The following is a 72,089-nucleotide window of genomic DNA, read 5'->3' on the forward strand; positions in this document are numbered from 1 at the left end:
ATGCAAATTCGATTTCGTAGTTGCAGCTTGCTACTTACAAAATGCATCTTTTGAAGTGACACAGTTTATTTGAAAAGGTGACAGGATCCTTTAAACCTTATTTAGAATGTATTTTCTGTATGTAGGTGAGTGCACTAGAGTCAGTGGACTGGACTAGGTAAATTAAATTAATTTTATATGAGTGTACTTGGAAGATGTATCATTCATCCTAGATTGGTTTTAGTTGTCATTTTCTTTGTTATGTGTTTTCTATTCTAATATAATACACATACACCATTGTTTTGTTTGTTTGTACCTTAAAGTCTCCAAAACTATTGAACCAATTTGAAAACTTCATTCACTGTTGGAAATTTAGATTTACTGAGTAACATAGGCGGAAGACGCTGGATGCAGGTCGCTTCCAACAGGTATCTGTGGAGATCAAAGGGGGAGGCCTATGTTCAGCAGTGGACGTTCTATGGCTGAGATGATGATGATGATGATGATGATGATAGGCGGTAGGTATTTTAACCCTTCACGGACAGTAGTTGACCACGGGACACGGGTGAAACCACGGAATGGCTAGTTTTTGAATAAATTCGCAATATTCCGTACATACGTACTCTCGAAATTTTTCTGGTTTATAAAAATTGGGCGCTAAGTAGTTTGACTCCTTTCATTGACTTAAAAGACAGAAGCTAAATGCATTAAGCTGAAGAACGAGTGCTATGGCTCTCGTTACGGTAAGCTTTGTCCTACAGTCTACTCACATTCAATAGGCTTATAAAAGACCCACGCGGTTATTGAACCCTATCGTCGTAATTGCAAAATTGGGATGTTGTGAAGTACTTTACTGAATGACAAATTATCTTCGCTGGTAAGATGTATCTATGTCAATAATTTTGTATATGAGAAGTGACGTGAATGTCAAGGGTAAATATTACAAGGTTATCGATTCCTGTTTGGCAATGAAGGTCTGAAGGCCACTTACGTAACAAAATTACAGATTAAAATATTTTTTAATATGTAATTATGTTTGCAATTTTGTTTGTGTGGGTCGTCCCATCGCAATAATAGCTGTCATTAAAAACCTTAATTTTTGATATTTTAATTGACATCTTTTTGCGATGTGTTTTCTTATGAATTTTCAAAGAAATTTTAAAGTCAAACGGCAAAAACCGCTAGTGTTAAATTGCTCTTAGGAAGCAATAAGTAGTCAATTTTTAGACGATAGTCACCTTTTCAGAGACCAGTGTATTGGTAGCTTGTATGAATTGCAGGTAGAGAGCAAGTAACATTGTTGCGGGACTCCTTATGCACCTGTATCAACACAATTTTGTAATAACAAATGATGTGCACTGCATTTTGCATAAACAGAAGTATCAATAACATCAACTACTTGTGACGTCATACTCAAGTTACGTCACCGAAATAGATGAAATACCGTCGACTCTTGTCGTGCTAGTAAAACCACAGTTTAGATATATTCTCCTGTAAACAGTTGTGAAGCTACGTACTAACAAGAATTATTAAGTACACTTTTTGTCCACTGTAGACGACTACTCTGAAGTGGACAAAATGTGTTTTTTTTTGTATTCCCGTAGTTTTATTATATTTTTCATTTTTTGGAAAACTTACAGCTAGAATTGTAAATATTTTAAACCATATTATTATACGTTTTGGGGGTACTGCTTTTTAATTTTGACGTTAATAAGTGCTACTCTAATTAGCCTCCTTTAATAAAGGATGTTCACTTTGTCATTAATGTTCGTAAAAATGTCACACACACACGCATGTGCTCGACGCACGACACTCAGTACTGACAGCACCGATAGGACATAAAAGCTCGTCGATGCACATGCGTGTGTGAGTGTTTTTATTTTTTGTATAGCATCTCGCAGTTCAGCCTAGGAGGCCGTGTACCTACTGCTTAACCGGACTTTTCCCTGTGGATGCTTAGAATTTAAGGCAGCCCGGGATGTGTGTGATTGACATTTTTACGAACTTTAGTAGGAAGCTTCACAACGGGTTTCAAGAGAATATATTTGAAATGTGGTAGGATTGAGTGAATATGACATTTGTGATAGTGTCTGCTCAGGTTATCAGGAGTGAAGTAATAAAATTTTATTTTCTTCGGTGATCGTTTTCAGTACATATGAAAGATTGGGAGGTTTCATGTGATGTAATAAATAAGTTTTAATATAAGATAGTTACCAAAGTATGAGCGATAATAGAGAGTGATACTGTGTCTGCCGTATCTTAGGTAGGATTATCTTTTATAATTTTCAAGTTAGTATAAAAGTAAAGTAAATATGCGAAATTCAAAAAAAAATTAAAAATAATAATCGAAATACAGTCTTTTTTAAGCAGGTAGCTCTGCCGCTTTGAAGTTCGTTAAAGTGAATACCAAAACATGATTTCGTATCCGAGAGGAAGGCAATGAAACGAGCGTTATAGTTTTCCATGTGTGCTCACTTTCAGCGGCTGACAGTCAGTTTGCCACAGCTTTAGAAGTAACAAAATTATTTGACAACTACAAACAAAACTTCCACAGATCTACCAACGTGATTTTAAGACCTTATCTCCAAAGTCTTCTAACAGATTACGGATACAAAAACATTTTGTTTATTCTCCTTTAACCTTGGGACAATATCTCACACGGAATCTAGGGTAAAGAAAAACTTGTTTTGTTAGCACAAAATTTCCACAGATACAAGTTCCGATAGACAGGACAGATAAAGGTAGACAAACAAACGGATTTGTAGATGGAAAGGTCGGAATTTTGGGTCTGATCGTGGAGTCTGATACTTGAAAAGATGTAAGAATTTTGTGTTGAAAATATTTTATACAGTTTCTCTTAAACAAGTCAATGAAATCAGATATAGTTTCCAAGCCCTGGGCATACCTTTAAAGGCACAATAAATATTCGGTAAAATTATTTCAATGCATAGAAAGACATCAAGATCCCATAACAGCTATAATATTACAAAAAGGTCGTCATCATCAATCAGTTTAATATTGACCCAGTGACATACAACTCACCCAAAAGTGAACCGAACCATCTTCCATACATATCTATTTAATTGTATTTCTATGTACGACTATATATTCGATCTTTTACTTAACACAACCAACTTTTATATACATAAAAATACGACCACCCATCCAAAAATTGACTTCAGCTACGTTTGCTTAACCTGACATTTTAGCAACAACAATGTACCCAGATGTTTGTTCATCCAATTACTATGTAATCAGAATCCAATCAGTTCTTTCCTTCCTAAAAATATTTACACAAAAACCTTTGTAGTAAGACTTAGAATGTACAATGTAACATATTGTACAAGACATGGAGAACAAAATGACTAGCGGAGATGTCATAACGCAAAATCGGCTAAGAAAGTAGCGCGCCAAAACGCAAGTGTTCGGGGGACGAGGAACGTTACTAACTCAAAAATTTGGCCGGTTACAAATTTTGAAACGAAATCACCAATGAATAAAGACTAATCTTTGACAGATTGATTTTGATTTGATAAATAACCAGAACGCCTCGTTAGTTCTAGTAACAGATCACTCAAATTCAGAGTCATGTAATTAAATTAAATTATAAACAGGCCTGTGCAGGATCATATGAAACGCGGTTCTAACGGTTACAAAAAGTTGGTCTCATAGAAGAGATAGCAAGAAACTCCATAATACCATAATACACGCATACAGTACGTTACTTGGCCTACAAAAAGACGCCTGACCTACCTTCCTCATAGTATCTCCATTTATTTTCTTCCTCCGTGTAACAGGCTGTCTGGCGCCGACATCTAAGATTTATATCTGTCAGTAGTAATATTGTAAATGTGAAAGTCTAACCTAATCAGGTCTTGCGAACTTTGTATGAAAACCTTGATGTATTGGGTAACATACAGTTTGTGAGATAAATTCTCTGAATAAGTTTACTTTGTTTTAGTTTTTACTTTCGAAAACTTCTTCATCATCTTAACTATCATCATTTAGGTAGACAATGCCATCTTTCCCATCAATGATCTGGTGATTATCGACAACTAGATAGGCTTTAACTGGCATTCAAATTTTTTTTCTTTGTCTGCACATCCCACTTTTGGTCAAAGGCCTCCCCATTTCATCTCCACATCTCTAGATCCTTCGGGCATTTCCACCAATCACGGTTGAAAGCGCCCAGGTGGTCCTATGATCTTTTCCGGAGTATACTCGGTCTGCAGTGGTATCTAACATCTATCTCAGGGTATATTACTTCCAGTTGCTAAAGGTCTCTGCACACAGCGGGCGCGGCGCGGCGGGACAGCTCTGTGTGGCGTCGTCCGTAATATCTAGTACATTACAACTGCTCAGTGTCGCGTCGCCGTCCCGTCCCGCCGCGCCGCGCCCGCTGTGTGCAGAGACCTTAAAGCTCCTTATTATCAAAACTTAAAACTAACACTAACTAACAAAAAATTCTCAGCAGTCATTCTATGACGTAGATTTAAGCACTAAAGGTCAAATGAAAATAGAGTCATTATTAACGAAAGCAGAAATAACTTGTAATCACAATTATATTTTTGATAATTATCAACCTACGCACTGAATAGAACCTATCATTAAACAAAGGCAATATCTAAAGCATTTATCATTAAAATAACCATTACTGATTGACCAAAATTATTACCACTAAACATTTTTAAATCTTCATATAAAAAGTGCCCCAAATTTTGTTCACGTACGTTCACTCTTTAAGCTCAAACACTACGTTGGCTTAACAAATTGAATGGTCAAGCATGAGTGTCCTCGTGGTCAGAATACTCTAGCTAGATTAAGCTATGAACAGATATGAGACTAAGGCGTATGTCACACTAGCACGCGAGTTTACGCGACAAGCTCACTATAGAGTGAGCTATTGATAGCTATTGTACGTATGTGTGCATTTTAATAATGTAACTAGGAAAATTTTACGCTATCGATGATGCGTGTGATAAAATTCCTATAAGTTTAATATTTTCGCGTATACCTACATCTATAATATTGCGTATATACTGGAAGAGTATACGCCTTACAATATGCAAGATTCTAGAACCATCGATATCCGACAGTGCTAAGTATGGAGGAATGTTATAAGAGAAATTGATAGTGACATAACAAAAATGTCAGGCGATATTAACAAGCTAAGGAATTTTACCCAAGATAGCTAGGGAAACTAGTGTTTTTATTTCTTGTTTTAAAAGTAAATAAATTAAAAACTATTGGAATTCGTTTAAGAATAAACGTAATATATACTTGTGTAGAACGATCACCAACCTAATGACTACGCATTATTATAGCGCAAAAAGCTAATTTTATGACTAAATTCCACCAAAAATGTTCGGACGCGAAGACGGAGTGAGTCGACTGTTAACATATGTGTTAGCTGTGTATAATATTCGCACACAATTAGTTACTGTTTGCTTTAGCGAGTAGACCACAAGAATCATTTATGTGCTTCACAGTGTCACAAAGCCAAGAAATATCCCCTTTAGAAAACTATCCTTTTCACCACCCCAGTGAGACGACAGTTCGGTCTAAAATTCATTGATCTAAATTCAATCAATGTTTTCTTGTGCCAACATACCCAGTTTTGGTTGGAACTAAGCGCAAACATGGATCTGTCCTATTTGCTTAGGCTGGGTTCATGTTTGAATTCATAGGAAAACCGATCGTGTGAAATGGCAAACAAATGGTTGAGTAACATCATTAGAAGCTTAGCTTTGTATAAAGTGATTATGATGTGGTTCTATCCAGTTTATTCCGGATATTGGGGTAACTGCTTGTTCTATCCGGTTTAAACTGGATACTGAGATAGATGCTCTGTTTTTAGGGCTCTCAGGTCTTTCAATCTGTCAAGAACTCATTGACGTATAAAGGTGTAATTAACACTAATTAATGGGAGTCTCTGAGATCTGTGAAATAATACCATTTCGAAGTCATCATCAGTCATATAAATTAGACGCTAGTCATGCGTTAACCGTATGAAAACCACATACACGTACGTAAATAGGTATGTTTACCTTATAATCGTTTGTTAGCTTTGAAATGATTACATAATCAATGATGATGATTATTCTTAACCATCGTCTAGTCTTATGTAACAGACCGAACCAGAAACCCCTTAAAATCCAGGGTATCTCCCGAAGAATGGATATGATATAAATAGACAGGGTCATTTACAAACAGAAAGTTGGTTCGGACATAAGTACTGAAATCAACAAAAGTTTGATCAATTTTATGTCCCTGTCTATGCCATTGTTTTATTCGATCCATACTTTAAAAGACACTATATGTAATGACTAGCCGTTTTCCCGTGGGAGCTACTGCCCGCACCAGGATAAAATATAGCCTATGTTACTCGCAGATAATATAGCTTTCTAATGGTGAAAGAATATTTAAAATCGGTCCAGAAGTTTTTGAGTTTATCCATTACAACCAAACAAACAAACAAATAAAGATTTCCTCTTTATAATATTAGTATAGATACTCATAAAACACCATCAAAATGACTTTTAAAATCCCACCAACAATTTTAAGCCATAGCTCTTTTCATAAGACCTAAAATTATTCAGCAAGCGAGCTGTCCGAGGCACGATGCCAGCTTAAGCGGTTAAAACGTAAAGCATACAAGAACATGTTATACTAGATGGATTAATTTGATACTACCACAGATGTAAGTAGCTGTAGAGGACGCTAGAGTACCTACTTAGTATGCTCCAAAATACGAAATAGTTTAAGATGCCGTGCTGTATTGTAAAATCTAATTTTAACAGATTTAGAGTCAATAATGGAAGTGGTAAAGCTACTTTTTTATTTTGATGTTGTTGATGTTCTTTCTAAAAAATATGTTATATAAGTATATAGTGGGAATTCGCTGTATACATATAAAAAAATGGTATGTAATATTGGGAATTAGCTGAGTACCAGTGTCTAACGCAAATCGATGGTCTATTCGACTTCCTTAACCCAGTTGTGAGTCTGGTCAAACCGGTACAACTTGGCAAGACTAGATCAATCAGGCTTCGTGGCTTCTGAGTACCTGTAATGATAGCTAAAAATATTCAAAACAACACTTAGGAAATTTCTACCCATCTGGAGTCCATTGAGTAAATACTCAGACGAAGTTGAAGGCTAGTATCCTACATCCTACATCCTACATCCTACATCCTACATCCTACATCCTACATATCCTACATCCTACATCCTACATCCTACATATCCTACTCCTACATATATTATAAACGTGAATGTTTGTGAGAATGTATGGATGTATGTTTGTTATTCTTTCACGCAAAAACGGCTGGACCGATTGGGTTGAAATTTGGTATGTAGATAGGTTATACCCTGGATTAACACATAGGCTACTTTTTATCCCGGTCAACAGGGATAAACCGTATTTTTATTAATATTTTGTTAAATTAGTATAGACGGCCTCTTTTGAGTTTTGCTGTTTCTTTTTCTGAATCCTGTATTTTTTTTGTTTTTAGGGTTGCGTACCCAAAGGATAAAACGGGACTCTATTGTTTTCGCTCCTCTGTCTGTCCGTCCGTCCGTCCGTCCGTCTGCCCGTCCGTCTGTCACCAGGCTGCATCTAAGGAACCGTGATAGTTAGAGAGCTAAAATTTTCACAGATGATGTATTTTTATTGCCGCTATAACAACAAATACTGAAATACTGAAAACTAGAATGTAATAAATATTTTGGGGGGCTCCGATACAACAAACATGATTTTTTTGTACGATTTATAAATAATGGTACGGAACCCTTCGTGCGCGAGTCTGACTCGCACTTGGCCGGTTTTTTTTATTAGTACGCAGATGTCAATCTTTTTGTCATGGATGCTGTCATAGATTTAGAAACCCACTACCGTTTGATAGATAGGCAATAGGTGACACATAATTTTATGCGATAAGAGTCCAAAAACTGACCACTGTAGAGGCATGTAGCTGGCCCTACTGGCTGGAACTAGAATGTGTTAAAGACAAATTTTAGTAACAAAACAAGCGATACTTTAAAAAATGTTTAACATTTTTTATGAATTGATTCCAAAAATTAAGAAACGCTATAAATACTAATACGTAACTCTAAATACTATAACCTCTACATAAAAAAGTGTGTTTCGTTTTTGGCTTCACCAGAAATCACATAATGGTCGATCTATCTACTGTTATCTATATCTATTGACAAATATGGCTATCATACTGCGCTTTGTCTGTCAGGACCATTGGAATTCAACGAAATTCTCCATAATCCGAATTTTGCGGATATATGTTGTCGATTCAAAATCAATATTTCTTTATGTTTTGTTATTCATACCTATCAGGTTTCGATCGAGTCTACCGTACTCCTTGATAAAATCATTAATATAGATTTGACAATTGAATAGCACCATAAATGAAAATGTATTGTTGTAATTTTTATTAATTTAATTAAAAGTGCAATATAATAAGAAGTATGCCGATAAAGCGTAAGTCAAATCTTTCCCAAAGCACCAATCAAGCTAGACTTATGAAAATAGCTAGAGCTAACGAGACGTTACAAGCAGAACTGCGAAGGCTTGAACAGGCGGTACGTGAGGCAGTTCACAGAGCTGCTGAGACATCGGGGCAGTCTCAAGCTCGGCGACAACAAAACGCTGAGTATGTGGCAACTCAACGGGCAGCTGAAACACCAGAACAGTCTCAAGATAGGCGTCGACAACATGCGGAGTATCTGGCATCTCAACGTGCTTCTGAGACGCCAGATCAGTCGCGAGATCGGTGTCGACAGAATGCTGAGTATCTGGCGTCTCAACGAGTTAATAAGACACCAGTTCAGTCACAAGTCCGCCGACAACAGAACGCTGACTATCTGGCATCCCAGCGCAGTTTATGAAACACCCGAACAGACCCTAGCTCGGCGCCAACAGCAGGCTACTCGCATGGCATCCCAAAGAGCAGCAGAAACTATTGAAGCAACTGAATCTCGCAGACGCGCTGTTTCTGAAAGGGCACAACAGCGACGTCTCATATTCTCGAGAAATACGTGGGGGGTATTCGACAAAGCTGCATTTGATTACGACGAGTCTCTTTATTATGAAACCCACAACCTTATTACAATAGAAATGATGAATAAGGTAGATTTTGCGATGCTCTCAAATGGAAAGAGGAAGCTGCAGGCATGTGTTGCTCGGGTAGTTGTAGAGTTGGTTAAAGAACTGTTCTCCAATGATACGGACGAGTCTACGAGAAGCTAAGGGACACAATGTACTTATACCACGTATCCCTATCATACCCAAAAACTTGCCATTTAATTTTAAACGGCTGCAGTTTCCGTTAAAAGTTGCATTTTCCACAACAACACTTTTTTTTTGACAACCCTTAAAGGTAGCAGGGTTACATTTGGGCTCGCCATGTTTTTCCCATGATCAGCTCTATGTGGCTTGCTCACGTGTTTCTAAATCGCAAACTCTACATGTTTATGCTGACCGAAATAAATCGTTTAATATAGTTTACAGGAGTATATTGCAGTAGCTACCTATAACTTTTAACTAAATTCAAAATCCTTATTTGTGAACGTATCATAATCACCATCTCACGAGCTTTTTCCCAACTATGTTGGGGTCGGCTTCCAGTCTAACCGGATTCACCTGAGTACCAGCACTTTACAAGAAGCGACTGCCTATCTGACCTCCTCAACCCAGCTACCCGGGCAGGCCAATACCCCTTGGTTAGACTGGTGTTCAACTTACTGGCTTCTGACTACCCGTAACGACTGCTAAGGATGTTCAATGACAGCCGGGACCTACAGTTTAACGTGCCATCCGAAACACAGTCATTGGTTCCAACTTAATTCCAACTTATGCGTTGGGAAAGTGCTGTTTTGCAGCCAAGTTTGAATAAATGAGTTTTGATTTTGATTTTTGGTGTCTAAGATGTACTCAGAAAGTACATACAAACTTTGAAAAGTTGCGTTGGTACTTGCCTGACCTGGAATCGAACACACGCTCTCATACTTGAGAGGTTGGTTCTTTGCCCACTAAGCCATCACGACTTGAATGTATTATAATAAGATCTACTTATGTAATTACATAAAATAAACAAAACATACGTTTTATGAAGTTTTTATAATCTTACCTATTAGTTAGATCCTGATCACTACGTATGGACGGACGGACAGTGGAGACTTAGTAATAGGGTTTTTACCCATTGGGGACTTAACCTTAAAAATAAAACGTACCTTTTATGCATATCGAAGTATGAATGAAGTTTTGTTATTTTCGCTACAGGCTGTTTTTATTAATACAAAACGCGGGCGAAGCCGCGGGCGGAAGCTAGTTTAATAATAAAATAGCTTAGATTTGTACAAACCGTTTGGTTCAAAATACTGTAATAATAAATAATTAACATTGTTACCTGTCGGAACGAAGATTAATAAGGTATCTATCGTCTAAAATTGTAACTTAAATAACTAAAACAACAACAATTCTTGTTGAAAGTTTACTCCTTTAAATAAGTACCTAAGATCAACAATATGAATTGTTGACTTACATTATTTATTTAACTAGCTATTTCCTATTGTTTATAAGGAATTTCTCTCTATAATTACCGCGAGTAGGTAGTGTTATAAAATTATTTTAAATTTCACGTCAGATGTCAGGCGGATTTGAGAAACCTCTGACACCAGGGCTTGTTCTTCCTCCTGCCCTGTTCCCAAATTTATTTGGGGTCGGCTCAATATTATGTCATCCTCTTCCATTTTCCCCTGTTACTCGTCATACTGACACTCACTCCCATCAGGGCTTGTTAGCTGATTAAAGCTGCAGTTCTTTCGATACGAAGAAGTAGTATTATAAAGCTTAAATGTTTGTTTGCGTGAGCGCGTCTATCCTAGGAGCCCACAGGACGCGGATGAAACCACTGACGGAATTTATTAACTCTATAATAAATAACTCATTAAAATAAAATATGAATATCCAATATTTTATAACAAACAAACAATACAAAATTTAATGAACTGGCATTCATATCATTTAAGATTAAAATGAAATTAACATTACAATAAGCACTACATTGCGTCCTCGTTACATAAAATAGTGCACAATATGATGTAAAAAGAGATTATTAAATAATTTTTAATTATTTTTTTGCAATCATGGTAAGTAATTGATGAATGGATTGGGATCGCTCAAACTATGTAGCAACTGGTTTCCATCTAGCCTTTTCAAAACTATCTTAGGGTCTGCTTGCAATCTCTGTTACAGCCTTTTTATAGTCCCACTGCTGGGCACAGGCCTCCTCTCACACGGAGAAGGATTGAGCTTTAATCACCACGCTTGCTCAATGCGGGTTGGTGATTTCAGACTTTAGTCCAGGTTTCCTCGAGATGTTTTCCTTCACCTTTTTATCCGCCATTGGTGTCCAAGATATATAGTAATTTTTTGGGATCCCAGTCCAACGTGTGGATAATAATTGGTTTATATAATCACTTTCGTTGTTGACAACTGCAAATTGTAAAATGATGACTATTCAATGGTTATTCACGTCAAATGCATAAGCGTAAAACAATTAAATCTAAGCGCAGCACTCAATAACGAGAACCAATTAATATTATAATTATTCAATTCCAATGAATGTTTAATTTGATTAATTAAATCTATTTTATGACACTTATGCAAAGTGAATTTATTAATATCGTGTTGTGTGTATTTGTTTTAATTTTGATATTTGTCGCTTTTGGTGATATTTTTAGTACATATTATTTCATTGTGTACAAATGTTATATTGCATATAATTACATTGATTGCATATAAAAAACTTTTTTGTAAAGGTTAATGATTAATTAATCTATTATTAACTTTTATAACTAGCTACTTTCCGCAGTTGAATAAAAAGTGGCTTATGCATGACCTTCCTTAGGCTGTAAGCTGTGTATCCTGCCGGGGCTGCGGAATTGTTCGAAAGAGTTACCGCGGCCCTGGTACATAAAAGGCCTACGACGGAACACGACGGTTTTTAGTCAGTAAGAGTCTGACACTGCCTCACCGCTGCTAACCCACAGCGGGAGGGGTCATTTGATGATTTTCTACGTCGTTATAAAAAAAAATCGTTATAGAAAAATTTAAATCGGTTCTACAGTTTAGACGTAAAAGCTAGACAAACAGACAGACCTACGCTGATTAATAATTTTCTTAACAGTAAGTAATTCGTAAGTTTTTCAAAAATAATTTTCACTATAGGTAAAGTACCACGAGTAAATCTAGTCCTTATTGAAAATCAGCCTTGAAGCTCAAACAGATCGCTCTAATCTATACTAAGTGAATTAGAATACAGCAGAAAGCTCTTTGCTAAACCGAAACTTCAAATTCCTTCACGAATCAAACGTTCTCAAGTGATACACGAACTGAATTTAAGCTATTTTGCTTCTGAAACCAGGTATCTACGAAACAATTGGCATTGTTTTGTTGGAATTGACATTTTAAAGGTAGTTTTATGCAGTTTAGTTGTGGTAAAAATTATCTTTTGTATTGCTCTATTTAATAACTGTAATTCAGTAATTTCACATTAATTTCTTATTTCAGTGGTTTTGTAAAAAAAATAACAATGATGCATTCAAACATTATCATTTTGGCTATTATGTATTGTATAATAAATTATGAGTTATATTACTATACCCTTTTTTCCTCTCCAAGCCCTTCCTGTTATTATATCTATGTATGTATAGGCTTTATTTTGGAAGCTTATTGAAGGACCGTGTAAAACTCAGGTTACCACGGAAACAAAAACTTGTGCAAACTTTTGTGTCTACAAAACCACAGGGTGTTGGAAACATTTTTCCATGAATTTTACACGAAACTAATATTTTCCAAACCAAAACCATTTTGTAACAACGAAGACCTATAAAAAAACTGAATATAATGCTCTTACTACATAGCATAGCATACCTACCGATAGTTGCACATTGCACAAAGTACCTACTTACAGACATAATCGCATTTCGCCGAGTCGCGAGTTGTGCTACTTCACAGATTAAAACTTTACAGCACAAATGGGCTCGTTTACAGTCAGATTACAGCTTCAATCCAGGCTTTGTATCGTGCTCAAAGATATTTTTAACCGACTTCCCGAAAAAGGAGGAGGTTCTTGATTTGAATGCTTGTACTTTTTTAAGTTTCGTCGTTATAAAATAGTAACTTGACAATACTTGTATGGGGCTGATGTCAAAATTATATTTCAAGTAAGGAAATCAACGGATAAATGCAATACTGGGAACGACCGTTTACTTCTAGGTAGTAATTTGTCACATCTGCTTGTATATGATTTGTGCATGAATATAGGTATATTATTATGATTTAGATGATTACTTAGGTATGTACGCACTCATAATAAAACAAAATATTACCTCTTACCGACCAAAACTTACCAATTTTTAGGTCAAAATCTATGTTGCTGCAAACTGGATATCGCGTACGTTAGTAGTTCCTCCCTTCATGGCTGACTTCAGACAGGCAAGGTTACTTGACGAGACGATTAGTTGGGTATGTATAAGAAAAAACAAAACAGTAATTATAAATTAATTTTATTAACACCATTATTCAATACATTGATTGTTAATATTACGTTATAGTTTGGGAGATAGCGATGTTCAGTTGTTTCTGAAATTCTATGAAGTTTTGACAACACAAAATAAGTTTTTACAGAGTTTCAATTGTGAAAAAATTAATACATAATTGTCGTCTGCGAACCAAAATTAAGTATTCATTTTATACTCATAGTTAAATATATTTTATACCTACCACCTTTTCTTCCGTGAGGGAATTTCTGGTTAGTGTTAGACCCCAGTCTATGTGCGTGGCTTTCACCTTAATTTTTTTGCAGCAAAAAAGCAGACCATAAAATATAATTTTCGTTCACTCAAACCCACAAACTCCCACATTAATAATATTAATAACATCTACCGATGAAACTTCAAACTTTACGCTTTGATAGAGCAGGAATATTTTTATTTTAGTTAGCAAAAAGTCCCAAAGTTTATTTCTATCATCGCAAACAGAATTCAAGGAAGTATCTTTTACTTGCGAATAAATTTGTACTCACTCAAAATATAGTTGGAAACTCAATCAATTAGCAATCGGAAATTGAAATGAAACGTTCCATTGAAGAAATATTGATTCGAGTAATTATGCAAATGGAAAGTTCTGGAAACTAATTAGACGTCAGCCAACGTCACTCACGTGTTCTTTACATGTATGAAACTAGCTTTTACCTATGGGTTTGCTTGTTTCCTGTTGGAATTATTAAGCACACAAGTATGTATTAAAAGTAACTTATAGCCTACCTTGATAAATAGGCTATCAGATGACAGAAATACATAGGTACCCTTAAATCGGAGCAGTTAGTTCCTAAGATAAGATTTTAATCTAACAAACAAACTTTTAGCTTAATTTTCGATAACATACATAGATGATATTCGTACTGGAAAAAAATATAAAATTAATTCAGGAGTTTACTTTATACATACAGAAATGTTTTTGTCCTATACATAAAATTTCCCAAACATCGCTATCTCGAAACAAGTTTGAATGATAACTACCTACAATTCCTTTATCTATTTACAATGTAAATAATCCCTATTTACATACAAATGTTATAGTAACATACAGTATGGCTGAAAACTGAGAGTAATAAAAACTTCAGTTGAATGGTTAAAACTTTACGATAAGCTTTATGTATTAGGGTAAAACCCTGATAAATTAAATGCTGGGAATACCCACATACTACAGACCAAACAGTCGGCCGACATTTGACCCGATAGTTGTCAATTTTATTTAAAGAAAATCTTGCTTATAGTCAAAGTTTTCAGTCGGTCTGATACCGGCTAAATACCTGATCTTTGTAATGTGCGTACTACCATTCATCTTCATACTGATTTATGAGCCCAAACAATTATCGGCCGACTAAAAGTTTGCAGTGTACGGATGCAAAGGTACATGGTATGGAATGTGTTTTAATTTTGCAGCCCTTAATTAAGGTGGTTTTCACCGTAAAATTCAACGTACCATTGATAATATAATTTCTGTGTTTGATCTACGCTGCCTCGTTTCGGAGAAGTGCAAAATGTTTTGAAAACGTGCCGCTTTCAAGGAGGTAAATCGGCAAATAAACACTGAGACAACATAATTTTAATTTAAAAATTCAAGCCGCTGTCGTAATGGTCTAAGTTTATCACTCACCTCATACCTATTGGTGATTGCTCAGAATTTTTAAAATTAAAGCATGATGTAATAAATAATAGACCGTATTGTCTAGGCTGTCCACATTGGTCTTCAGGCAATAGCTCACTAAAACAATTCTGGTTTCATTAGGCAAAAATAAAATTATTCAAATTATAGTATAGGTACTAATCACCTAAAACAGGTAATATTTGAAATTACCTTTTCGTGTGGGAGCAAGCCGTATATGTGTATTTATGACCTTTTATCCAAAAACTCAATTTAACAAAGAATAATTTTAACAGCATTATCGCTACTCGAAGTAACTTAACCTTTTTGGAACATTATTTAATTTTTCGATCAAAATAAAGATCATGTTTTTCCGTTTTTGCAAATTATTACACTTAATATGTAATATCTTTGATATACAATGAATTAATTATCATGATAATTATCTGTCCCATTATATAATCACATGAACTTAAAACTAACTTAAACAAATAAAAACAATTGAACAAATTCACACATTATAGGTAATACAATTAAAAGTAGTTTGAAATAAAGAAACTTGCCTGAATAAAAACAGCTGTTATGAAATACATTACCAATATTTTTTTTAGTACGACAATGCAATTTGATCTACAAAAATATATGTATTTTAACTAACATTACAAAATGCTTCATTTCAGAGTTTGTAAATTCAATTAATAAAAAATCATTTTCAATTAGATACCAAAATCGGACTCCAACTGTAAAACTTATCGATTAGAGTTTCGAATGATCGGAATAAATATTATGCATACCTTTTCGAAGTTTACAAAACTAATACAAAATATCGCGATATCGATACTGATATTTAATACCTTTATAAAATATCAGCGACCCGATGTCCAATAAATTTACGAAACCGTGGAACAATCTTAAAATTCGCCAATTTATCTGCCGCCGACTCGATTAAAATTCTATTCGATTCCCGGCACGTAATTATCGATATTGATAAAATTTGCTCAACGAAATATGAACAATGTTTTTGGTTAAACTTGGCGACAATTTTTCGTGTAGTATCGTAGAAGTAAAGACGGAACGTAATTTAATATTATTGAAGGAATATATTGTTTGCCGATTAGATAATATATTTTATTATTTCTAGAGTTGCTTGATACCAGCTTCTGGAGAGGGTGTTCATCTTATTTTTGTTTTACGTCTAACTAACATAATTCTGTGTCTGTCTAATAGGTACATTTCCAAAAATGCTATCGTAATACGGCCCTGCCCTTAATTAGTTTCGTTAATTATCTGAATGCCAAAGATGCAACTTAAAGATGTTATGGGTGATTTCATTGAGTAAGGACTGAAAATTTTGAAATTAACGCTCATTTCTTCTTTCTAAGAGAAGAGCGCAGCCCTGAAGTGGATCAATATGAAAGACTAATGATGATTAGAGATGTTAAAACTCGTATTCTTTTTCCAGGAAATAATTATTTTTCAAAAAAAATCTGTAGCTACTGCTTAATAAAAAACACTAGTAGCTACAATTCTTTTGTTTAGTTACTGAACTTCCCTTTTTTTCTTACATACATACGAGTATATCATGTTTTTCACTCACGATCAGAGACAATATTTTTATGTCAGCGCGTCAAACAGACTCCTTTTATCTTTTTGTCCAAACATATCTATTGTCTATTAACTATCGAGGATATCGTCTGTTTTTGACATCTTTATATATGACCTACTTTATGTCTTTTCTAAGTTTTATTTTTATTATAACATTTACTATTTTATTTGGGGTGTAATTGATTTTTCTTGCTATATGTTTTATTTCAATGTGTTTTTCTAAAAGTTGTGATTGCACGTATTAATTTATGATTTTTCCGATTCCAAAGCATACAAAGTGTCTCTTATCACGTGCAACATATGTATATTATACATATAACAAAAGTGTTCACACATTAGATTGTAGTTAAACTTGATAAACAAAACAAATAAATAGGTTATAATTAATTCCCCACACAAACATGATTATAGCCTATTTTAAAATAACGTTGATAAAAACCATTAAAATTCATAGTAAATTTTAATTATGCGATTTATAACCAAAACATGGCTCGCGGGCAATTTTTGAATATAATGCCAATTATGCAAATTCAATCTAAAATGTTTTTGGCAAAAAGCACCTGAAATATTTTGAATATGAACAATAACTATGCGGTGTAATATCTGTTGGTTATATTTATTTTGGTAGTGTAATTAAAATTTCAAGCAATACGAGCTTCCGCGGAAGGTTTCACTCGCGTAACGGGGTCAACTTACCATACCATAAAACCACCAGGATAAAAGTATCCTATGTGTTAAGATGCGTGTGCGCCAAATTGCAGCTTATTATGTTCAGCTGTAAAGCGTGATAGAGGAACAAACATCCAAATATCCAAACCCACAAACTGACTGATATTATAAAGGTGAAAGTTTCTGTGTACCTATGTTACGCGGATGTTTGTAACTTCTTAAACTACAAACATCTGAACGGATTTTGATGAAACTTGACAGTAATTTAGCTTCCTACATCAATATAGCGCTCAACAACTTTTTAACCCAGTGCTGCAAATAGTTCCATTAGAAAGCAAACAAATAATGCAAGGAATGCTTAATACATATTTAGTACACATCACGTTACGTGGTCATGTCAATAATTTCGCGGTAGATAAATGCGGAATACTGATGCCCCTGTCAACTACTTTCAATGAACATATTAAATAATTCCAGTTGTTTTTGTAACCAAATTAAAGCCAATTTGAATAAAATTACGTTGGACATCAATTTATGTATTTGCGTCACATTGTGTATCGTTCAATGGGTGAAAATTCAAAAGCGATTCGCTTACAGATTAACAACTCATATTGTTGAAATATAATGCGATAATTATGTAAATTAACACTTCAAAGGGTATGTGTTTTACAGGACATTGCGATTGTTTTACATGAAAGGTAGATAGAGTTGTAGCTGCATTTAGTAATGAGCATTTTTTACCAATTACGGTTACAGCCTATTTCAAACAAGTCTTAAACCGATGTCATCCTCTGGAGATAAAACAAAACTGTCATAGAACAATACAAAAAAATGGCCAACTTGGGAATTGAATCCTAGACGCAGTAAGGAATTTTTCATCACTCATTTTCCTCAAAAAATATTGTTATAAACACACCGTGTAGCAGATAGAACCAACTCTTGATCACAGTTTTTTTCAGAACAGTGCAAAGCCCAAAAAATTAAAATTTCAAGTGAATTAGTAATTATTTCAACCATTTCTTCACAATACTTTAACCACTTACTGTGTTTATCAGTTATCAGTGAATACGTACATCTGTACCTACTTCTCATATATAAACAAGGTAACACGGCTTGGTAACAAAAATACAATAAAAAACTAATGTAGGTACCTATAACATTGCGTAGATGATTAGACTAATGAGCCGCATCGTGAGGGGCACTGAAATTACACTGTCTCTTAGAGTATTGAACCAACTGGAGACGCCATTTGGTGTCTTTTGGAACGAAGTTCCTTATCGCGCGTTGTGAAAGGGGGCTAGACGGAAAAAAATCTTACGAAAATGTTGCCACGACACTTTTTGCTATAGTAAGCTATTGTAAGCTGTGCGGCGTCGCATGTTTCTCTGTGTGTCTGTCTATCTCTCTCTCACTAATTAATCGAAAGGAACTTCGTTCCATCCGGGTGTCCCTTGACACCTCTCAAGTTTTATACTGACTTTTGCTACTCATCTTCAGGGAAACCATTGATCATTGCGATGCCGATCACTGGAGCCTTATTTTATTAAAAATCCTGAGTTCTTTGTACACCTATTGCTACAATCTGACCCCCTCCTCTCTGCTAAAGGCAATATAGTGCCAATCATACTCGTATGGACTTATGCATCACGTTTATGCTTGTTTTTGTCAATTTCATAGTATGCTTGCCTAACGATGTGATCCAAAATATACAGGAGTATTTTTTTGTTGGCTGATTTTTCACACAGAGCTTTGTTCTCATTTCGCCTCCAGTTGGTTGAATGCTCTAAGAATTGTCTTTACACAATTAAGACCCACACAAATGATACACTTGTTTTGATAGAGAGGTATACAATCAATCTCTTTTGTCGATACTGGTATTTTTGTTTACATGATCATTACTATTACCTAGTAGTCCAAAGGTAACTTTATTATAAGTAAGTACCGTATTATAAGTAAGTACCGTAACACAATATTTTCATACAGATTTTTATTTCTTATTTCTGGATATATTTTGAGGAGACAGTATCAGAATAACTGAGGAGAAAAGAGGGTTGAGAAAGTCAGATAGGCAGTCGTTCCTTGTAAAACACTGGTACTCAGCTGCACCAAGTTGGATTGGAAACCGACCCCAACATAGTAAGCAACATAGGAGATGATGGAGTATCAGAATGGTAGGTTGGCTACTTATACATATGCGGGAAGGAGATTCCTTGACTCGAAGACAAACTAGTGAAAAATAAGTGCCAGGATAAAGACAATATATTCAAATAGACTTTTTCATTAATAAAAAATTACTGTGAACATTACAAATGAACTCGAAACTTCGCCAGAACATCGATCAAGCGCGCCTAGGCTCAATTTATCAAAATATTATCAGCGAGATAAATTACTCAGAGCTCACGATAAAAAATATTCAAATAATTTTATAAGGAAACTCGCAAAGAGGACTGCCATTAATAATTTCAATATTCTCAATATTAATTTGCAATCAAGTTAATATAGACTCTGTAGTTACGTAAGCAAGGTTCAATTTCGGATAGCTGGAATTATTAATATGCAATATCATGACATTATGAGAACTACTGATTTCACATACTTAACAAAGTTAACTGAAAATTGGAATTCAAACCGTTGATATTCCATTTCAATCATTTCACGTTTCAAAGTTATCATTAAATAAGTAATAGGGTTGTAATAAGTACGGATATGTGTTTCCTTTTAACTTTAAAGAGGAGATTCTTAGTTTTCCTGCAAGTATGTATGTTTGTGCATGTTTATCTCACGTTTGGCAGAACCGATTTTCAGCATAATATTGGGCAGACTCAGAAGAAGGTTTTAGGTATAATATTGAAGACGTTTTTTTATGTGTTTCCGAAATTATTCCCTTTTTACGAATTGTTATGTAATTTGCGGTTTAAACCATTTAAAATTGAACACAGCCCATTCCTGTGTGGTCAGCCGTTTCATAACGAAACATAAATATATTTTCGCCTTTAACATACACATTGTGGACATATTAACATGTTTAATTATACAACCCACTACGGTACACAACAAACAATATTATATCTTGTTGTATGAGCAAATAACTTTATATTTTTAATTTTAATATCCTGTCCTCAGACAATCGATCTCAGTGGCGTGCACTTGGAGAGGCCTATCTCTAGCAGTCATAAAGTAAATAACCACTAGAGAGCGCACTCGCCAATTTCTTCTAAGAACACGACTCACCACTGCGGGCGGGGGGACGCCGCATAATCCGCGGCTACTATTGGTCAGTTCAAGGTCGCTACTAAAGGATCGTACTGATCGTAGCCTTATAGTACGCGCAAAATCACTAACTTTTGGCGAGCGTCGGGGCACTGTATGCGCAGTCAAGTGGTTTTATAGTCTTTGCTAGCAGTGGACTGCGATAGGCTGATGACGATGATGATGATCCTGTCTAGTCGTGGTGGCCTACTGGGTAAAGCACCAACCTCTCATGTATGAGTTTGCGTTCGATACCAGGTCATCCAAGTAGCAATGTAACTTGTCTAAGTTTGTATGTACTTTCTAAGTATATCTTAGACACTAATTGCTGATTAAAAGATGAAGAAAAACATCCCGAGGAAACGTGGACTATAGAGTCTGAAGTCACCAATCCGCATTGAGCAAGCGTGGTGATTAACGCTCAATCCTTCTCCGTGTGAGAGGAGGCCTGTGCCCAGCAGTGGGACGATAAAAAGGTTGTCGCGAAATATATCTGGTCCGTGGTAGCGTGATACGTTAAAAATTAATGTTGTTAACTATATTAAGATTTTCCAAGCCAAAATCCGAGACTTCTCGAAGCACTCAAAGACTGTTGATGACCTATTAAATCTTAATCAGGGTTCAAGTAGGCTAAAGCTATTTTTATTCGGCAAGTTTCGTATTTCGTATAAATTAGATTTTGTTCAATGTAATTCGAGTAGCTAGTACACTTCTGAAGGACACTTAAATAAAAATAGTAATAAAAATATAGGGCTTACAAAATTTAGACTATAACAAAATGTGACAATATGATTTAGAGTTTTCACACACTGCAAATTTTTTGTCGGCCGATAGTTTGTTTGGGCTCATAAATCAGTATGAAGATGAATGGTACCTAGGTAGTACGCACATTACAAAGATCAGGTATTTAGCCGGTACGAGACTGAAAACTAGAAATATTGGTTGCCAAGCAACGGGTCAACTGTCGACCGACTGTTTAGTCTACAGTATACGGGTACTCTTATAAACAAACTTCAACACGATTTTTTATAGTTTTCTTTGAAAACTTAAACTGTTAGCCGAAAGGAAACCCACACAACCGACAGTGAACTTAACTTACTACGAAATAGAGTTTAAAATAACATTTTTTTATCATTTAGAATTTTAATACTTTAAGAGAACGAAGTCGGCATTGCTCGCGGATGTACTTTTAATGACTTACCCGATTTTGTATATAAAAAAAAAAACAGTTGTTTGAACTTTGGCTTGAATGAGAATTAATGGTTACAAATTGCAATACTTTTAAAATTATTTCAGAGGAAACGGCTGCTTTGAGGAAAATATTTTTAAGGGTGCTGAAATATTCGGTAGATTTTATGTTTCGTAATAACTAAATTGAAGTCAAATATAACCAATTTGTTTTTCAGTGTTTTAGACGCAAAACATTTACCAGTAAAAAATATAAAACTTGGCTATATCACAAATATTCACAATCAGATACAGTAACTTATTGTAATGACAGCTAAAAAAAGATATGATAAATTTTTCCATTGTTGAGTAAGCCTAAACAATATATTTTGGTAACTCAATGTAGAATAAAACCTTGTTCTATTTTACAATAAAAAAAGTTTTGCTATAAATGATCGTCCATTTCATATTTCGAATAGAATACCAAAACTATTTCCAAACTAGGATTCCTTGAAACGAAACTTGGAAAACTTCAAAAATTCTAAACCAACTTCCATTTATCTTTCAAATACTTTACAACAATATTTTTTTGAATTTATTCAATGGAACGGTAAAAAGTTCACCGTGCGTCAATTTGTACCCATTTTTACATTGCCAACAGTAATGAGACTTAGTCATCCGCAGCGGGATCTACCAGGGCCAAGGCCTGCCGGGTCTGCAGGATTGTTCGAAGGAGTGCCCCAGCCCTGGTACATAAATGGGTTGGGTTTTAGTCTTTAGTCAGTAAGAGTCTGACACTCCCTCACGCTGCTAACCCACAGCGGGAGAGATCATTTGATGATTTCCATAAAAAGCGACCTATGTCTTTTGAAAGCTCCTGGCGAGCACTTATTTCATTTAATGGCCGTCATGTTCGAATTGCGCGCGAACATGGTGTTTTCCACCTTCACATGTTGGACGTTGTACATTTACTAACATAACATAAGTTTTAAATGGTCGAAGACACTATTTTATTTATATGCGCTAAATTCGCTCGCGGGATTTGAACATGTAGAGTACTCGCCAAGAGCATCATAGGACAAAGGTCTTATCACTTTTGAGCAATTTTGAAAAGTGGATTTTATCACTGTTGAGCAATTTTGAAATTTCGAGGTAGTTGTTCATACAAAAGTACCGTTTCTCCTTTAATATTTTAACTCAGAACACACATTAAACCTCCGATCAACAAATCGAGTTTAGATAACCTCCATTTTATGGGCAATAAATAAAATTTGACATGTCATTACTTTGATGAAACTTGCGGGTGGAAAGCGGGTGGAAAGCGTGTGGAAATCTTTAATATGCCATGCATGGGTGCGTGCGTGTGACCGATAGCCCATAAAAGGGCTATAAAGATTCCTCAGTTACCGTTTCCAGTCATAAAATGTATGGATCTCGAAACTGTGACGGCAACTCGAGTACTTTTTTACGAGTCTCGAGTTGTGAGTTGTCAACGGTAAAGCTTTGATTTTTGCGTTCAAGTGATTCTTATATCCATGACCTTGTTGTAGGTTAGAGTTGGTTACATCCTGTAAATAATAGCGTTTGATATTAAAACTCAGTAAATATGTGTGTTTCTTTCTTCAGTTAAAAACTAAAGTAGGTTTTGTTAATGTTTGATTTTCGATTCTCATTTCTGAAATTGCCTCGGTGGAAAATAACGTTATTCTAACAATTCATTGTAACCTAGTTATGAACGTTACAATCAAACCAAACTAATAGACGAAATAAATTCCCAGATTCATCTGAAATTAAATCCAAATTAACCTGTCGTATAATCCTTCCTTGGAAATGGAAAAATCTAGAAGAATGTGCAGAAATGGTATTCGTTTGACCTCAATTCTGTCCGCTCGTTAAGTCCCTTCGAGAGACCGACACGAAAACAAGTAGATTGTTAAATATCGTCTTAATTTACGACAACAAGATAAGAATAAATCAAGCACCCGACAAATAATTTTCTGTAGATAAAATTAGGGTTCAAAATGGTTGACGACCTCGCTGATGCAATGGTCACCATGCCGGATCTGCCAAACTGATGGACCCAGGTTCAATTCTCGGTACAGTCAACATTTGTGTGATAAGCAATGCTTATTGGCTGTGGTCTGGGTGTCGTTATATGAAGTTTATCAGATGTGTCAGCACCCTTAACACAAGCTAATAAATAGCTTACCGACTATATTTTTGTAAATAAAAATAAAATGCATCCGCGAGAAACATCGACATGGAAAGATTAGTCTAGCGTTTACGAACATAGTAATTGTGACTATAGGTAGGTTACGCAATGGAGCGCGTACATGACGCGCTGGCTATATGTCAGCTGATGAAGGCCGCAAGGAGAGCCAGCAATGATTCGGAACAGCCCGCTGCGCCGCCCCTTTGCATCGCTAGCGGGTTTTCGCCTGCGAAAGAAATTGTTTTAGTATTTGGAAAGCACAGGTGGTTTTACACATTAATATTTTAAACTAAGGAGTTCGGTCGTGAAAATATTATATAGGTGTGTTAGTGGTCATGGAAAATCATTTGGTGCCTCTCGTTCCGTTCGTCCGTCAATCCGCGATAAAGCTGTGTCTCATGAACCGTGATAGTTAGACAGCTGACAGTTTCACAGATGATGTATTATTATTGCCGTTTTAATAAGAAAAACTGAAAATATATTTAATACATATTTAATTACTAATATTTTAAGGTAGTTGCCACAGGTGATATGGAACCCTTCATGCGCGAATCCAACTCGAACTATACCTACTTATTTTTTAAATGCTCGTACCGAAATTGTTTTTTTTACAAATACCAACATGATTTCTAGGAAATTAAACAAAACAAAATCAAAAATAATGTTCTATTTTTAAAATATCCTTTGATCATGGACTGTTGCTTTTAAACTGGACATTTCCACTTGATCTGTTAAAGCGATACGTATTTCTGAACGAGTAGATAATTCTAAACTCAAATGCTATAGGAAGCTCTAATCCTTTGAAATGAAATATTTATGAAAGCGAGGAACGTAGAAAATGAACTATCGAAAGTACTCATCTATAAATAAATAAAATTGAAGTATCCATTTGTAATATAGAATAGTTCAAAATAAAAACCAGTTTTCAAAAAATGCATAATAAATAATTAGGTTTTGAAAAATCCAGTTACTTGAGCAACGCGATACCTCTTGATAAGACTAATTGTCAGACTTTCTGGCTTCTTATTGGCAAAGATGATCAATTGACAGCCACATCGTGTCTTCTGACACACGAAGGAACTCGTCATGACAAGATGATCACCCATCCACTGACAGACCGCGCCAAGCGTTGCTTAACCTTATGATTGATCGACCCTTGCGGTTTTTTACTTAACCACGAGCTAAGTAAATCGCAATGAGAATCTAGTTTGCAACAAGAAATATACTCCCTGGTATTGCAGCGAGTATTTTTGCTGCACATTTACTAGAATTCAGTGTCTTGGAAACTGAAAATTGTGAGCTCGCGTGATGAGATACGATATTATATTTGCTGTTATTGCGGGCGCTTTTATTAGTTTATATTGTATGACATTAACCTGCAAGTTTTCGTTCTGACTGTTGTTAAATTGCAGTGGTTATTTGTGGTTGTTGCTTTATTAAAAGGCAGAATATAGTTCGGATTTGGAATGGTTGACCAAAGAAACGTATGGATGGATATTAAGTAGATACATTCCTTCTAGCGTGAAAACTGCTAGCATGCAAAGTCCACCATGAAAAAAAACTGTTTTGATGTTAAATGACTGTTATGATCAACTATTATTGATGTTAAAGTTAACTTTGATTTGTGAAAGATACCAAGAAGATCTCAGATGATGTCAGACAGAAAAGATAGAAAGAAGATGAACATCAGATAAGAAATACCGGGCTCATTTCGTTTAAAATATTGAAGTGTGAAAGTCCTCCTAACAGGAATAGATATGGTTTATGATTAAAAATATTTTTATATTAATTCAGGAGCATTTCTATGACATCCTTCTATATGAAGTAAAATAGAGAGCTCGTTAAACCAAAACGCTATTCCAACTAAGTTTTGAAATAACTAGTTGGGTGATGTTGCATGTCTATTAGCAGCTATATTTTGAAGTGAATGTAACAAAATAATGAACCACTTGTCGCTTTAGCATTTAAAAGCAAAGAAGCAACTGGTTTGATAGTGAATTTCATTTCATAATTGGTGTTGTAAATAATCGCCGCTAAGTACCTAACAGCCGTTGGGTTAATTTATCATGAGGTTAAGCAACGTTTGGTACGGTCAGTCCGTGGATGGGTGACCGTCTTGTTCCTTCGCGTGTTGGAAGGCATCTTAAATTGCCCTGACTGTCATTTGAGCATCTTTAGCAGTCGTTTCAGGGACTTAGAAGCCAAAAAGCATAACAACCAGTAATACATATAAATCCTTTACCAATTTCTCCAGTCATATTTACTTAACGTGTGAGCACTATAAATCCTTTATTGCGTCCGTGGAACTTTCCAGACTGCGAGAGTCTAGTCAAAATATTGACACAATCAACATGTTTACCAACATCTATATTATTAATACCTGCTTTAAGCTATCCATACAATATCGAGTTCAAATCGAATATAATTTCGTCAATTTCTTCGAAAGACTACGAATAGAAAAGCGTCGATTCATCTTCGAAGATTTTTCCCCAACACAGACAACTCGATTAAAATCGATTCAGTAATTCGATTGATTAGATCAGACATCCACTCGGTTCATTTAGTCGTTCGGTTCGCGAATTTCAAAATAAATAAATTGGCTCGATTTAATTTTGATCGGGATTGTACAATATTTTTTCCAGTGGGATAGAAATGTAAAAGAGTAATTTTGAGTACCTATGTAAATAGGTCGTTTCAATCTGTGGGCGTTATTACCCGAAATTGCCCGAAGGAATTGGATTTGTTTGAATTAGCTATCCATCGAACTTCCCAATATTCCGGTGTTTTTTGTGTACACCCTTTTTTTGCTGGCGTTACGGGTACTCAGAATTTGGAAAGTGTAATCAGTCTTACGGTCATGAGGTTGCCTGGGTACGTGGATTGAGGAGATCAGTATTGGGATTCTATAAAACTCGATCAACAACTCGCATTTCACTTCGATTCGTAATGTCATTTCATACTTTAGGGGAGGTAGGGGAGGGATGGGCACTTTTTCACATTTATTGCATAAAAAATCAGATTTTACAGATAATCAACTTTTATTGCCATTTCTTATGTTTGGCTAGATAAAATCAAAGAGCTATCCTAAAAATTACAATCAGTTTCAACATTACGAGATATTTAAACGGTTTAAATAAAACCGTCGACACGTCAAAATTTTGTTTAGTCTGACATGCTTTAGTTGGTACTTACGTAGTGTTTAAAGTTACTTTTTGCTTTTTATAGGGTTTATCGTTTATAACATTTTGTCATAATAATTGCGTACTTTTTTGGGTCGGGGGTTTTTTAAATTTATAATTTTATTTTATTTCATGGTTTTTTAAAGGAGCTCCTTAATGTTTCCTTCTTTTTATGATGGGTTCGCTAATGCGATCTCAGCCAAAGGAAGCTGTTTAACAATCCTCATGACAAACTGGCTCTGGGAGAATTGCACAGATTGAGAAACAATAAAGATGGACCTTTGTTGATCCAGGGTTATATATCATTCTAGGGTTTCATCCGCCACATCCCATTTCCAGAATTAGGTTCTCGTCAATTAGAAACATGAAGAAAACTAGTCAAGACAAATTAAACGAGCCCAAACTCGATGGGTTTACTAAAAGGCAGTTCAGGATTACGTCTCCTATCTTCGTGTCCTAACAGCAGACCAGCTCAGTGGTTCCAGAAGACATTAGTATTTCAAATTTTAGATCCCACATATGCTTGCAAGTAAACTGAGCGTGTAACATTCCTATCACACCTAACAAACGAGCTGATGACCTTGAAGACCTGAACCGATTTCCACCAAACATAGCTAAGAACACTCCCGAATGACATTCCTTTTAAACAAAAAAAACCGCATTACAATCGGATCATCCGTTTGGGAGCTACGATGCCACATACACACACACACACACAGACACGTCAAACTTATAACACCCCGTCGTTTTTGCGTCGGGGGTTAAAAAGAATGGTTTGCGACGGGAAATTCCTAAAGATTTAATATAACGAGCAATACAAGAGGTATCAAAAGGTTAAAAATAAAATTAACAGCTGATAAATATGGAGTCCCTAGATCAAGTTGACAACGGTACCTGAAACAAGATTCTATAAAGGATTTTTAGCGCAGATTTATAACCTCACAAATTTTCACTGAAGAAGAAGAACAAAAATTTACAAATTATACATTACATGGTATGTCCAAGCCTCCCTACCATAGGGAGCATTGGACACTTTGACTTAGTTTATAAAAAAAATCGGTAAAAAAACTTAAGTAAAACGGTTTTATCTTATGTGCACTGAAAACTAGAAAATAAAAAATAGTTACTTACCTGTCAACCTACGTAGGTGGTCCCGGTCATATTAGACTAAAATAAAAACGTGGGGCCCATAAACTATTGCTGTAGTACCTCTTCTAGAGGTATAATAGGTGTGGATTGCATCGACTTACTATAATCGTAACTGGAGATTTTGACAATCAATCATTAATAATAGAAAATACACATACCTTTCATTAGTTTTCTCTTTATAACGATCCGAAACCGCAACAAAATATTTAAGTACTTTTACGAGTGTTTGTTCTTGACAACTCACAGAAATGATAGATAGTCTATGGATGAACACCGTTACCAGTCGGTAACGTAAACTACCCAATAAAACTATGATCAAATCAGAATAAAAGGACCCCCTTTAATCTGATTTGATCATGTCTCCAACTGCCCATCTCTCCCTACCTCCCTATAGATAGACAGATTTTGGCAGATCTGTCAAAATCTCGACTTTAATTTAGTTCAACTTGTCAACACGCTCGATAGTGTAGCGCTAGTGTAGTTTGACAATGTCAATCACGAAACTTTAAGGTAGAATTCCGTGGGTCGCGATTGTCGCAGCCGCGCGCGACAAAAGTCAACCTATGAAAATGTATGGCACCGCTGCCGAGGGCCGCGACAGTCGCGCGCGGACGACGAATTTCGTGAGCCGCTGGCGGCCGTACGCTTCTCAACATGGTCTAGCGCTTAATAACATCTATAGAATTTTAGTAAAACCAGAATTAAATTGTTGACAATGCCGCGAGCAGCTTACGAAATTCGTCGGCCGCGCGCGACTGTCACGGGCCTCGGCAACGGTGCCATACATTTTCATAGGTTGACTATTGTCGCGTCCACGGAATTCTACCTTTAGATCGAAGTCGAAGTGAGAGTGATGTCGAAGTGAGTTGTGATATTTTATAGAATCGACATGCAGATAAGCATTCGCTTAGTGTAAAATACTGGTACTTAAAGATGCAAGTTGGAAGCAGTTGTAACTGCTTAGACCAAGTGCAACGACTGAATGAAATCGGTCGATAGCTAAAGGCGACTGCACGACTGAAAAGCTATCATATAAATTAGCCAGTACATAATACAGCTGCGGCTGATTTCTTGCAGTAGACAGCATGCTTCCAACTTGCATCTTTAAGCCTTAAAGAGAAAAACAAAAGAGGAAATAGTTCCATACCTCTTAACACGTGCACGGATACAGCAGAGGCCGCGACGTCTGCCAACGAACACGTGTAGTTCCCCGAGTCGTTTCTATTGGCGTTCGCTATGTACAACCGAGAGAGAGCACCGTTGGATGTCGCCTCTGTCTTCACGCTGTGGACAATGGTGTATAATTAGTTTCATTTATTGCAGCAGTTTACTTCTATCACAGTAAATGGCAGTATCATCTGCCCAAAACATAGATAAAAGCTGGTTCTATATAGGCCAAAATGAGGACCTCTTAACACTTCTATTTTGAATTTGGATAAAACCTACTGCCAATGATTGCATACAGAACAAATTTCCAATGAGATCCTAAGTTCCTAATGAGAAGGTTTAAAACCATAGCTTCTAAAAACAAGAAAAATTAGAAAAAATCCAGCTCAGCAGTTTTTTGCTTTTACCATTGGATTATTTATATATTTGTAGATCAATAAATATCACACAGTATATTATAATGCAGCAACCGTGCCTATTGGTGTCAGAAAAGACAGCTCCAAGTGACTTGCGAAAACATTTTCGATATCTCCCAAAATAGCTCTGCCGTCTCAAAAAGCCAGTACTCCAACAATTAAACTTGACATCTCCATTCTAGGAGGAACGTTAGAAACAATTACATCCAGACACAATCGATATTTGATTAAACGAGAACTTGGTCCAGTTCAGTCAGATGTTGCGTCAATCTACCTGATTGGAAAGACTCCTGACCTACTTTGGAATAGGGTCCAGTTTTCGATTCGTTTTACGGACTCGTCTTTTTTTAAATCCTAACTTTTGCAATCGTTAAACATTTTTGGAAACGTTACAACTTGCTGTTGGTCTGAAATGTACGTATTCGGTGTTCTGCCAGTTTGTTCTAGGCGTCACGTCGCAACTTTGAAGCTAAAAAGCATCCAGTTTTTTTTGTCATAGTCTGATGTCAAAAACATAAAAGTCTCATTGATTTTGAGGTATGTTAAGGCTGATACCTTTTCCATTCATACCATTCTTCTACGTGAATCGCGGTTTTATTACCCACTTTTTCCACTTCAATATAAACCATCGTTCATTCAAACTATACCAATCCATTCATTCCGGGACGCTGGTAGTTTTTTTCGAGTATTTAAATTAACCTCCTGGAGCTCTGTACACAGACGCGCGCTTTTTGACAGAGAGCTCCTGGAGTCCGTTCAACAGTCGAGGGGATAAAAAAATATTTTTAGGGCTATGTTTGTAAAACTAATTTGAATAGAACCACGATAGAATATTCATAGCCTCATCGAAATAGAATTTGATTGAAAACAGAAATAGATTCGATGGAATTGACATAAATAGGAACAATTCTGCTTGGCTTCTACCGGCTTTGTTTCAGCCCTGCGATGGACAGCCCATTAGTAAAAGCCGCCTAATTCTACAGAAGACTGATTTTGCAAAACAACAGCTGTGAATGCTATTGTTACGAAAAGGACCCATTTTTGGCAAAAGTGAGGTGCTTAACACCCACTGGGCCCACTTTTTCCAAACTGGTTCCCGTAGTCAGCCTTTTTATACGCCCACCGCTGGGCACAGGACTTCTCTCACACGGAGAAGGGCTGAGCGTTAATCACCACGCTCGATCAATGCGTGTTAGTGGTTTCACAGTCCAGGTTTCCCGGTCGGTTCCTGGTCCGGGTCATTGGTGTCTAAAATATACTTAGAAAGTACATAGTAACTTATAAAAGTTGTATTGGTACTGGCCTGACCTGGAATCGACACCAAACACTCATACTTGAGAGATTGATGCTTTACCCACTAGGCTATCACGACTTTTTCTTTCCGAGACCTGACCTCAAACAGGTTTTCACATCCCCACATATTCCAAAAAGATATGCACCTCCAAAACTACACATTTCTTCCTGAACGGGTTCCTGCACAAAACAGATACTACAGTTAAAGCATTCCACTTAAACTTCGCTTTTGTTATAGAACTAAGCTAATCCCCTTGCTTGACTTAACATTTTAATTAAGCCCGATAAGGGACGAGCAGAAAGGGTGCTTTCTGAAGATAAATCTTTTGTTTTCATTATTTTATATGTTGTTTTGGGATGTAAGGGTGTGGTCGGATTAAGCCCTAGTTCCCGGTGAAAAGGGACATTAAGATGATTTGGGCGTTAAATTATTTATTAATGTAGGGTCATTTGGTGTTACCGTTTTCTGCATCGTTAGTTTAGTAGCGAAGATGAGGCTTATTCCCAAACAGAGAATGGAATGATTGAATGAAAATATTTCGAAGGGTTTACTGTGTGTTTATTGCCCAAATAACATTAACATTATATTGTTGTTTTCTTCCTAAAAACAACACCAGAATAACTTCGTAACTACTATAAATATCTCATTATGAAGAGGACAACACAGCGTGAACAATGAAAATAGTTAGAAAACTATTGTTCCCATACGTTAGAAGTTCCTTCCGGTCCCACAAAACATATTTAAGTCGTTAACAACCCCTTAAGGTTTTACACATAATCCCTTCTTATAATGTGTTTGGAAACGCTAAATTAATTATGTATGTAAACCTTTCCGCTTATTATATTGTTTAAGTTTTGGATACAAATAATTTGTGGTATATTTTAGGCTTCTGACGTCATAAGTAAACGCAACTTTGAATTCAATTGTTTGTCATTCATTAACGTACAAATATTACTTTCCAAAGACAGCTATTTATATAACAGTTAAAATTGTGCTAACTGACCCATATTGATCTTACAGAAACAAACTTATTTTTCCTTCTTTTTCTCTTTCTTTCTTACACTTAAGGAATATCAGTGTTTTTGGTAAAACCTAACCTATTTGGGGAATACAGAAGAATGATGTGATCTAGGTACCTACTTTTTTATAAAACCGATGTACGGTGTACCAATACGAAATGAATTAGGTGGCCCAAACACTAACAAACTTGCACAAACATATTACTGTTTTCTCTGTTGCAAATACCAATGCAACTTTTTTGAAAATGTTTTTCCTTGCTCTACTTTGGAAGCGATACATTAACTATTAAGAGTTCATTAAATAAATGCTTTCTGAGAATATCTGGGAATAAGAAAAGGAACTCTTTCAACAATCGGCAAACAAGATAATCTTTACAGACTCCTCTATTTTAACTCTAATTTACAAAAAGTAATGGACTTTAATTAGCACACCACATCACCAATAATCGAACTAAGTCAATGACATCGATATTAATGAAATATTAATCACCGGCTTAATTAATGTACTAAATTGCAGATTCATTGAATTATTGAAATGCTGCCACAGTTTAAAGGTTATTAGTGTAATTCCTTTACATATGAGTATTACTAGCTTTTGAGAGCAGTTTCACCTGTGAACCGGGGGAATTATTTCCCGCACCTGGATAAAAAGTAGATCATAATATGTTTTTCTGATATAAAAGACATATTTCTACCAAGTTACATTAGCAGTTTTTATATTAAAGATATTGTACATTCATCCTTAAAAGAATTACTAATTACTGTCATTTTTTTCCCGTACTTTTATCATGTTTATTACTCCTTCTCATTATCCTTTCCCTTGTCATTATGATCGTGTCAAAGTCAAAGTTTTTTTTTTTTCAAATGCGCCTTGAACCCGCATTGAGCAAGCGTGGTGATTAATGCTCAACCCTTTTCCGTGTGAGAGGAGGCCTGAGCCCAGCAGTGGGACGATAAAAAGGCTGTAACAGTAGCAGTATACGCCTTGAAAGCTCTTTCAAAACGTCAATCTAGTTGCACAAAGGTTGCAGTTTCGTGGACATATACAAAAGACTACTCACTATATTGTCACTTATTGACAAAGCGACTAGACCAGAAGAAATATTTGTATTTCGAACAACGGTAGACCCTTGTCTTTACAAAAACAAAACGCAACACATAGAAACATACGATTGAAACAAAGAGTTATCCCTTTTTGCAGCCAAACAAAAGAACATCAAAACTCTTATTCATGTTAAAAGTTTAAAGCGATCTCAGAACTCAATCTTTCTAATTCAATACAATAAGATTACGAACTGTTCACAAACATTTTACAATCACTTTTGAGGACACCGATATCAGCAACTCGGAAACTTTCTTAATAAGCGAAATCAAATTCACTTCCCAGAAAATCTTTGTAAAGTCACCTTCAGACGAAATCTGTGTCGCGCGAATGTGAACCAGCGACTGTCTTTTGGCTACCACATTCCTTAAAATTATATTTATTACAGTCCTAGTCAAAGATTTAGTCGTCACAAAACATTGCATAAACCATATTTAGCTACATATGCGTGCTAATACTCGAAAGTAGTGGACCCCTATTTTGTTTCGCGAGAAAATTTATTTGGCTACGCGACACACTGGCTTCTAAAAGCAATCTTAAAGCATTGTAATTCAAGCAATTTCAAAGTTGGTCAAGGCGGATTTTCTATTACAGACTGTTTAAGACCAGATTCCCTTACAATATTTTCTCCATTGATATTAAAATACACTTAAAAAATTACATAATTATGTTAAAAATTCACATACATACATACATGGTACATTCGTATTTGAGATACAAACTAAGTACTTAAAATACCAATCCCACTTCAATTTAAAAGCCTTTAAAAATGCTTGCTAGGTAAGTCGACGCATCTCTAAAGTCAGGTGTGAAGAACACTTTACAATGAAAGTATCTTGTTAATTATATCCAAAAAGATTTATCGATACAGCCATGCTTATCCAATTAATAACAAAACAAGCAGTTTCATTCCAACTAAATCAATGTGCTTTATAATTACAAACTCCAAGTCTGCTTTATAAATTCATGATATTCCACTTTCTTTAGCCGTACCTACCTAATTAAATATTACCCTACTAAATCACGGAGTGTTTCGTTTAAGAACAAATATACCAATTTTACACTCCATTAATTTTGGGAGGCTGTTCCAATGTTATCGATCTGACTGGATCGTTTGTTTTGCTGGGTATTTTAGTTCTAGGTACATGAACGTTGTCTAAGACAATGTTCTGGTAAATTGTACCTAACAGAAAAATGTGTTATTCGACTATACAAGAAGAGGTTTAATTACGCCATAAGACTGACAAATTGAATTACAATAGATACTCTTTAGTATGACAATTGCTAACCTTAAACATTGGTGGATAAAACATTAAGGTAAACCACAAAATGTACATGTACTCTAAAAGAGCGACTAGAGGGCAATATACTATAATTACTTACCCTGTGAATATAATACGCTTAGTACCTACAAACCTAACTTAATATTCAAAATATTTTTTCATATCTATGTCAAATAATTTTCTTTACTAGGTACTATTTCTATACCAATTTCAACCTAGATTATCTTAGATGATAGCTACCTGTTCTATTTCAGAGCTATTGTAAGAGAAACTACTTATTAGGATAAATACCTTTACAAGAAGCTTAACTATCTCTAAATATACCCAGTTAATACCTACCAAAGTACTTCTATAAATAAACCATGATTGTATAAGAAAGATTTTCTCTAAGCCCAAGAATATCAGTCCAACAAAATATTCCTTAGCAAAACCGCTCAAAATTCAACTAAGAGTACCGACATACTGCAAACTTTTAGTCGGCCGATAATTTGTTTGGGCTCATACATCAATATGACGTTTTAGCCATGCTAATATCAGAATAACTGCCACCTTTAGATACTGAATATCTTCAAAAACATGTGCGTAGCAATTGGTGGCAACTAATGGTAGCTGGTAGCAATTAGGTAGCAACTCTCTTTTTGTATTTCGACGGTGGACAGAGGAAGTGACAGCGATTTTGACGGTAACAATATGACGATGAGAGGTAGTATGCATATAACAATCTGCCGGTATCACTCCGACAAAAAACATTGAATGTCGACTGTCGGCCGACTGTTTAGTCTACAGTTTGCCAGTACTCGAAGTATTTGAAAACCATAGGCGTTTCAAATATTCATCTTCCTTCATTTAGAATCAACCTTTTGAGTAACACTGAACATTCCGTAATGTGAAATTAATTCCACTGGAATTTCTCGTAACATTCCTTTGGGAGATTATTGTATTTCATCAAGTTTCGCGGATACTGTGAATATTAGATAGATAGTTATATGATTTGAACTAATGGTCTGGACTAGGCGTTTGGAGATCTTGTAAAATTTTAGAATAGGCTGTGTCCTACTTTTCTATTTTAAGGTTTTATTGAAATAGGTATCTTTGAAAGAAATAAACCGATTCTACCTAGATAAAAATCTTTCTTAGTACCTACCTATAAGAAATATTTCGAATCGGTTTTCAATACGTGACTGAAGACTGTGCGATCCACAATGGAAATATTTCTTGAGCAGAAATTACCAAAAGTATTGCGCAATGAGCCCCGTTTTAATAAACCTTACGTGACCAATGGCAATACTTTTAAACACAGGTGTTGCAATATCTTTTCGAATGATATTTTTCATGTCTTAGGGCTTATGGATCACTCATCGACACAATCAAAATTGAACCTTAAAACCACCAGCATAGGACTCACCTCACGCCTCCTCTCTTAGTGTCATAGTTGAGCAATCTCGTTCCATGCTTCCAGTTGACCTGTCTGGTTGGCTGTGGTACTTCGCTGACCACACAACGGAGTTCTATGATGGACCCTTCCTTGTAGAACTTGTCCTGTAGTGGCCGGCCTCTTTCATCTACGATCTCCACTTTTGGCACTGGGAAAAAAAATTCGTTTGTTAAGAAAATAGACAAGTACGGAAGAATAGAGAGGTAGCCAGATGGATGGTGGTCTGCAATCTGCAAGGTCTTTAAATAATATCCTTAAGCCACAACTATCGACTTGAGTTAAACCTTTATGTGCAAAAACGTAGGTTTTTGATTTAGTCTAGGGGTTTCTATGGATATTATGTATGTATTTATCTACAGAAGAAAAAAGTACAAGTACTTTTATCATTGTTTTGTAGGTACTCCTCGTACAAACTCTGCTTAGTTAGGGACTTAATGATGTTATGTGATTGTGTTAGGAATATTTGATGAGGATTATTATATCATATCCAACCAACCAAAAAACAAACTTATGTACTCGCAGACTAAATCAAACACCCATGTCCGTGCACACAAATATTTGATGTAAGCTGGAATCAAACTCGTTACCTCTAGCATGGCAGCCAGCTGTACTAACAACAACCCATTTTGTCTATAATGATTTATATATTGCCTTTTATACAAAAGCTACTCAATGGATTTGGATAAAACACACATAAATATTCTGTTATCTGAATCAATGTTTAATTATGTAATAATTATGGCTGCACTAATAAATAGGGAAATTCCTTAAATCATAGTGATGATGTGTTAATAAATAAATATTTTATGATAAGCCCATTGTAATGTAATTGAAAGTTTATTGATCCACAGTTATATTAACGGAATATCGTCTTAAGGTTAAATTAATACGGGCTGTGAGATTGTTCGAAAGAGTTACCGCGGGCCTGGTACACAAAAGGCCTACGACAGAACGCGACGGTTGTTAGTCAGTAAGAGTCTGACACTCGCCGCTGCTAACTCACAGCGGGAGTGGTTATTTGATGATTTCCCTTAGAAAAAAGTTTAAGGAAATACAAAAAATCTGTAACTGCTCTACGGGAGAAATTTTTATCAATTCTGTGTTCGGCAAACTAGGCGCTCCCTTTATTTTGGGGACCTTACTCTAATTACTACGGTCTCTGATCCCACTCGAAGACAAACAAAATCGTGGGTGAAAGTTAGTAGTATGTACATTACGGCAGTATATTTTCAGTAATGGCTTACGTTTTAGGTCTATTGCTAAAATATTCACCATAAAATTCATATTAGGTACCATGTAAAGTAATAAAAACCATGTGCGAACTATTATGTTCGTATTTAGTCGTAATTTACTTGGTTACATAGGTTGGGGCCTAAGTTTTATGCTCAGTTCCTAGAAAGTTGCCTAAATATTAGTTGATTTATTTTTGGTATTTTACGTACCAGTTATGTATGTGAAGTAAGGAAAAAAAATATTAGGTTACATTTCATGTAATTCGATGAATTTACTTTAGCGAGGGGTAGACAATTTTTTTCAAACAGAAACCAAAAAATATTGAGCCTTCAAAATAAAATTTTTGGATCCCTTGACAATTTTTAGTAAATATGTAATTCTTTTAGCAGAAAGAAAAAAACATCATCAGAGAATTTAATTATAGAACGTACCTATAAATATGTTTTATTATATTTTTCCAGTATAATAAAATGAGAGGTCAGAAACCTTTTAATGAATAACACCTACCTTTACTTAAAAAGTACGTGGGCTATTAGCTACGGGGCAAATCCCTAATAAATACAAGTTCAATAAATACATCATAATTTTATAAAAGACCATGTTTCTATAACGAGCTATTTAACAAAATTTTCCTTCTTCATTAAAGCCTTATAATATCAATATTTTACACGTGTTTCTTCCAAAAATATACTGTATATATAGTTGAGTATCGTAAATGTATACTCAGAACATTTACGAACCCTTTATTCACATACAAATCGCTTCATTTGTTAACAAACCTAACCCACATTAGTATTCGTACAGGGGCCGAAACAAATAAATAAATAAAAAGTAAGCACGAGTTGAACTCATTTATGTAGAGTTCCGTACTACTGTTAAGTATTTAGCAAGTAGGTATTATGTTTAATTGTCATCTGCCTGGCCTCTTCTCAACTATGTTGGGACCGTCTTTCAATCTTACACTTGATAGGATGGTCCTCAAACTTATTGGTTTTTGACTACTGCAAAGACTTCCAAATATGTACGAGCAAATGACTACTAGGACTATTAATTTTGTTATAGAATCAACTATTGATGGGCCTGCTGGTATAGTCAAAAGAACAGTCAAAAATGGCAAATTATATTACGCTCATTTACGCCTCCGTGAAGTATCTTCATGTTACATAAATTTACAAAAAAACTGTGATCTTTAGTAAAACAAACCCTTCTACTGCGGTACCCTAAAAACTCGTAAAACACACAGCCAAAATTGGCGGCAAAGTAGCTGTGACGTATATTTAGCAAAACAAACATGGCCGCTGTTGCGAATAGCAAATAGGATAGTCAGTAGAAGTAGTACATGGAAAACAAAATGACTAGCGGAGATGTCATAACGCAAAATCTCCTTAGAAGTAGCGCGCCAAAATACGGGTGTTCCCTTACACGCCTTCTATGAAACCCGCCCATTATTTTCGAAATAAAATCACCGTCAATCAAGACCAATCTTTGACAGATTGGTTTTGATTTGACAAGGAGCGAATGTCTCGTCAGTTTTAGTAACCGATCACGCCTACCATACGTTGCTTGACCTACAAGAAGGCGCCTGACCTACCTTCCTTATAGCATCTCCGCTATTTTTCCTTCTTTCGTAGTCTAGTACACTGATATTAATATTTAGTGGCTACTTCATACAGTCCGGTGGAGGGTCAATGTTTTTATTAGCACTTTAGGGTTATAACAGTTTTGTCATTCTTTTATGAGAGTGGGATGACAATTTTAGTTAGGTTGACAGTTTTGCATTAAAAAGTTGACTAAGTGCATGTTAGCCTCGAGTTATGTAGTTTGTTGTGATAGATATTTTAGGTAGAGGACTATACCTAACTGTCTATAATTATAACCATTATAACCTATGTTACACTTTTCATCGGCCCACCGCTGGGCACATGCTTTTCTCACACTAAGAAAGATTGAGCGTTAATCAGTAAAATGATTCGTTTATATTTTTATATAGCTGCGTTTTTTCCCCTTTTCCTGCAAGAAAAATATCAGTTGTCTATATCAATATCAGTTTACAAATATCAGTAGTTTCGGGGATGTATGGAGAGAATTTAACACTAACAATAAAACACATTCGTATTTATAATATGAGTGCCTAATCTAGGTGCTGCTTCTATAAACAATATACCAACTGTATCTAAAGTAATAGTTTAAGGAATAGTTGAACAAACCCGTCTAGACAGTTTTGCGTCTAATATTAAGATACCTACATTAAACGCCTGTCCATTGTACATGCACCTTCTACCTATGAGCACATGCGTCTTAATTACAGTAGACTGCGTTCATCCTAAGACAACAGTTCTGAAATCTTACAGCCTTACTAAACGTGAATTAAATATAAGTAATACTTAAGGGCTGTTTAAGAAAATTCTTACTTATAAACGTTGCTTAAGCATGTCTTAACTAACATATAATCACTACTTAAGATTTTAAGTAGTGATTAGTTAAAATGTTGCTTAGAAGGTGATTAGAGATTTTATAAGTAAGGGGGTTAATATTCACAGTTTTGCTAAATACCAACCAAAACACAGACGGGCAAATGAACTATGCTTGTAATTCTATACCTACCTACCTTTTGTGTTCGAAACGTGGTTCGAAAATGGTAGTTGTTTCAAAGGTCATTATCTAAACTAAGTATAATATTATTATGAGAGGCTTTGTTTATTTTCCTTTTAGCAAAAGGCTTATTTTTCCAAGAAATTATTTTTTCGTAGTGTCTTCAAAAAGAAGAAACTTTATCTTGTCCAAAATATTATTTAGTACTTTTATATCGCCATCAATGATGTCCAAGATTAGAACGGGAGCTCACATGAAACTTTGAGAAAGTCACATTGGGTTAAGAACCAAATAACTACTTTCGATTGCAAGGAGTGACATAAAATCTAGGCTAAATGAGATGCAGTCATACTTTCACACTAGCGGATTTTCCAACAGGTTTTTCAAGGTTGGTACAACTACTGGCAGTTCAAACGATGACAGGTGAAAGGGTGCGACGGATTTCCGCGCGTAAAAAAAAACTGAGCGGAAATCGTAGGGTGTAAAAGCATGATTAAAGTCAGAATATCTTTATCTTAAAAGGATCTATACACTGTCACAAGAAATAATATTCATTTTATACCTTCATACCCATGATTAGAAATGCACCTTCGCGCCATCATTTATGCCTAAGTTTCGCAAAGTTCAGCCCCTACCGATCCATTAAATATGTGATCCACGTTTGTGGCTACATGTAGGCGTATGAATGGTAATCAGCTTTTATAGATACACCACGCCAAGAATATAAAATAACCTGATACATTTTGCTTAAACTTTTATAAAACAGATTTATTTTTGGATTTTTGGAGGCGAAAAGAAAACGTAGAAATTTTCGCCCGCCTTTTTTGTTGCTGGATATAAATTCTTTTCACTGGTGAGGTTCCTTGGATTTATCGAAGCGTTTTTGTGGATTTTACAAGACCTAAATATGTCACAGTTTGAAAAACACCCACTAGAAAAATAAACTCATTATAAATCCTTTCTTTGCTAAGAAGTTTAAAGAAATTGGATTGAAAACGGAATGAGATGTGAAAAGAAATTCGCTTGTTTTGAAATTTAAACTCAGTTTACAAGTTTTTGCTGCATAATATTGATGAAATTGGTTTGCAGAGGTTTGCTGTTTACTGAAACTGTAGCTGGCAAGAATATACGAAAATAAAAACAAAATTCACAAATATTGCCAAAAAATAAAAACTGAGAAGGGCTTCATATTTTTAAGACTGTTCTTTTCGTTTGAGATCACTCAACCTTATTCTAACGCTTAATCTTTTTAAACCACATATTGTTTTTTCAAATGTCAAGTTTTCTTTAAAACAAAAGAAGTCAATTTACTTCGAAAGAAGGTACTTTCATACACTCCTTGTGTACCAAATACTGTTCACTTAAGTTCTAAACTGGGAAGTCGAAATGAAAAATATTTTCGCCGACAATCCAATTTTCGTTGTGTTCAGAAATTTCATAATTTTCCGCGAAGCAAAACGAAGATTCCTTATTTGTATATTGCATTAATAAACTGAACATTTGGCAACTGGTACCGAGTTGTTACAGAAAACAGTAGTTATAGTGACCCGATTCCGTTCTTTTTTTTTTCTATATTTCTTTATTTTAGTAGAACAAAATCGTAAATTACGTTGAAACTCAATTTATCGTTTGCTTTTTATTCCATAGAAAGGTTTTAAAAATGAATAGGTTTCTGTTGAAAAGTTTAATAACAGATTTTACCTTTCTTGTAATTGCTTGTTGAAAAATATGCTGTACAGAAAATATTAAATTAACAGGTGTTTCATTCTCAGATAGGGCACAGTAACAGTGGATATTTTAATACACTATTACCACAGATTACTATGATATGTAGTTACCTATTACAGACATATTACAATCAAACAGATGGTAGTCACTCGCAACTAAAAAAATACTAGCTTGCGTCAGCCGTTAAGGAAGGAACTATACTTCTCGCACCTAGACAAAAAGAATGCCTTGATGTTATTCTGATGTACATAAGCTATATTATTGCCAAGATTTATCAAAATCTATTCTGTATTTTTTGCATGAAAGAAGAACAAACATCCATCCATACATATAAACTTTGAGTTTATAATATTGCATATTGGTACGTAGAGAGATGCTGCCTAATCCTATACTCAATTATAGACATGATCGAATTGTATATAACTATAATCAATTTAGCTATGTATTACATAGTATTGTGTTTCAACGTTACAGGTTTAACCGCAGTGCTTCGGTTAGTCGCTACGATTGGCTTCTAGAATACAAAGCCAAATACTAGGATAACCAGATTCAAAGAATACTAGCTTCCGTCCGCGGCTTCGTGCGGTTATATCGCGTTTCCAAGAGAATTCTTCAAAAGTCCGGGATAAAAACTATCCTATGTTCTTTCTCAAGGTCAACTCTATATCTGTACCAAATTTTATTAAAATCCGTTCAGTGGTTTAGACGTGAAAACAGACAGACAGACAGAGTTACTTTCGCATTTATAATATTAGTAGGGATTAGCTTTTTAGAGAATTTACATTCTAATAAAAAATATTCTTTCCACTCCTGTGCTGCTAGACTAAATTCATTTTCAATTTCATCTGAATTGGATAATTGTTTTCACAGTAAAGTCCTACGGTAAAAAAAATCCGACTATTAAAATCATAAAGCGAGAAAAAACCATATTTCTAGAAATCGGTGTTATCTATTTTTTTTGTCACCATTTTCCAGAGACTTTAGCCGTCGTACCACAAAAACTTTTAAACCTCTGTTGAACACCTGTCTAAAAAAACTTATTATGACGTTGAAATAAGGTCCGTTTGGCAGCCACATTTTTAAAAAAGTGTTTTACAGATGTTTAATTTTTGTAGTAAGGCCGTGAATATTTAGCTTTATCCAGAGGTTTTGCAGGAATCTCACGGTATTGTTAAAGTAGTTCCTGAAATTAGCGTGTTCAAGCAAATAGACTTATATGGATAAATTAAAGATTTATAAATCGTTGTTGAATTTGACACATAAATCTTTATTAATCTCCTAAATTAATTAATATACACCTAACTTCGTCTAGACTTTCTAGTATTAGAGGAATAATGAGTGGATTTATTTACAGATTTTAATCAATTTTGGTGAGCCTCATCGTAATTAAAAGTTAACATAATTAAATAAACTCACATATGTACAGTCAACTTCAGGTCAGTGGTAACAGTTTTATAGGAAAATCGTACTTATGACTATTGAGTTAAGGTGCATGACAGTTACCACTGATGTGCGGTCTACTGTACCTACGTGTGAAAAATACTGCTGAAATCTGAAAGCAGACATGTGTAAATACTACGAGCGTTGATTACGTTTACTCAAAATATAAAGGTCTATGTCGACCTATCTTTGTAAGACCTGGTTTTTAGGGTTCCGTAGCCAAAATGGCAAAAACGGAACCCTTATAGTTTCGTCATGTCCGTCTGTCCGTCTGTCCGTCTGTCCGTCTGTCACAGCCGATTTACTCGGAAACTATAAGTACTACAGTGATGAAATTTGATGGGAATATGTGTTGTATGAACCGCTACAAAAATATGACACTAAATAGTAAAAAAAAGAATTGGGGGTGGGGCCCCCCATACATGTAACTGAGGGATGAAATTTTTTTTTTCGATGTACATACCCGTGTGGGGTATCAATGGAAAGGTCTTTTAAAATGATATAAAGTTTTCTAAAAAACATTTTTCTTAAAGTGAACGGTTTTTGAGATATCAGCTCTCAAAGTCGTAAAAAGTATGTCCCCCCCCTCTATTTTTATAACTACGGGGTATAAAATTCTAAAAAAAATAGAGGTGATGCATGCTAATTAACTCTTTCAACGATTTTTGGTTTGATCAAAGTATCTCTTATAGTTTTTGAGATAGGTTGATTTAACTGTAATTTACGGAACCCTTCGTGCACGAGTCCGACTCGCACTTGGCCGGTTTTTTTAGGGTCTTTTTAAGGTCAGTAAAGCTGAATAAACTTTAAGCCCTAGTAAGAGCTTGGGAGTTTACTCCACCATTTCTTCTTCCCAGCTAAAACAGTGGTCAGGGAGGGCACTTGTGAGATGATGGCAGATAGAAAAGTATGGAAGGAGAAAACATGTCATGCTGCGCCGACCCCAAATAGGATTGGGATAAGGGTGAAGTGGTGAGGAGCGAGCGTTTTAGGGGCTGTTTTCTGCAAACTTGACCTTCAAACAGTGGTGGTTTTCAGATGGCTTAATCTTTTAGCCGACTGAACATTTCTTGGCCGATAATTTGACTGACAGTTTAGTTTGAAGGTAATTATAATAATCTCATCAAACTTAAAGTTCGTGAAGTACTTTTAACTCAAAAACTACTTAACTGAAGCTTCAAGCAATATTAGAGTTCACAACGATTTTCACACCACAGACACTTAATTGGTATCAAAATCTTCATAAGGCCTGAGGCTACAAAAATAATAAGCAATAGTACAGATATTTAATCACACAAAAGCAAACTAGTTTGTGTAAATGTACCTACATACACATTACCTTTGTATGTGTAAGCTCGGACCATTCTGTAGTAACAGAATCGCCGAGTTATATAAAGACAATGTGGACGAACATTTGTCTATCTTACACACAGACTCACCCGCTTTCCTAAGATACAACATCATTCCAAAGACTAAATTCCAAAACCCAGTGTTTAAAACAAGCACAAGAACACAGCAATTATATCGAACCTTTCTTTTAAACTTTAAAAGACACTGTTAAAGTATCCTCACTAATCTTAGCACAGTATTTTCCACTTTCTTTCTCAAACGACAATTGCTAACGAGTTGCCGGGGTCGGTCGTTCGGACCAGCCAACGAGATCTCGAGGCGAGCGTTACTTGCAGAGAATCTGTGGATGTAGGTAACATAGGTTTGTAGGAAGAAAATGTAAGAAAGTAGAAGATTTTGTTTTAAAATGTAACGGTTTTTGGTCTAGTTACGAGTGTTATGGTTACCACAAAATAAATAAATAAATATTATAAAGTTTATTAGTTTTAAGTTGTATATATATGTATATAAGTTTATTTTATTTCTTTTTTCAATTAATGTAAATATTTTATGACAGATGATTCAAATTATAAAGTTGAAGAGTTGCTAATCTCAGGATTTCGGTAATTTAAAAATCGTTTCAGTGTTGGCTAGCCTATGTATCGAGGAAAGCTAAAAGCTACTGTTTATCTGCATACGTCAAGAAGCCTTTACAGGATGCAGTTGAAACTGCTAGTGGAATATTCTTTGAAGAAAACTCCTATATCGATCATTAGAGTTGCTCATAGCAGAATAGTAATAATAGGATGTTAAGCAAACCTAACCACATCTGCATTATGAAATCTTTCCTTATTTTAAAGTCGGTAAAAAGTGTACATAGGTATTCATTTCAAAGCCTAATAATACCCTTCTGTAGTCAGGTAAATTCATATCGAAATAACCAAAGCAAAAACGTATTTATTTTAGCAAACAAACCGAATCAGAACAAATCTATTTAAACCAGTTCTATTTATTTAGACACGCTTTAAAAACTCCGTTATACGCAGTCTATAAAAAGGGACTGATACTAAAAAAGGAACCGTGGGATTACCTGTGTTATGCCCTAAAAAAATATCAGTAATATCTTTTTCTATTATTTTTAGTTTACAAAGGTATTTGGCTTATCATCCACTCAATTTATTTCATAGCTTAGGTAAGTAGAATAATTGTTTAGGAAAATATTGAAAATAAAAATAGTTGATATTGTGAGCATTGGATTTTATTTTTACTATTCCTACTAATATTTTAAATGAAAAACTGAGTTTGTTTGTTATATACTACGCAAGAACGACTGAACTGATTTGATTGAATTTTCACACAAACTTAGATGGTATCATGGAAACGGGGATAAGGTACTTTTGTCTGGGTATAAGAAGTAGATCGGTTCTATGTTTTCGGAAGTACAAACAAAAAAAATCATTCCTCTTTATTATATTAGTATCGATAGTATAGATTCTATACGGCCTAGTAGTATTCGTAAGCGAAATCTTAGAGTTATAAATCTACCAAAAGTTCCCTCATAAATTAATTTGCTTACAGGTAAATATGACTCAAAATAGAATGTAAAACATTTTGCATTACCTATAAAAAACAACATTGTTTCATGTTTCTTGCTACTAAATAATGAATGTTGGCAAGTTTTCAAACGCGAGCCGCGGTGCCAATCGTCGACTTTTTCCGTTTTTCAGTAGTTCTAGATCTTTATAAGTGATTGCGTGATAAAATACACGGAACGAAATTATTGTAGGCATACTGTGTGACTAATATAAAACGCGTAATATTGAAGAATGTTTAGTATGACACAGTTTCTTAAAGTATTGTTGCCTGCGGCATCGCTCATGTCTTGTAAGTATTTGAATAAAACGCTAAGTTGGAAAAAACTTTCACGGTCACGTATAACCTCAAAAATAAGCATAAAAACAAGAAGATTTACAACATTGCAAGAAACAATTCCAAAACTTTTTTTTTACCTTTTTAACCTGACTATAAACAAGAAAACGTTATACTTAACATTTTTGAAAAATTGTATGCTCACATACGCTATGTCTTGTCATCGCACCTATTTAAGTACTACGAGTTTCTACTAGCACTACTTACAACTGCGTCACCCATATCCACACCCAATGCTCCAAATACGGAACTGCAAAAACACACCAACTATACCAATGCTTATCTCATTAAAACTTTCAACAAACCTGCTGCAGACGCACTCTAGTTTGGTAACAGTACTACGACCATTGAGAACAAAATCACAAGCAGAGGTGCCGTAACGGAGTTACCGCGACCCTGGTACATAAAAGGCCTAAAGGAACACGATGGGTTTTAGTCAGTAAGAGTCTGATAATCCCTCACCGCTGCTAACCCACAGCGGGAGGGGTCATTTGATGATTTTTGACGTCGTTAAAAAAAAAGGTTCCATAACGAAAATTCTCCTGAGAAATCTCCTAAGCGCCAAAATGTAGGTGTGCGGGGGATGAGAAATATTACTGTCTCCGTTGTTATGCGCCTTCTTTGGAACTTTTGTAATACCAAAAATCATTGACAGATGTCTCAAAGAACCCAAACACCTCGTTAGTTCACTCGTCACACTGATCATTTTGGCTATGGGATTTGACCATGAAGAAGGCGCCTGACCTATCTGCATTATAGCATCTCCGCTCACCTTTCCTTACTCTGTGTCCACGACGAAATTCCACCAAGTTTCTATTAGACGTTTTAAGTAATTCCGAGGAATTTGAGTGCTCTTTACAAGAAAATTGGTATAGTTCGGAAATGGTGAAATGGAAAGGAATATTTAAGACTTTTTGTTTCATAGTGCATGGTTTCAAAGTTTAGAGGTCTTGCTTTTAAACATAGGGTCTCGTGTTTCGAATATTATTTTAATTGTGAAATGAGTGGTAAGTGAGTGACAAAGACTTTTGACAAAAGTATCAATATGTAAAGATGCTATTCTTTATTAAGATAAAAGACATTTTAACACGCTTATATTAGCTTAGATTGTGACTACATATATGTATAAAAAAATCTTGGAATCTTAATTTGACCCACTTCCCGGCCTTCGATTAGGATGAAATTTTGCACACGCTCTGAGTTCTGATGACAATACATGACTAGCTAAGAACCTTTCGAAAAGCGTGATTTTTAAACTATTTATATTTTTTATAGTAGTTTATGTGAGCACAATTAAAAATCTCATCATCTATGTATGCATAAAATATCTTTGCCCAATAATAAGACACTACGACGTGCGTACTATTAAAACGCATTTATGACAAAAAATATTGTTCTAAGCCACAGCAAAGAAACATTATATCATAGTACTCACATCACTAACCTTAATACCCATATTTTCTCAGATAAGCAAACCCCAACATTGCAAAGATGTTTTAAAGCTCAGGTATAAAATTGTCGTAAAAATCTTGGTGAATTTAGGTCACAAAGTTAAGTGAAATGCTTAAAATCTTCCCGTCGAGAGACGTCTGAACGTTTTAAATACCACAAAGTAGTAGCAAATGGAATGCTTGGAAGATATTTTTAATATGACGCTAAAAAAAATGTTCAAAGATCAGATGATACGAAATATGTACCTACAAGTATTCGTTGCAATTTCTAAGTTAATTTTGAAAACCATTAATTATCAATTTTATTTTTACATAATTTTTTTATGAATAGCTTTAAGCCAATATTTTACTTGAAAGTCAAACTTTACAGTGGTTATAATTCAGAGATAGAAACTCCCAATATTAGTAGGTACTTATAGAAAACACACTTTTTACCCAGTGATATTACCACTGCGTAAACACACTATTCACTAAACTATATTGCGTAAAATTTTACCCTAAAGTAACCTAACCTAACAATATATGTAATGACCTGTTTTTGTGTACTTTGGCACTTAAAAAAACTCTTCCATTTTCCATACATACATACTCCTTCTTTAAAATTTCAAGACCAGTACAAAACCTCCGTTCACTCCACAATCCGTGTCGCCCTCACGCTACGTGTAATTGGACGGGAAGAAGGGATTATCTCAAGCACGGCCGTATCAATTTCAGTGTACTTTCTGAAATTGTCTTCGCAAATGTCAGGTTGCGTATTTCCATGTTTGAATACTTCAAATATATGTCGGAATGAAATACCTATATGATATGGTTTTGAAATATAAACTCTTTTGTAAAAAAAGCACAGGTAAGGTACATTCATCATCCTCCGAGCCTTTTTCCCAAACTACGTTGAGGTTCATCAATTAAAACTGCATTAACAGTTTTCTGAAAATCACTTCAAAAACTTTTCAAAACGCCGACGAACTTTCTACCAGGAATTAGTTCAAAACAAGGATTAACCAATTTCTTAGCAATTTCACAAAAAAATCTCATTTAGAATACGCTCTCACGCATACTTGGCTAACCCTATAGATGCCAGTAACATACTACAGTCATTAAAACCCTTTAAAAAACACGTTAAGTCGTTAAAACGAAGATTTCGCATAGGTGCCCGCTTTTTTTGCAAAAGAGAGTAAGTAGGAATGAAAAATTGAAGTACCTATGTATTGTTTTTGATCGAGTATGTTTTGTTTTTAAAGATTGGTTGAATTTTAAATATGGATTTTGAATTTTAACGAGTTGAAGCGACGGCAATTGTTTTTTGTTATTAGAATCATGCGTCACCCTTTCGGATGGTAATTTTATCTGGGTTCGAAATTGTGGTAATTGATTTTGATTGATGATTTTTGTGGTATGAGGAGCTAAATATTTATATTTGGTAACGAAAAGCTACTTCCATATTCCCATTAAATTCCCCAAAAAAAACCTTTGATTTTTGCCGTCCAAGGTGAACTTCATAAGGAAAAAAATACAACCCGAAAATAACCCACCTTTGAATATACGGCACAGATAAATAATTGAAACCGGGGCCAACGTTCATAAAATCCTTCTAAAACAAAACACAAGCGTTAGAGCCATTTATTTTTATGGCAACACAGCTCCGACGCAGACACATTTCACGTAAAGATCATATTTCATATCTCAGGATATTTGCTAACACGACGACCACAGAGTAAATATATCAGTAGGAACGTGCCTCTTACATGTGGCAACATTCTTATGCATAGAAAATATGAAAAACAATGAATAGTTAATATATGCAGCTGTTGTAAGTGAACGTGCTGGCAACATTGATATAATGTAAAGAGGTTTTTTTATAAAGAAATGCGATGCGATATTTTGCGAGGATATTGCGGAGCGCGGTCAGAATCAAATGATATTGTCTATGGTAACTTTGTATGCAGATATTGTGTTGTATAAGAAACCAATTTGTTGTAGAGCTTGTCTGGACTGCAATGTTCAGTTTGAAGCAATATGATTTGCTAGGGCAATGCCACTGCTTATCATATTGAGAACCTGGTCAGAAAAATTGGATTGACAGCAATTTAAACATTATTATTTGTTAAAGTTACAAAAGATATCAAATACATTAGCATCTTGATAAAAATCTTACGAAATAGTCTATCATCATTGTAAAGTTTTAGTATACAAGATAGAAACGTTTTAAAGATAGTCTGATATGACCATGAAAAATTTTAATCCGAAAAAAAAACTACTTTAATAACAAATCTAAAACCCTCTCATAAGTCTGACAAATTCTATGCTGAAACCCGCATCATAATCGGTTCAGCCAAACGAGAGATAATCACGCACAACACACACTACATACATAGAGGTCAAACTGAGAACCTCCTTTTAAAAAAGCTACACTACTTTTAACGTGGTTCTTCCACGTTATAAAATCAATTAAAGTTTATCCAACACAGAATAAGGAGGTACCAGCCGTGCCGGTGAAGTGAATAAGGCGATTTACCTTCATAAGATGCGACAACAAGAATATTGGATACCTTTTCATCCGGCTCACATGGGTATTAACTTCATGTATAGAATCTAGGGTAAAAATACATTTTTAGGGGTAAAAAATCTAGTCTTAGATTTTTAAAGTGAATTTTATAACTAAACTATCGAGACTATTTAAAAAAAGGCACTACACTCGCTGAGAAACAAAACTCTATATAGAAATGACATTTCAAATGACGTGATCTTTTAATCACGATTATCGACTAGCCGTTTTCCTACAGTTTCACTCGCGTCTCATGGGAACTGCTGTCCCTAACGGGATAAAATATAACCTAGTTTAGTGAAGTTTTCTAACAATGAAAGAATGTTTCAAATCGGTTTAGTACTTTGGAGCCTTCGGGGTACAAAACAAACAAAAAAAAAAGATTCCTCTTCATTTAATTATCATAGATATCTAAATAATGCATTAGCATTAAAACATGAATATGGAAATGAAATTTAAATCACGATTTTTATCAATCTGATCAATTTCGATACAGATATAACTTTGGTTCTGTTACAGCCTTTTTATCGTCCCACTGCTGGGCACAGGCCTCCTCTCACATGGAGAAGGATATAACCTTAAGATATAACCTTGGTTAAACCCGATATAATAATTTCCAAGGTTGCATTTCCATAAGCAATTCTATCAAAATCGGTTGGTTCTATTTTTCTAAAGTTTCATTAGCATACTGAAGAATCCACTCCAATCTGGTCTATGGGTTTCATGAGTCAATTTGTATTCCAAATTCCATCTTATTTGTTTACCATTTTATCATAGAATTTTTAGAAACAGACAAAATTGCGCATTTTATAATATATCGTTCTTAAGTCCGAGGTTTTCATTTTCGTCCACTTTTCTTCCACAATTTTTATCACTTTTATTAACATCTTAACTGTTTATGAAGGTGTTCATTTTTCTCAATTCTCCATTAGAGTACAGAGTAAACAGTCGCCCGACAGTTGGCCCAATGTTTAAAAAAAATATATATTTTCTATCGTGAATTCAATCAACGTTTTCAATCTGGCTGATACCGGCTAAATAACTGATCTTTGCAATGCAATGTGCGTATTACCATTCATCTTCATACTGACTTATGAGCCCAAACAAACTATCGGCCGACTAAAAGTTTGCAGTATGGTACTCTTAAATAAATAAGTACCTCAAGAAAATTTGACGCTAAAAGCTTCGTACATAAATACATCTAAAGTGCCGAAGACAAATATTTTTGTCACCTGTGACCTGAAAAAACATTTTGAACAAATTGCCTATCAAATTTTAGTACCTATCAACAATCTTAGAGAAGATTTATTACTTTGAATATACAGCTCAAGATATTATATACTTTAAGTATGAGAAGTTTATGTCTGTAGCCTGAAGGCATCAAAAGTTATTGCTTAGTCAAAATTATTGTTTCAGATTTAATTATTTATCGGTAATAGAGAAGTTATCAAATGTTGATGTTAATCCTTTAAATTTAAAAGCTACTCTACATGTTCGAGCATAGCTTAGCCTATACGATAGTTAATTCAATATAGTACCTACCGATGAATATCGATATCAAAGATTGATCACAAATCCTTGACCAGTAAAAGACACTTGCATTTTAACTTACGAGATTGCATAGTAGCAAATTGGTTTACTCTGTAATTAGTCAAATTGGACCAACCCCAAATGAAATTGGAAGCAATATGAAAGGGCTGGATGATGATGATGATGTTGTGATCAATTTAATTCTAAAGAAAACTGTGTATATATTTAAACTATATATACACAGTTTTCTTTAGAATTAAATTAATGTAATACCAAAATCCACTTACCAACAACACTAAGATGGACTCTTCTAACTAAAGGAGGGTGCGTAGAAATCTGACACTCGTAGAACCCCTCATCTCTTTCACTGACGTACTGGATGAGGAGTCTCCAATCGTTGGGATGTTCGAAGGCTAAGGAATAGCGGGAGTCAGCTGAATAAGTGTGACGGCCGAAGGATAGGAGGTGAAGTTCTTCGCCGCGGCGACGTACCCAGGATATCTGGAACAGAAGAATCGGTTTAATGAAACGAAGACAAGATTTATTCTACGAAGATTTTTTTATGTGATTGGGGAACGAGTAGACCAGAGGAGTTGCTAGTACGTTGTCAGTCTTTTAAATAAGAGTGTACTCTTTTGAAGGTTTGATGGTCTTCGAAGGTGAACAAATTTTGTTATTCAAAGATCATGTCTTCGCCACTTACTAGCTTGTCAGTCCTTCCATCCATTTCAAGGCTGAAAAATGTGAAATTCTTGTAATAAAGCCTCAATTATTATCCTCTAAGACCATGACCTAAATCTCTACATACAATCTCCTGCGTCAAATATCGTCACCCCAAGCCACTCATACTATGATGAACATACATAATATACTGAGTCATAAGGACAGATAGAGGACAGTCTCATTACATAAAAGAAAATTACTAAGTCCTGAGCTAGAATTTAAAGTAAGATAAGAGCTCCACACACTAGAAGGTATGCATTAGAAGGAAACAAGAAAATCTTCTACATGTACATATTGTCACAGCAAAAACCACTCTAGAAAACATTTATAAGTAGAGTAGTTCCTAGTTTTATAACCTCCATAACATCATAATTCTAATGCATAAAGTAGAAGCATTAATAAACCTCCTCATTGTTTGCATTATAAAATGAGAGAGATGTTTAACTTTGAGTCTCACATACCGTAATGGGTGTCTGCGGTTCTTTGCAGCGTATAATCCAGTTGGTATAAAAGGATTTAATATTGTATGAAGTTGTGCGCTAGTGTCACTTACAGCTAAGCTGTGTTTTGGTGCAATCTTGAGACTGTACCACATATGTAGTTTTGGTCTATTTAAGCTGACGCTTTTAAACTGTATAGTTTTTATAGTGCTCTCTACAGGGCTTGCCTTTTCAAATATTTTATTTCGCAAGCAGATTTTTGACTCTTAAAATGTACTTAAGTATATAAAAATTACTTATATTAAAAATGTTTCAGAAACTATCAATAATTATAATTCATCTATCACGTTTATTAAAATTTCCTAATCACTGGTCTCGAAATAATCAAACGTTTATTTCACTTAAAAGTATTTATTTAAGAGCAGTCCCTAAAATTGAGTGACATGTACAATATTCAATCGTTCAAATTCATCATCCTCCGAGCCTTTTCCCCAATCATGTTGGGGTCGGCTTCCAGTCTAACCGGATTCAGCTGAGTACTAGTGCTTTAAAAGAAGCGACTGCCTATCTGACCTCCTCAACCCAGTTACCCGGGCAACCCGATACCCCTTGGTACTACGACTTACTGGCTTCTGACAATCGTTCAAATTGTACCACTACACTCACCGTCTTCTCCCCCAAATCATGCACTCGACAGTGTAGGTGCACTCTCGACCCAAGCTGAGCCGTCACATTATTAGTAGAAGCATCATCTTCGAAGAAAGGCAGCGGTTCCGAAGTAGTAGTAGACGGGTCATCATCGTGGTCTTCGTAAGTCTCCGTGAAGACTTCGTGCCAAAAGGGACCGTTGATGATCATCTTGTCACCGGTTTTGAAATCTGTTGGCAAAAAAAAATGATTACCTTAACTGCTATATGACAGTTATACTTCATCATGTCAGCATAAATTAATGGGAACAATCCGTTGAATCCATTAAAAACTGAGGTGAACTCCTAAGTATAAAACGACTCAAAGGAGTCAAACTAGTCATATTGCATATTCTGAATCTACCAGGACCATTGCCTGAGATGAAGAACACAAAAATATTTATTTATGCTCTATCATTGATTGCTTGAAATTCCGTCCCCAAAAATATTGAAACAATCAAAGTCTTACATATTTACCCGATTGCACACCGCAAACAAGGGTAACGTACATATCTGCCAATCTACAAGAGCCCTATACAAATTCTGTTTTTTCAAACCTCATTATCTTGCACATGTCACTGCCAGTCTCCTTTAAAGGTACCCATAAACAACCCATAAGCCTTTTCCATGACTGCTAAATGTCCATAAAGCATACATTTGTCATGGTACAAAAATATTTACTCCTCTTTATCACGATACTTTCTACTTCGATTTGAATTGTAATGGTGGTTTTCTTTTTGGCTGACATGATTTTTGGCCGTTACAGAAAACTTCCGTGTTTGTATTACTGTGGGTTATATTGTTATCTTGACGAAAAAAAATGGCATTTGATGAGATCATAAGTTGTCTAAAATTCAAGTGGAAGGTTTCAAATCGAAAAATACTGTTACTAGAAGATACATACTACAGAAGTTTTGTTTTACGAAAGCGGGTGAACCATACTTGTGTGTGTAAAATTAACATGCACATTGTCTTTGTATGACCCAGCGAATTGAACACTACTAAGCGCTAACCAACTTACGTACGGCAATGTGCATGTACATAACTCACTCACACACAAGTATGTCAAATAAAACATCTGTAAACAATACAGCAGAAATGAAATAAAACACTTAACACAAAACTGGGTAATAATTAATGGAATCTGTGACCAAACAATAATAATTCCGTGGACAAAGAAGGTCGCATTGCCACAGGAAAATGCTACCGAAAATAATCTCCTCGTAGAATCCTTATCTAAAATTATTACATTCGTACCAAGAATATCGGGAATATCTCCGCCATTGTTCTTTAATTACTCTTTTCTAGTTTTATTCGAGCGCTGAAATTATTACCTATCTCATAAATTCTTTGGTCTACAAACGAGATTTATTACGCACCTTATTTTATTATTTATTGCTTACCAACTAAGGTTTTCTTGGAATTTCTGTTCAGAGCTACGAAGCGTTTGTAAAGTATGGAGATCTCATCTATATTTTGTTTTATCTATTGGTAGATCTGTGACTTATTCTAAAAATAGGGAGATGATTTGCATGTCAAAGTCAAAAAAACTTTGATGAATTTTATTCAGAACCGAGAATTAATTCAGAAAGGAACAAAAGCAGCAAAAATTAAAAAAACTCTCAATGATAGCAGACGAAAAAAACACTAAGTCGTAAGTCATGGAAGACCCTTAATTTCTGTCCCAAACAAGTTAAATAAATCTTAATTTTGCTCAAAACCACTTGCCTTTAAATAAGTGGCTTTCCTCCAAAGATTACATACTTTTTTCACAAAACCTTCATCATTAAGTACAAAAAAGCTTGGCAGAAGTCGGTCCTCTGCTTCAGGACTCGCAAAACTGTTATAAGGTACCTCTTAATTCTTCCCGCAATGGGCCCCAGACTTTCTTTGGGGTAAAAAGTCACTCTAATTAGTAATTAGCCGGATTTTCTTTTAAATTCAACGTTTGCTTCTTAATTTGTGATTTTTTCTTTCTTCGGAGAAAATTTTCGCGTTTCTTTTGTTTGTAAATATTGCTCAATTTGGGAGGTAATTTGACCTGTCTTAGATTGGACTGAAATTGGTGGAAAGTGTTTTTTGAATTTGGAATACTGCTGCCGGCAACAGTCTTGTTTCTGAGTTCTACAATAGTACCTCCTTTGAGATCTTTGGTAACTAGAATTACATCAAATTGTCTATCAAGGTAAGGAATTCCTTGAACATTTTATTTTTCATGAAGTTATATAATTCGACATAATTGTTGCTAGGTTGGACCTAAATTGAATAATATCGACGACCACTATTATTTTCAACAGTACAACAGTAGAAAATACGGCTAGTACCGGGATAAAATGTAGGCTATGTTTCTCTAGAAGAGTGTACTTTCCAACAGTGAAGGTATGTTTCAAATTGATTCAGTAGTTTCGGACCCTTCAGGGTACAAACAAACAAACACACAACAAAATGTTTCCTTTTCATTATTACTAGTAAATATAGTAGAGTCAATAACCTAAAAGATAACATATTATTTACAAAAAGAATCAGACGTTCTTTGCCCAACAAGTTTAGCAATCAATACTCGTGCCTCAACTGAATATGAAAGACCTATTTGTCTATGAAAGCCTTTTATGAAAATTCTTGGCGAAACTAAATAAACACACTATATTTATCAAGTTAGATTAAATTCAAGTCTATTAAAATATAATATGAATGATATTATAGAGGATGATATCATAGAATGTTAAAACAAAAGAGCTCTAGAAAATATGCTTTGACTAAAGACGTTCCATATTTATACATATAGTCATTTGTTTACTTAATTATATAGTGACTTACTTAAAAGTATAGAAGGTCGTATTAGTCTATGAATTGATTAGATTTTGGCTGTGAATTAGTATTTTTTGGCGGTATTGCAATAGTAAATATATTTTTTACAAAAAAAAATCAACATCAATAATAATATATGTACTTAGGTATCTTAAACCTTCTCCTAAGTCTGACAAATACTATGCGCATCAAGGTCATGCACAACCAAACGTGAGATGATCTCGCACAAACATACATTTATATACAGGTCAAAGGGAACCTATTTTTTTGAAGTCGGTCAAAGGACTTATGAAAACGTATGATTCAATTTTGATTATATTTTGGCTCTATATCCATATATAGAGCCATAATCTACATAACCGAACCAATAGTTCCACCAAGAGTACCAAACATCTCAATTATTAGTTCAAGAGAAACAAACCAACCAACAGATTCTCATTGTATGCTAGTAAGGATTGATGTAGTTATTTGCTAAACTTATTTCTGTAATAACAACACTGTCTAACACTATTATAAATGTTATATATTAATACTATTATCCCTTTTCTCAACATTCTATCGATCAAGGCTGTCTACTCCGTTTATTGACATTATTAACTTACATCTTAATTGTATTGTTTGCCTTTCTTTTACTACTTCTATTAAAGTTATTTTATCTTTATCTTTTATTTGTTTAGTGCTTATTTAATCACCCATTGTCTATCCAGCTTTATCTCGGCTACTGAAGGGATAATAACTAACATCAGTTGTTTACCTTTACTTATTTATGTCTAAGAAAGGTAATACGATAACTCTTTGGTAAGACTTTCACAGTTATGCCTCGATAACCTTCAAAACTTTGTTGATGTATATTATAATGTTTAGTCTTCCATTTTTACAAAAGAGGGCGAAAAATGACATATCATTTTATCTTTCTCCCATACGTAGAAAGATAGTTGCTAGTGAGATGACGTCACATAAAGACATGTAAGAAAAGGATGTACTATGCAAATCAGATTTACTTATGTGATGTCATTAGATAGGGAAGTATGTAAGAAATTATATGAACGCCGATCTTAAATGCGATTGGAATAAACTAAAGGATAATGATATCCATATCAAAGTCTACTCGTAACTACGGTCATTGCAATTTGGCCGAAGCGTCGGAGTAACAAAAATGTATCGTACCGTTTTAGTCATGTATCGCGATTGGGTTCCGATTGTAATTGTGAAGTTGCTCATGATATAAAAGACCAATAAGAAGAACATACCTGGTATCTGTGGAGCAATAACGCATAATGTCCTGGTGAGTACCGAGCAGAAGACCAAAAGACCAGCCGACGTCATCTTGTCAGCCCCTAGAGTTAGGAGCCATAGAGTTCATCTGGACAGCTCTCTGCTTCTGAAAAGATGGAGAAGACCATGTTAATTTTATATACAAGATACATTGAAACAACTGCTGTTGTAAAGGTTATCAGGATAAAAATCAACAATTCTCAATACCACGTAAGAGACCGTGAGCTGGATTTGACAAAATTCTGACACTAGGGCTGGTTAAAGGTTCTGTAGCTCACTCGATAAGAAAAAAAAACAGCAATCCTTCACTGTTACATTACAAAGGACAATCCCAAAAAGCGTTTCACAAAGTGATAGTTTGACGTTATATATCAACTAGCTTTCCGCCCGCGGCTTCGCCCGCGTGGAATTCGGTTATATTGCGGTATAAATCACAACTATAAGAAAACTTCTCATTCCCACGGAAAAATCTAAGAAGCGCGATGTAACGCTGGATACGATTAGTTGTTAAACCAAAACTGAATGGTACACTAAATTATACGTTTTCCCTTGTGGAGCAAAAACATGCAGATTTTGGGCACTGGAAACCCGGGAACACGCTACATAGAGCTGACCATGCGAAAAACAGAATCTTAAAAAAAACAACGTCACCACGTTTTAAAAAGCTATCATTCCACTTCTTACGTATTTTAAAAACACATCGTTACCACGTTTTACAAACACCCAGCGCCATCTATCGCATACCTCAAGAACTAAATAACTTAACTAATACTTATACCAATTAGTAATTCGTTGAATTATAGTTATTTCAGGATAAGTAGATATAAAAAAAACAGTTAAGACGATAAAACAAATTGTACGTCATCCCTCGGGAATTCCTCATTTTCGAGGATTCATTATCGTATCATTTAGCTTCTAAATTTATATGTTCATATTCGTTTGCAATATATAAGTAGATGTAAAAAAAAACAGTTTAGACGATTAAACAAATTGTACATCATCCCTCGGGAATTCCTCATTTTCGGGGATTCATTATCGTATCATTTAGCTTCTTAATTTACATGTTTATATTCGTTTGCAATATATTACCTTGTTTTAAACGACACACAGCGCCATCTACAATCCATCCATCAAGCAAACAATATTTTTGTTTTCCCTCGGGAATATCTATTTTTTTCGGGATAAAAAGTACCCTATTATTTAATCCGGACTTCTAACTTTACGTCTGCAAAATTTCAAAGCAATCGGTTCAGTAGTTACGGCGTGAAAGCGGAACAAACAAACAAACAAACAAACAAACTCACTTTCCGATTTATAATATTAGTAAGGACTAGTAAGGATAATGTGAAATAAATGATACACAATTTTGGGCTATAAACTTTGTTTGACCATAAAAATCTCGGCAATATTTTCGAGTGAGATACTTCAGAACTAAAACTTCTAACATTCAAATTTTAAATTCGTCTATTGCCCTAAACGACACACAGCGGCGTCATCCCAAAGTCTCTTTACGACAGTAAAAAAATTAGACCCTCCAAATTACACCAATCAAAAACATTGATGTTTCAAAAGGCCAACTAGGTATACGTAAATTATATTGACGGCTTACAATGTGCATACCATTTAATTTAATTTTTTAAGACAAACAAGTGGCGTTCAAATTTGTAGCACATATTATGCTAATGGCCAAGTCAAAGCTGCGCGGATCGATCAATCATAAGGTTAAAGCAACGCTTGGCGCGGACGGTCCGTGGATTCACCATCTTGTCATAACGAGTTCTTCCGTCTTTCGGATGCACGATAAACTGTAGGTCCCGTCTGTCATTTGAATATCTTTGGCAGTCGTTATGGGTAATGAGAAGCCAGTAAGTCTGACAACCAGTCTTATCTAGGGGCATTGGGTTGCCCGGGAAACTGTTGAGGAGGTCAGACAGGCAGTCATCATTCTCCGAACCTTTTTCCCAACTATGTTGGGGTCGGCTTCCAGTCTAACCGGATCTAGCTGAGTACCAGTGCTTTACAAGGAACGACTGCCCTAAGAGAGGAGGTAGTTGGGAAAAGGCAAAGCAGATGATGATAAAGTCCTAAAGTCCAACTACAACGACGGCTTACAATCTGCATACCATCGGCAAGACAAACATTGTAAGGGGCGTTCAGATTTGTAGCACATATGTTCCAGAAACTTCGGCCAGATTAAATTAGTTGCAAGTTCAAGCTTTATTAGAGTTAGTCGCGGTTGGAACATGATAGTTTGGGTTTAATAACGTGGAACAGTATTAGAAAAGTGATGAAAATGGGTGTGTAGTTTAGTCTATTGAACAGTTTTTGATTTTGTGTAAAATGTGCTTGTTTAGTTTTTTTTTGGACTCATCAATCTATCTCACACTTTTATGAATATTAATAAGCAAATACTACAGTTTTTTTTTTTGCATAACCAATCTTTTAACCTCTTGTATGCTGGTAATTATAAAACTATAGAAAATCAATGAATTGTTTCTCGGGTTTTAACGGTAGTGGAATGCTATATCTATGATTGGTTCGTGTGCAAGTTTTCTATTACATATATACCTAGACGAGTGATTGAAAGGCGTTGTTTGGTTAAAGGGCTAGCCGTTTGATTGAACGTCTATTTCAACCAGCTAGATGCGACATATACCTACCTACACATGCAGTCAAAAAATATATCAACCCCCTTTTAAGCTCCATACTTTCGAATATTCTAATTACTCTTAAACCAAAACAAACCCACGAAAACGTATTACACCTTAATTCAACACGAAACGAAACAAAGAGCGATCGCATCCCAGACAGGACCATTCATTGCTAGCCACTTATCTTCTGCAACTAGTTAGAGTCAACTGAGAGAAACAAATGGCTCTAAATAATTGTATTCCGAATGCAAGTGAATTGCTCTGGAATTGCTTGGAACTAGTATTGCTTACATATAACAACGGTTAGGTAAAATAGTGTTGTGTCGCTTCTGTTTCGAGTTGGAACTTATTCTGTGGTGAGGAAATTTTGTGTTGTTCTGGAGTCTGTGTATAGGAGAACTTCTTATTGTTTCAGGTACTTATTGTATTTCAATTTGGTTAAGTTTTTATTGACGTTTATTTTATAAAAAGTGACGAAGGGCGTTTTGGGGCTGTCTTTTGATTTGACGTACGAATATTTATTTATCAGCTAAGTTTAAAAATGAGTAAGTTCAGGCAATTTTTTAATGTAAATAAATTACCAATAAATACAATCCTACTACTAAATGCGAAAGTAACTCTCTCTGTCTATTTATCGCGCTTTTACGCCAAAACTAGTGAACTGATTTAAATGTTTGATACAAAGGTATAGCCTAAGATAGAATATAAACTACTGTTTAACCAGCTCTGAAGAAGTTAGGTACTATGGAGTAACTCATTCGAAACGGAGGCAGAACTATGTGAAACAGCTAGTCTACAATAAAAACAAATCCAATTCAAATCCCGAACATATTCGAAGTAATTTATCAAAGAGAAAGAATCTAAAAACATTGCTTGTTACTTGTCTACAAAGAAAATTATAACAGTATAATATACAGAAGGGAGAGAAACAAAAATTTGAGACAATCACCGACTCAAACCGTTTCATGTTTGACGAAACAAACGAGTAACGACTTATAGGCATGAATTGACAAGATGAGAAACTTAATTTTGTGACTTATGTGAAGATTTTTTTGTAGATAATATAATCATTTATATATCTAACCTCATGCAATCAAACAATTACAAAGGCGGACTTAATGCCATGGGCATTGTCTCCAGTGGTCCAACTTTAAGGTAATGCAGAGATAAAATGGTAGATGCATTAATTACTTAAAAAGACGTGTATCAGCTATATTAACATGGTATATGAGAATAATGTGTATAGTGTAAAGAATATGTTTTTTTAAATATCTTTTTCCTCCTATGTTAGTTAAAAAACTGCAAAATTTTTGAACTTAATCGCTATAGTGTGCCTATTATGAGTTTTGTTATCGTTCTCAATGCGTAAATTATCATACAACTCAGGGAATTTTAGAACTGCTTATTTAATAAAACTATCATCGGCTATCAGCATACGTTATTATTCGGCAAAGTTAAGGAAGATGTAATATTTAAGTCATGTGATGGAGCATATGACTCTTCATTCCAGCCGAGTTGTAACTACGTATCAAGAGCGTTAACTTACATATAAGTCTCGCACATACGCAATGCGGTTTTGTTTATAGTTTTGTTTTACTAGAAGCGATCATCATAGCGGCAAAGTTATTTAAGCTATTATATACGCGAATATCTTCTACATTAGTTTTGCTCTTTTTTGGAAAATAGCTGCTCGGTTAGATTCAAAACAAACCGCAGTGGCAGGGGAAAACCTTGCCAGATTATAGTTTTTGGGCATAAAGCCAGCAAAATGCACGATAGAAAAAGGTTGAGGGAAACTGTGGACAGTCAAATCCTGGCCACTGATCCTGAGATCAAGTATTCTAACTTTGCGCAATGCATCAAATCTACACTTTTAATATTATAAAGCGGAAGACTTTGGTTATTTCAACGTTTGTCTATACTAATATTATAAAGAGGAAAACTTTGTTTGTTTGTTTGGTTGTAATGGATAAACTCAAAAACTACTGGACCGATTTTAAATATTCTTTCACCATTAGAAAGCTATATTATCTGCAAGTAACATAGATTATATTTTATCCCGGTGCGGGCAGTAGCTCCCACGGGACGCCGGTGAAACCGTGAGAAAACTGCTAGTATCATTATATTTTTTGTTTGTTAACTAAAATATTAGATAACCTTAATATTAGATTTATTGACTAAAAAAATATTTTATTATTTAAGTATTTTTACCCATTTGCGGCGAAATATTGGCAATGCTAGTTTAATTTTTTTTAAAGATAAACTTTTAAATATTTACACAAGAGTCTAAACAAATCCATATCTACTTTTGAAAAAGAATGAACAATAAACAATTTTATACAAATCCACTTACCAAACAACCCTTCCACAGATTAAATTCATATCATCACAAAATGATTACAAACACAAATGTCTGTAACAGCCCGTTATCATCAATTTTACTTCGAATAGCAAATAAATAAAGATTTAAGTATACTTTCCGCCATTTTCTCAGCGTTCCTGACATACGGCTTTCCCGCCAAATGTTAGGTTCCACGTTCAAATGTGATAAATATCTCTGGTACCACGGCACGTTGGGAATCAAATGCGCTCCGAATCTTAGAAGCTTAGATAATTTAACTAACTGGATGTGCCTGATCGTCACTGTCAAAAATTCGAAATCTCCAATCATATACGCGTATGTATTTGTGTGAAAAGCTAATGCTTGTGTTCGTACATTTTTTAACCGATTTAAATAAAAGAGGTTGTCAATTTCCGTTGTCAAGAGGTTGTAAATAACCTGGTACGGTTTTCAGCATAACATAATATTATTTCAGATTTTAGAGAAAGTTGTAGGATTATTAAAAACGATTTTATAAAAAAAAATGGTGTTACGTGACTATGTGTATCTATGTAGGTATATGCTAACACTATTTATTGCGTGGCCTTGCGTCATAATTTACAGACCTTTTTACACACATTGTTGTGCTCGTGCCCGTTCCAGTTGGTTCAACGCTCTAAGGAAGCAAGGCACGTTAAGAATCAAATGCGCTCCTATCCTTAGAAGGAATGACGATAAAAATTCGTCTATCTGTCTCTGAATGGCAATAGAATAGTATTTTATGTGAGTTTCGGAATTGAAACGACGACCATAAAGAAAGAACCATAATTCCTGCTTTTCAAAAATTACAAAGAAAATATGTTAGGATATACTTAGTAATTCAGATTGCTAAAATACTGCAATATTATAAGTATCCTTTTTTGTAATAAATATTATTATAACGCTAACATAGTGGAAACCCACTCTTTTCACTTGTAAAAAATTAAAAACGATTAGCAAAGTAACGGGCCTTAATTAACTAGCACTTTCCAAAAATAATAACGTAATGTACAATTTAGCGTAAAACCAACTTTACCTGAATTTCTCTTAAAAATATTTCTTTTATATAACTACAAAATGTGTATTACAACAATTTAGATTCCATTTTTAAAACAGAACTATAAATTGACTATAAAATTATCTTTCATTCTTTTCAAAATTGGAACCATGTTGAAACGTCGTTGCAATTTAAAAGCAAATGCTTCCAATTTTTAAAATAAAAATGTAAAAAACTGTCAGCTTATTTTGAAATTGGAACTCAGATTTTAGGTAAATAGTTATATAGTAAACAAAAGAGTTTGTCTATTTTGTTTCATTAAACTAGCATTTCTTTCAAATTCATAGGCGTGAGCGTGACTTAGAGCGCTTTCATAGTCTATATTGTGTGTTTTCTGCTCGACTTTTTTTGCAAAGAATCAAAATATGATTAACTACCACTAGTAGAAATCATGACACCTGAAACCACGCGTATTTTGCAGCATGGAATTTGTTGCATGTAAAATACTGAGGGTATACGCGCGAAAAAATTCGCTAGAGTGATATTGTTTTTAATCAACTTCAAACAGATGCACAAACATACACATAATCAAATACTTAGTTATTATAAATCACTTTAAGAAAAAACTGTAGTTAGAACCAACTTCCAAAACTCTTTTTTTCAAATCGTATCCAGCCATTTGTAAAAAGTTTGTATTCCAAACCTATCTCAAAATATCTCACCTTCATACCGCATTCAATACAAACAAATTCTCTAAGGGTTCCTCCTACCACCGGATGATTAGACCCTCTATAAATAAATACAAGCCTTCAGCATTCAACTCACGTCTATAAGGTACGACTCATTAGCCGTATATGGAACAAACCAGTTACAGAGTTAGAACTTTTCTTATGTTGGTAATGCGATAAGGAGCTTGGCTAACAAAAAAGTTTCTAATTACCTTTAGCTTTGGCTTTGGCAAACAAAAATAATGTAATGAAGTAACGTTTTTGTTAGGTGTTCTGATTTTCTGTTATTTTGTTTAGGGATATGTATTTTGGAGATATGTCACATTCAGTAGGTATATCTATTACACTTTATTTTGCATTTATGGCTTATGAGGATTCTATTATTTTTTAATGTATTTTTTTACACTTGCACTTTAAAAATAAAAAAGGTGTTTAAGGACCATGGCACACCACAGCCAAATAGAACTTTAAGAGAGAGACAGACATACGCATACATATACGTACTTACATAGCGATATACACATACATATACATAGCGGTTAAACTTATAAAAACTATCTTTTGCCGTCAGAGATTAAAACAAAAAAATACGCGTTTTGAGAGCTGATGTTTGTGACCTTTATTTTGGCATTAGAGGCTGAAAACATAAAAATGCCTCTAAATGGCTGATGTTGACCTTTGAAATTTCCTAAGCTTTATCTGCAAAATTAGCATAATTTATTAAAATCTTTCCTTTACAATTCTTCCCTCAGTAATACAGAAAAGCTGCTACTACGGACATAAGACTGATTTATTCAGCTTCAGCTTTCTATTCTGAGATACAAAGAACTTTGTAAAACAAATTCATACTTAGCATTGTGTTATTTCATCTACGTGTTAGGTACACCACATTCAAAGTTTCTCATAAGTTCAAGACGTCAAAATATTATCTAAAGTTCTAGGACAGTGTTCTCTGTGAAGAAAATGAACATGAAAATTGTAAAACTCAACGTTTTGTGTAACTTTATTTATGCTTGCTTTTTGTCATGATTTCATACGTGTCTCGCGAGGGAACTAATTTGCGCAACTACCGAATAAAACTGTAATCTCTGTGTACTAATAATTTCTAATAATAAAGGCTCCGGAACTACTGAACCAATTTGAAAAATTCACAAGTAAAATAGGTTATATTTTATCCCAGTGAGGGCAGAAGATCACATTGGTCGCGGGTGAAATCGTGGGAAAGCGACTAGTAATTTGTACATAGGTATGCCTAAAATTTCATTTTTAATCGGTTTAGCCGCTTCAGAGCCTGTAAAAACTGCAGAATAAACTGCCGTCCTATAGTTGGACCAATGGTTGATTGACAGTTTATTTTGTAGGTAATCGGGAAACCAATCTAAACTTTTTGGTTGGTCTGATACCGGCCGGACACCTGATCGTTGTAACGTGTGCACTATACAACACCAAACTGATTTATGAGCCCGATCTAACTATAGCTTAACAGTTCAATCTATATGTCTCTAAGCGTCATCATCATCATCATCATCTCAGCCATGGGACGTCCACTGCTGAACATAGGCCTCCCCCTTAGATGAACACAGATACCTGTTGGAAGCGACCTGCATCCATCTCTAAGCGTGAACAGTATAAACTCATATTTCTATTTTCTAAATTGATAGCAGAGTATTTTTGCAATTAGAGCTAACCAATCTTAATTCCCTTTGTAGTAAAACACGGTTTGAAAAAGTACCAACATTACTTCTAGGTTTAACCCATTAACTTTGTTCAAGATACTTCATCACACTTTTTTAGACCAACTTTTTTAATTAGGCGGTTTCTGGAAACTAGAAATATTGCCTTACTTTATATAATTTCTGTCACTGTTAGTCTGAGCAATTCCTTATAGCAATTTACATCATCATTAGAACATCAATTGAAGACACGAAATAGTTCCCTTTAGCCGTTAAATCGTACTTCAAAATTCGCTTATTACTAAACTACAAATATTAATCAAACATTACGAGATCTTCGCTTGTCTGTTCCGTAGTTTAGAGACATAATAAATATGTTTTGCTCGCGTCTTAAGCATTATTAATGATGTTGACAAGTCGGCGTTCTACGTGATGTTTCTAAGCTTTGCTATAATATAAGCTACTCAATTTGAAAGCCTGTTTAAAGAAGCTTTAGGTTGTCGTCCTAGGAACGAAGCTAGAACATTTTACAATGTCGTATTTAGCCTATTTTTTAACGTCGTATCGTAGCACTACATTAATTAGTGGTACGGGGCAATTTTATAAGGATCGGACCAATTTGTAGGTAGTGGTTCAGTTGTATTTTTAAGCCAATATGCATGACATGCAAAAATTTATAAGTATACAAAAAAGTAGGTAACTACTGAAGTATTGTCATACTTTTGTTTCTAAAACATATTCTATTTCATAATATCGCAAACTATATCTTTATTTTTCGCCACGCAGTTGTCACTCCACTAGGACGATGGGTCGCACATTAAATTCTGCCTCATAGCCATCTCATATTTCGTTTGGAAACTTTCCAAGGCACGAGGGGACAGTTGAGTCCGTTGTGTCGTACCATGGAGAACAAAATGACTAGCGGAGGTGCCATAACGGAAAATCTCCTAAGAAAGTGGCGCGCCAAAATGCCGGTGAACGAGGGGACGAGGACCGTTACTGTTTTCGCCCTCTTACGCCTTCTTTGGACCCGACCATTTTTCTTGTAACACCAAAAATTGTTGACAGATGTATCAAAGAACCCGAACACTTCGGCAGTTCACTCGTTACTGATCTTTTTGGCCATGCCTATCGTACGAATTTGACCTAGAAGAAGGCGCCTGACCTACCTTCCTTATGGCATCTCCGCTATCTTTCTTTGCTCCATGGTAGTGTCGTACAAATATTACAATATTCCTTTATGACGAAACAGTCTTTTGTTTTCGGAGCTTTTCGACGAAAACGGCTACATTTGAATATTTCCCTTTCGAAACGTAATTCTGTGTAGGGACAACGTGAATTTTATTTTTTTGTTTAAGTTTTTTTGACACCCTTTTTTAAGTAAGCTAGGATGTTAATGGACTTTTTAATGTCAACCTTACCATTCTAGTAACTGAAAATGACTTGAATAATGTATTGGAAAAACTCTTAAATGTAACTTTTCAAAAAGTAGACAGTTTTTTTTTTTTCAACACACTTTACCTATTTTTCTTTGGAATCCAAAACTCCCTTCCCTTTATTTCCTAACAAACTGTATAGCAAAAATAATCGTTTCTCGCAACACATTCCCAGCACATCCATAGACAAACCCCTTTCAATACTACCACGAACAAATACTCGAGCTACAATGACAGATGCCATAGACACAAAGACAAACTTTTCCGTTCATCGCTTGGCATGGCACTGACTTTAAATGGTCCTTCCGATTGCAAAGCTTTTAAACTGCGAGTGAGATAACTTTGACCATCATTTTTCTGCTACATCTAAACGTTGTATTTTAGCTCTGTTATGCAGTTTCTTTAATGGAAAAAAAGATAAACTCGCGATAGGTCACGTGAAAGACAGATACAAAAGACCATAACATCGAAAAACAAAACGTACAAGTTTGAATTTGGAATAGCAATAGACTGTTCTTCAGATTTTTTAATAACGAATTACAGTTCTCTTTTTTGATTAGGTGTATACAAGCTAGTAGTAATAAATTCGATAATTTGAAATGAGAACTTCAAAAGAATACAGAATCAAAAACAGCTCATCGATATTCCAAATTCAAACTTCTAAATTTATTTTTCAACACTATTTTTGAAGATGTCATCCAAACTTAAATAAAGGCATAAAACCTCATTTCTCGAGTCTAGTTGCGTTGCGACAAAATGCGTTGTCATTGTCTAGCCTGTCATCAAAATTCTTGCATAGAGGTTGAGTGCCTAAACATAATGTCTATGCTTTGGTCACCCAGCTGAACATAATAGACATTGTTCTGTACGTTAATAGTTTTACCTGGAACTAGTCTGTTGATGGTGTAAGCGACAAGTTCTAGGAGATATTGAATGTGAAATAGGTTTACAACGTTACGTTGCACTAATTTTGAGACGTAAGACGTGAATACGATTGAGCATCGTAATATTAATTGAAATACTAACCAATTATAAGAAACACGCTGTAAGTACATTTTAATAAGGCGCTCTCTAAAAGGTCGATTAAATTGCGCAATATTAGGTACGATTATGTGCAAAGTTTGCATTCAGAGTTAATGTTGAAGATTTTTCAATGATTTTAAGCGTATAAAATTATAGTTGCACAATATTTTCATTGCTATAAGTATTGCACAATGTAAGTGTTGGCGTAGAAGCCGCTAAGAGTTAAAAACCTGACCACGGGGGGAAATAGTTGGTAAAGTTTTTTAGTCTTATAATATAACACGTTTTATGTAACTAAAACCAACAGCCTATAGTATTGGTTGACGCTTCAGTTTATTGGAAACCGTTCATCCGGTGTGCCGTCAAAAATAAAATAATAAAATCTACATCAAAGTCAGCCATGACACCACAAACTAGAAAAACTATTTCGTCACCTACAACTACATACAAGAGAAGCGTAACATATACCTACACACATACGATTTGTTTGTGTGCGTGCGAGAACAATCAATTCTTGTTGGAGTAGTAAAGATTCCAAGTTCAAAATTTTGATTTATGTATTTTTCTTTGAAGATTCGAAGTTCAAAATTATGATTTATTTTTTTTCTTTAGAATTTTCAATCAGTTAACCGGCCATTATATTTCTGATTATGGTAACTTTTTTAAATAATTCGAGAATTCTGTCTTGTGGTTTCTGAGGCATTTAGGTTTTTCTATTTTATAAGTGGTTTCGATTCTACTCTTAGTTCTATTTTTCAATATAAGGTAGGTATATTAGAAACAACACAGGATTTTATACTGAAGTTTCAGTTCAAAAGCTTATAGGTAAGCTTAAACTTCACGTAGGTACAATAGAATAGAATTTGTACATATTGTACAAATACCCTTTTATTATTCTCTGGCCAGCATTGTGCGAGCATACGATTCTTCATACAACAAAATCCAATGTCATGTTTCGCTCAAAGAAATACAGTCCATTCTAAACTAACAACACAAAAGTGACTTTTTGTATGAAAACCTTTTTACTCAATAAACCTGGCCAATATATCATTTTTTGAAAGTAGAACGCTTAGAGCGCTTAACCAACCGGAGTCGTCATGAGCACAAAAAGTTAGAAGCCAATTTATACGCGGGCGCACATTTCCAATCACATCTTCGGTAAGTATGACCCGCAGTCTCATACAACTTTTAGCATAGGGTAAATTACGGCATTGGCCTCTCCGGTTGTTTAAATGCTCTAAGATAGAACATGATTTTTCGAAGACATTGTTAGGAAAATCACGACTTTTTCGCAAATAGGTATTGCCTTTAGTGAAATTTGATATGGGTAACCTAACTTAAAGGGACAAGCCTGTCATTTCAAGATGAAATACCATATTTATTACTATGAAAATAGATCGAATTTTCGAAATTGGATTATGGAGTTTTATTTGACAGTTGACGATTGAAAGCCTGTGTAGAATTTCATTGATCTAAATTAAGGTTAGATAAGGTTAAAGAAAATAATAAGAGGACATCGTGGCAATGCTTGGCGCGGTCAATTCGTGGATGGGAGACCATCTTGTCTAGAGTACCTCATATTTCCGAAGGCATGTTAAATTAGTTTGGCAGTCATCACCAGTAGTCTACCGAATTATAGTTATCGGCACGAATCTTGAGCTCTGACCTTCACCTGAGCAGAAGTAATTTATTGGGTCCTTTCCCTTTTGTGGTATGAAGTGAGGCGCGGGGGCGGGCTAAAGCGGTGATTGGCCCGCAGTGCATTGCATCATAGCCGTCACTCGGGATTGATTCTTTGCTAATAAATCACTTCTGCGCAGATGTAGGTCAGAGCTCAAGATTCGTACCGATAACTATATTCGCGTCAATATTGTAATGATACCAACATTTCATGCTTTCATTACTCACGCTGAAGGCTTAAAACCTTTAAAAAAGTATTTTTTAAATCAAAAGAACCAAAATCAAAGGACCAGCTTACACCGGGTCTTTTGTACCTACTCCGGCATGATTAATGTTAAAACATTTTTTATCCATATGTTATTGCGGTGTGACTTTAACTTGGGTCCCTCATTTCTCAGTCGGCGCATATCTCTTCTGGTTTACTTGATAAAAGATATGGTTACATATGAGCTACGATAAAATTATTAAGTCGAGAAAATTTACTCGTTTTTCGGTGTGGTTTTTGGTAGAAATTTTATGAACTTGAATATTTGTTGAGTAAAGTATATTTTATGTCATCGTTGGAGTCCTATCTTCTTGTAAAAGTATGTATTTAAAAATACAACTTAGAGCCTGTCCCAATTTTCTATCCATCTTTGGTTTTACTTACTGCAGATGGGAAATAATGTATGGGGCTAATGGCTAAGTTCTATCTCTAGTATAAAAATCAACAAATGGATAGAATATTAAGAAGGGCTCATAATCAGCAAAGGCATTTTTAATTTAAGAAAAAATCTCACATCTTACATAGGTTTGTTTACACCAACCTCTTCCTTCCTCTACATCAAACAATAACTATACCCCCTTTTTCTCTTTAAAAGTACATTTTTTTAAACAAACCCCAACTTACTAATACACATCCCAACATGTACGTACAGTTACCTACTTGCACAATTCTATTAATACACTATCCTCATAAACTCATAATACATTTAGTTTCGTAAAGAGATTGCTTCCAAACCATCATAAATTGGTGAGAAACAATTTTCTCGCTTACATCCTATTAAGGTGGAGTTGACTGACGCTTCCAATAACCTTAGAATACGCTTACACTACAAACTTTTAGTCGGCCGATAGTTGTGTTTGGACTGATAAAGGTCTCTGCACACAGCGGGCGCGGCGCGGCGGGACGGGACGGCGACGCGACACTGAGCAGTTGTAATGTACTAGATATTACGGAGGCCGCCACACAGAGCCGTCCCGCTCGACGCGACGCGACGCGACGATCTAGTACATTGTGTCGCGTCGCCGTCCCGTCCCGACGCGCCGTGCCCGCTGTGTGCAGAGACCATAAATCAGTATGAAGATAAAAGGAAGTACACGTAATAACGATCAGGTATTTGTCCGGTAGGTAGAGTACGTAATAGTCCTGCGCCTGATCTCTCTCCAGACGTATCGGATTGCCGTCTCATCGGGCTATGAGAGTGAAAGAATAGTGAGTGCGCCTTTGTCTGCGCAAATGCTTGAGTACTACATATAATATGTCCTGCGCAGGTGGCTAATCTCCTTACATGAGAACAGCCGCCGTAGCCGATAATCGGCTGGGAGGACATCATTTGTCCTGTATCAGACCGACTAAAAACTTTGATTGAACTTTGATTGGTGATTGTTTTTACACAACCACCGGGCAACAGTCGGCCGAC

The 72,089-nt window shown here is 35.1% G+C and overlaps 1 protein-coding gene across 1 annotated transcript; it reads right to left on the reverse strand.

Moving 5' to 3' along the window:
• Positions 1-15,861: 15,861 nt before the first annotated feature.
• Positions 15,862-57,969, reverse strand: LOC110383336 (lachesin). The gene is made up of 6 exons (XM_064041260.1): positions 57,836-57,969; positions 53,758-53,969; positions 52,216-52,429; positions 36,122-36,299; positions 29,583-29,719; positions 15,862-24,333 (listed from the first exon to the last, which is right to left on the reverse strand). Exons 1-6 carry the CDS (start codon positions 57,909-57,911, stop codon positions 24,248-24,250), a joined length of 903 nt encoding a protein of 300 aa, XP_063897330.1. The 5' UTR covers positions 57,912-57,969; the 3' UTR covers positions 15,862-24,247.
• Between the last annotated feature and the right edge of the window lie 14,120 nt (positions 57,970-72,089).

Source organism: Helicoverpa armigera, chromosome 24 (genome assembly GCF_030705265.1).
Source record: "Helicoverpa armigera isolate CAAS_96S chromosome 24, ASM3070526v1, whole genome shotgun sequence".
NCBI lineage: Eukaryota > Metazoa > Arthropoda > Insecta > Lepidoptera > Noctuidae > Helicoverpa > Helicoverpa armigera.

Excerpts from the sequence above, each read along its gene's own strand:
- LOC110383336 (XM_064041260.1), bottom strand. The coding sequence starts at position 57,911 with ATGACGTCGGCTGGTCTTTTGGTCTTCTGCTCGGTACTCACCAGGACA. Across the intron at positions 52,430-53,757 it reads ATGATTTGGGGGAGAAGACG|ATATCCTGGGTACGTCGCCG; the intron begins GTGAGTGTAGTG and ends CTTCTGTTCCAG. Across the intron at positions 29,720-36,121 it reads ACTAAGAGAGGAGGCGTGAG|CGTGAAGACAGAGGCGACAT; the intron begins GTGAGTCCTATG and ends CATTGTCCACAG.